Consider the following 72,089-nt stretch of genomic DNA (forward strand, 5'->3'; position numbering starts at 1 on the left):
AGGTTGTGGTGCCCCCCAAACATAAAATTATTTCATTCCTACTTCATCACTGCAATTTTGCTGCTGTCATGAATCATAAATATCTGTGGGTTTTGATGGTCTTAGGTGACCTCTATGAAAGGGTCATTCAGTCCCCAAAGGGGGTGCAACCTACAGGTTGAGAATTACTGCTATGGGAGGAGCTCAGATTTTATTGTCCTAAATCCTGTTTCAGTCACTTGGATAAAGCAGGAAATGATAAACACAACTGAAATGGTTTCCCCCTACACTTTAAGGATTAAGTTTCAACATGATTTTCAGAGAAGGTAAATGTGCTTTCCAGAACTGTTTTACATTTAAAAAAAATCACATAGAATATAGCAAAAGAAAATAAATTTTGAACTTACTGTTAGAATTCTGCCCTTACTCCAGCTACATGACTGCACAGGCACAGTTCAGGAGTTAAGCAAAAGGTCATGTGTCTTATGCCATCAGTGTGCGTTGGTGACTATGTGTGCATGGTGTGGTCACACAATCAGTGCATGCATGGTGTAGCTCTGTAATTCCGCTTCACCAGGAGCCCTTAAAAAGCTGGACGCAGATGCCAGACTCTCTCTCTTCTCTGCTCTCTCTCTCCCACCCCACTATCTTTCCTCTGCTCTCTGCATGTACTCCTGTACCCCTTTCCTCCTAATAAAACTCTGAAACTAATACTGGGTTCTGTTGTGATCATGAACTTTCCACAGGTAACCAGCTGCCACCAGCACCATTTATCATTCATTTCACTTACTACATGTTACATGTTAAAGAAACGTTAAAGTAATGTTTTCTCTGACCTCTATTGTTGAAAATCTGTTGACAGTCTGGAACAGTCCATCGGTGCAGGTAGAGGGACACATGGTGTTTCCTGTACTAGATTATTTTGGTTTTCATCAGTTGTGCAATAAAAATTCCTCCAATGCTTGGAAAATTTCTTTTCTCAGAAACAAAGAAGGTAATTTAGCCTATACTGTGGACCTACCAGTAAAAATGAAGCAAAATTACTTCTTTTGTGTGAGTGTGTATGTGAGAGCAAAGAACAAATGAAACCAAGATGCTTTGAACAGAGTTATTATCTCTTTTGTCTCAAGAATGCCCAATGTGTTTTCAAAAACATAGAACTTCTATTGTTTAAGTCAATAAATCATTGAGTATGAATGGCATGCTCTACTCTTCACATAACATAATTAGCAAACGAAACAGGGGATGCAGCAGACCCAGGTGTAGAGATGATGTTTAATTAAAAATAGGATTACTTCCAGTGATTTGATTTGTTTTGAATTATAATTTGGTGATGGTGAACACCAATGTAGATTTCCAAAGTGAGCTCCCTTTTGGAGGGGTTAATTTTGCTTGTCTGACAATGAATTGCTGTATTCCCTTTTCCAATGAATGGTCTGCATTTTCTACTTCATTTTCTTTCTTTCTCTCCTTCCCTTCCATACTCCCTTTATTCCCTTATCTCTTCCTTTCCTTTTTACTTTTTTCAACACTGTGATCTGCTCAAATGCACTAAAAATTTCATATTCTTTTGAAAATGTATTTGAGAATTATATTTATGCTAAATAATTCCTTATTGCTACATGATAAACACTTTTATTAGATATGAGAGGCACAAAGCAAAAAGCATATGTGCCATGATTTTCCTACTATAAACTTGACAGGGGAGTAAGAAAGACTTGATGACCCCTGACTTCAACCCTAAACTTGAGAGGCTGGGACAGAAAGGTCTCTGTAACTTTGATGAAATCCTAGCATACATAGAGAATATCAAGTCAATTGAGTATTCCTAACAATACTCTGTCTCAAACACACACACACACACACACACACACACACACACACACACACACACACACACCCCTCAATGAAAACAAGAAAGAGAAAAAGGCAAATATAATTAAATACAAAATATTTGTGTTAACTAAAAATTGGAGGCAGTCACTTCAAGTAGGGTGAAGAGTAAATCTTGTTGAAATTAACTGAGCGCATACTGGTTTATTAACTAAGAATGACTCACTCACTACTGTTTCCTCAGTACACAAAGTCTTCTTGGTAAAAAACATCAGCTGATTCCTTTATGTAAAGACAATAGTTCAGTCTTATTAACACCATGGCTTAAATGGAGAATACAGTTGTTAAAAGCCACCTCATGCCCTGCCTAGCCTCCTGTCTGCCTAGAGCTCTCCATGGTGATGAAATGGTTTTGTTGTTGTTATTAATGGTGGTGGGTTCCCCCCCCCCCTTCACTGGAGTGAAGTTTAACATTTATTTTTGTTCTCAGCTTATTGCTCTTCAATAAGGCATGTTTTAACATATCACATGGATGAGTCAGTTCCTAGCTGGGGGACATATTGCTTCCAAAATACATATTACTTGTAAATGTCTGGATTCATTTCTGTCAAATCAGGAGTGTGTGTGTGTGTGTGTGTGTGTGTACAGGACACTAGTATCTAATGCATGAAGGTCTATGCTAAAATGCACAGGACAGTTTTCCACACTGATTACTTTTTTTTTTTAATGAAATGTGATTAATATATTAAAAATGCATTGGAAGACAGTTGTTGGGATCCTGCTTCATGACTTTTCTATTTCATGTGTTATTATAATACATTTCTAGAAACTGTGGAACAAAGGATAACTCTTATTGTCTGCTTAAATGTGATAATATTTGGAAGAAAGCCGAGAGAGGCAGAGGAGGGAAAGGGAACAAGGGGAGGGGAGAGAGGAAGGGCAGGGAGATGAAAACACAAAGCCACTTCCAATAAGAATGCCATAGTGATCTCAAACGTAGATATTTTACTGTTCAGTATTTCCACTTTAGATGGTTTCTTTCCCTGTAAATTTGCAAATTTTTGTCAATGGTTCCCCAGCACAATCCAGGGGGATCACTTGAAGAGGGTGAGCAGAATGGCTCAGCAGGCAAAAGCACTTGCCCCTAGCCTGATGACCTGAGTTTGCTCCCTGGGACCCAGAAGGTAGAATGAAATAATACACTCCTCCTGCAAGTTATCCTGTTATCCTGTGACCTACACACACACACACACACACACACACACACACACACACACACACACACAAACACACACACACTCATAATAAAATGCTATAATTTTTTTTTAAAAGAAGCATCTGAATAGCTGACAAAGAAAGTGGAGTTTCAGGAATTTTAAATTTTATTTCTATTCTTTTACAGTTTCACACATGTATATAATGAACTTTGTCATTTCACCCTCACACATTACCCTCTCTCCTCCTCTTTCCTTCTTCCACTGAAAATGACTACAACCTGTCCCCCACCTACTTTCCTGTCTTTTGTGCCCACAGAGTTTACGAATAGGAGGACCTTTATGTAAGCCTAAGGCTTAGGTATTTAAAAGAACAGTACAGACCACTTTCACCAATTTCATCATTTTTCTCATAAAGTCTCACAGACCCCAAGCCCTGTGGTTTAACGACATCTGTTCTATGGGAGATTCACAGCACAAATTATTCATTTAACAATAATAATGGTAATTTTGAATAATATACAAAGCTACTAAAATATACTATTAGAGTATACGGACCTTTGCCAACAGTGCAGTATAATTGCAGAAATTCGCCAATTTCTACCAAAGGGACAGATATGAAATAGTATCTCTGAATCATTTTAAATCGCATTGAACCTATTATAAGGACATTTGAGAGACCATTCTGTTATATATATTCAAAGATCATGTTCACATCTTCATGAATTTTTATGTCTCCTTTTCCATTTTGTGTTTTTCAAGTTTTGTGTCTGGATGTTGGAACAAAAAAAAAAAATGAAAGAAAAGACTTTAAAGATAATTCCAGGTGTCAGAACGTGCACAGAAAGTGACAAGGCAGGACAGAGTAGTAAATACTCTGGTGCATTGGTCTAGACAAGTGCTTCCCAGTTATAGCATTTGCTTTGGAAGTACAAACAATGGCTTCAGGATGTGAGCCAACATAATGCTCAGTTACACCGACTGTAGATGATGAATCTTTCTAGTGATGTAAGAAGAGAAAATCTGGTGACTTTTGATCGTTTTGTGTGTTTTATAAGAGGGACAAAGCTTGAAGCTCTTTTTTTGTTTGTTTGTTTGTTTGTTTGTTTGTTTTTTGTTTTTTCGAGACAGGGTTTCTCTGTGTAGCTTTGCACCTTTCCTAGAACTTGCTTTGTAGACCAGGCTGGCCTCGAACTCACAAAGATCCGCCTGCTTCTGCCTCCCAAGTGCTGGGATGAAAGGCGTGTGCCACTGACATCTGGCAAGCTTGAAGTTCTTAACCTTGTACAGGGTGTAGCATCGCACTCTAACTAGATTACATTATTCTTTTTTATTGTTCCAGTTTTACTATTACCTCCTTCTTTGGTAAGACTTTGGAAGAGGCATATAACATCATGTAACATGATACAAGGATAAATGGTACTGTGTTAATACACAATAATAAATAGTGTTAATGATATTATTGCCTGTATATAGGCAAGTTAAGAAAGTGCTTAATAAATAAATTTTAACCATATATTTGCTTTTTATTTTTTAATGATTTATTTTTTTTATTGTTGCTTTATGTGTATGAGTGTTTTGCCTGTGTCTGTGTTTGTATACCACATGTCTTTCTGTGGCCTGTGGAGGCCAGAAGAGGCATTAAATCTACTGAAACTGGACTTACAAATAGTTGTGAGCTATCATGTGAGTGCTAGTAAACAAATCTGGGAGCTCTTCAAGAACAGCAAGTGATCTTAATCACGAAGCATTCTCTAAAGAGGCATATTTATTTTTTTATAAATATGTGAGGAATAGCTGCATTTTTCCCCTTTAGCAGTTTATCCAGGATGTAGTGAGTCTCATGAGATAATGACACATCCTGGGAGTGTGGTCTTTAGCCATATTTCAATTTCCCTAAAAAATATTTTCCATCTAACAAGGAAGAAGTGAAAATAAGAAGAGGAGGGAGAGAGAAGGAAAAGGATTGGGACAAAAAGGAAAATGGCAGGAAGAACAAAGAGTCTGTGTGTCTTATGTAAGTAGGATTAGTGTGGGGGGGGATGAATGCAAATGAGCATTTAAAGAGTAGGCAATAGCCAAGCCTCTAATTTCTAATAACTGGCTCTATTCAAATAACTAAAAAATTTATCACAGAATTTAATTCTGATAACTTTTGAATACAGCCAGTGTGAGAGTATTATAGTTTATTTTCATTGGTTTAATGTGTGCTATTGGACTGAGGATTGAACCTGGCACCTCATATTTGCTACGTAACTGCTCTGTCATTGGACTGCACTTGCAACTCTTACATGTTGTATATGTCAGTAGCTCTGGAGTTGGAAGCTGTGATGAATTCCATTGTGTCTGTGAAAAGATTGCAGTTTATAGATTTTGGAACCTACTCAAGGTAACTCAGCTCAGAGTGAGAAGCAGAATTTGGATCACACTGAGCCCGAGGCTGCCAGTGTCTGCTTTACCCGGGTGGTACACTGTGATTCATGGTTGCTCTACAAATGTTTGCTTACCTCACCTGTCTGAGAGCATGGCTTCTGAGAGAAACAGAACTGGAAACATTGCTCCAAGGAAGAGTGAGATTTATATGCACTCAGGACATGTTCTTGGCTACGGTTACTGCCACAGGCCTGGAAGTATGAGCTTGCTCTCAAATACTGGGGCTGGGGACTTAATGGTGTGTTTTCTATGTGTTCTTCTGACTCAGAAATTAGGAGATTTTTTAAAAATTGCTATCTGTAAAATTTCCCACTTTTAGTCTCTCCTGGCCCCAATTCTAGAACTATATTTTTTTGAAAAAAAATTAAATTATTATACAAACTAATGGGTTTTATTACAACAGTTTCTACATAAATTCAATATACTTTGTAATTATTCAACCTCCCTTCTCAATAATCTCTTATTTCCTCCTGTTTTCCTCTTCCTCCCTACATAGCTCTCCCTCCAGCTTTCCTGTCACATGTACTTCATCATCTTCTTTGTCCTCTTCTCCCCCTTTAAAACTATCGTCCTCTACTGTCATGGGCCCCTCTCATTTTCAGGAAACACACACACACACACACACACACACACACACACACACACACACACACACACATACACGCACACAATTTAAATTTAGCTTCTTGGCTTGGTATATGAGTATCTGGGGCTAGTTTGGGGAGTTTCTTGCCAGGTTGTGGTGTCTGAATCCAGAAACAACAGAACTTGGTCCTGCTTAGCCTGTGCCTCTGAGACTCCTTATGTCTTTTTTTCCCCGTGGTTTAATTTGTTTATTTATTGGTATTCTTTGTTTTCATTATATTTTTTTTGGGGGGGGGCGTTGAGACAGGGTTTCTTTGTGTAGCTTTGGAGCCTGTTCTGGAACTCACTTTGTAGACCAGGCTGGCCTCAAATTCACAGAGATCAGCCTACCTCTGCTGGCATTAAAGGCATGCACCACCACTGCTTGGCTTTTTTAAAATATATATTTTTATTTTATAATTAACTTAATTTCACATATCAGCCACAGATTCCCCCATCCTCCCTCCTCTCACCCCCCAGCCCTCCTCCCCAACCCACCCCCCATTCCTACCTCCTCCAATGCAAGGTCACCCCTGAGGAGTCAGCCCAACCTGGTAGACTCAGCCAAGGCAGTTCCAGTCCCCTCATCCCTACACCGAGGCTGAGCAAAGTGTCCCAACATAGGTCCCAGGCTCCAAAAAGCCAGCCCATGCACTAAGGACAGGTCCTGTCTACACTGCCTAGGAGCTTCCCAAATAGTTCAAGCTAATGAGCTGCCCCACTTCTCCAGAGGGCCCGGTCCAGTTCCATGGGGGTTCCTCAGCCAATCTCTTCATAATTGGGTTCCCGAAGCTCCACCTGGTCTTTGGCTGTGGATCTCGGCATCTGCTTCCATCAGACACTGGATGAGAGTTCTATCGTGATAGCCATGGTGTTCGGCCATCCAATCATCAGAGAAGGCACTCTCTCAACCATTGCCAGTAGTCTACAGTGGAGGTATCTTTGTAGATTTCTGGTGACTTCTCTAGCACTCTGCTTCTTCACTATTCCCCTGGGGTCTTCATTTATCATGGTATCTCCCTGCCTGTTCTCCCACTCTGCTCCTGATCCCGCTGGGATCTCCCTCTCCCCTAAGCTTTCTTTTCCCTGACCCTTGCCCTCCAATACCCTCCCCCACTTATGTCCAGTTTGCTCATGTAGATCTCATCCATTTCTCTGTTGTTGGGCGATCCCTGTGTCTTTCTCAGAGTCCTCTTTAATAGGTAGCTTCCCTGGAGTTGTGAGTTGCAGTCTGGTTATCCTTTGCTAGTATCCACTTAGTATCCTTATCTAGTATCCACTTATGAGTGAGTACATACCATGTTTGTCTTTCTGAGTCTGGGTTACCTCACTCAGGGTGTTTTTTTCTAGTTCCATCCATTTGCCTGCAAACCTCATGATGTCATTGTTTTTCTCTGCTGAGCAGTACTCCATTGTGTATATGTGCCACTTTTTATTTACCCATCCTTCAGTTAAAGGGCATCTAGGGTGTTTCCAGGTTCTGGCTATTACAAATAATGTTGCTATGAACATAGTTGAGCATGTGTTCTTGGGTATGATTGAACCTTGGGTATATGCCCGACTCAAGCTGAGTCTTGAGGGAGGTTGATTCCCAATTTTTTAAGAAAATGCCATATTGGTTTCTAAAGTAGCTGTACAAGTTTGCATTCTCACCAACAGTGGAGGAATGTTCTCCTTGCTCCACATCCTCTCCAGCAGAAGCTGTCTTCAGTGTTTTTGATCTTAGCCATTCTAACGGGTGTAAGATGGTATCTCAGAGTTGTTTTGATTTGCATTTCCCTGATGATTAAGGATATTGAACAATTCCTTAAATGTCTTTCAGCCATTTGAGCTTCTTCTGCTGAGAATTCTCTGTTTAACTCTGTAGCCCATTTTTTAATTGGACTGTTGGGTATTTTGATGTCTAGTTTCTTGAGTTATTTATATATTCTGGATATCAGCCCTCTGTCAGATGTGGTGTTGATGAAGATCTTTTCCCATGCTGTAGGCAGTTATTTTGTCTTATTGACCATGTCTTTTACCCTATAAAAGCTTCTCAGTTTCAAGAGGTCCCATTTATTAATTGTTGCTCTCAGTGTTTGTGCTACTAGTGTTATATTTAGGAAGTGATCTCCAGTGCTACCAATGTGTTCAAGACTACATCCTACTTTCTCTTCTATCAGGTTCAGTGTAACTGGATCTATGTTGAGGTCTTTGATGCACTTGGACTTAAGTTTTGTACATGGTGACAGATATGGATCTATTTGCAGTCTTCTACATGTTGACATCCAGATATGTCAACACCATTTGTTGAAGATGCTTTTTTTCCCCCACTGTACACTTTTGACTTCTTTGTTGAAAATCATATGTTCATAGGTGTGTGGATTAATGTCAGGGTCTTCAGTTTGGTTCCATTGGTCCACATGTTGGTTTTTTTGCCAGTATCAGGTAGGCTTCATCCCAGGAATGCAAGGATGGTTCAACATAGCAAAATCTGTCAATGCAATACACCATATAAAAAAAAATGAAAGAAAAAAAAAACCACATGATCATCTTACTAGATGCTGAAAATGCCTTTGACAAAAATCCAACACCCCTTCATGATAAAGGTCTTGGAGAGATCAGGAGTACAGGGAACATAATAAGTCAATTTACATAATAAGTCCATTTACAGCAAGCCAACAGCCAACATCAAAGTAAATGGAGAGAAACTCAGTGATTCCACTAAAATTAGGAACAAGACAAGGCTGTCTGCTCTCCCCATACTTATTCAATATAATACTTGAAGTTCTAACCAGAGCAATAAGACAACATTAAGGAGACCAAGGGGATACAAATTAGAAAGGGAGAAGTCAAGCTTTCACTATTTGTAGATGACATGATAGTATACATATGTGATCCCAAAAATTCAACAAAGGAACTCTTAAAGCTTATAAACACCTTCAGCAAGGTCCAGGATACAAGATGAACTCAAAAAAATCGGTAGCCCTCCTATATACAACTGACAAATGGGCTGAGATAGAAATCAGAGATACATCACCCTTTACAATAGCCACAAATGATATAAAATACCTTAGGGTGACTCTAACTAAACAAGCAAAGGAACTATATGACAAGAACTTTAAGTTCCTGATGAAAGAAATTGAAGAAGATGTCAGAAAATGGAAAGCTCTCCCATGCTCATGGATAAGTAGGATTAACATAGTAAAAATGGCAATCTTACCAAAAGCAACCTACAGATTCAATGCAATTCCCATCCAAATCCCAGCAAAATTTGTGGAGTTATTCTCTTCTTCTTCTGTTATGTGGGTCCTGGGGATTGATCTTGGCTGATGAGGCTTGTCAGCAGGAACCTTTATCTACTGAGCCGTCTTGCTAATCACATTTATAGCTCTAAAGATCTGCTATATAATGCTTGCAAAATATGTGATATATATATATATATATATATATATATATATATATATATATATATATATATATATTTGTGAAAAAAAATCTCTATCTTTTTCATGGGAAAGAATACTACAAAATAGTAGTAGTAATACTAATATTGAACTAACCTTAACAGAGAAAATGAGCCACTATGCTGTTCATACTTATTTCAGGTAAGAAACAGAAGCTACAGACAGACTGATATGCCCACAGAGTAACAGATAGCAGTGAGAAAGCTTGAGCTTTCCAGAATGAGAATAAGGGCCTGTACCAACTTCAATTGCTGTCTCCATACAGAGCTCTGAATCAAGGAGTTGGAATTTTAGCTGTTAATCAAACATCTGATATCCTTTTCTTATGCTTTCTTGCTAAATAATTGTCAGAGTTGTTGATAAATACAGGAATACCTTCTAGGATAATATTGAGAGTATTTTTTTTGTTCTTTTGCTGTTAAAAAATAAGGTTTTGCCGGGCGGTGGTGGTGCACGCCTTTAATCCCAGCACTTGGGAGGCAGAGGCAGGCGGATCTCTGTGAGTTCGAGGCCAGCCTGGGCTACCAAGTGAGTTCCAGGAAAGGCACAAAGCTACATAGAGAAACCCTGTCTCGAAAAACCAAAAAAAAAAAAAAAAATAAGGTTTTACTTTTAAAAAAAATCAAAAAATTGTTTACTATTCACTTCATAGCCTTGAAATTTACTTTCCAAGATGTTTTACTCTATAGCCCAGGCTGATCTAGAACTTTCTGTGTAGTTTGTGTTGGCCTCATGAGCATGACAGGCATCCTTTCTCACCCTTACAGGTTCTAGCATAATAGGTATTAGCCACTACATCTAGCCCTAAAATAGTATGAATTTGTCCATTGTGATGGTCCTAACTTCTTCACTTGCAAATCACAGTCCAAAATTCAAATATACTGAGTCTCAATTGTCAAAATGAGGCAAAAAGAGATATGTCCAAGCTCAAAGTAGCTATTTAATATATGCTTTGGGGACTGAATTTTCTGGAAGAAAGCTAAATCCTCGATAGTTATCACAATCTTATTTGTGTTGTAAAAAAATAGCACTATGTGGACACTTGAAGTATTTACATGATGCTTTTTCAAATTTCAAGGAATTATCCAACTGTTAAAAGACAGCCATCAGACCTAAGTAGGCTTCTGTCTAATCCTTCCCTTTACCTGTAACTTGAGAACATCTGTTTAGAAATGAGCAATGAACTTCTTTAGGGAAGGGGAATCTCTCTCAAATAACCTGGTAGTTCTCCTGGAGGCCATGTCTAATTGCCTGGAAAATTAAAAAGGAATGTATATAACTGGTGTTTTGTGGTTCAAAGACCTGCGGGCCTGTAAGCTCTCAAGAACCTGTTGAGAAGACCTGTACTGACCTAACAAGGTCATTCCCTAGACCTTCCAACAAGAACCAAAATTAAAAAATAAAAACTCAAAAAAGCCCCTCTGGCTTTCTTATTCTACAATATCACATTCAGTTTTAACTCTGAAACTTCAAAACAGAAACAAAATCTTAAAATAGAAGTGTTAGAGTGGGAGAATTCTGAGATTAGAACTTGTCATCAGAAAAATCTCTGTCTAGCAAGTCCCTCTGTTTTGTGAGTCACAGGATATCATTCACATTCTACGTACACAATTTAGTTTCTCCCTAACAGAAAAAATACACTTATCTTTTGAAAAAAGTGACTGTATATCTTCTTGTTATATTACACTATGAACTTGACTCTCATCTTCCAGGTGTGAAAGGTGGATGTTTGGAAATAGATACACACAGTTGCAGAGGAATCTAGCAATAGAGAGATCCTGACTGTAGATGTAACCAACCGTCTTATTAAATAAGAAACACAGAACCAATGCAAAGAAGAAAGCCAAGAGATCAGAGCTAAGAGCCTTACCTGCCTGTTGCAGCTAGCTAAGAGACCTCTCCGAAAAGGGCCTACTTCCTGTGTGTTTGTCTTTATATAGTCTTTCTGTTCTGCCTTCTCATTGGTTGTAAACCCAAACACATGACTGCCTCGTCGCTGCCTTTATGTACAGCCCTCCAGGTCTTCTATGGTATTGAGATTAAAGGTGTGTGTCTCCAATGCTGGCTGTATCCTTGACCACACAGAGATCTACCTAGCTCTTCTACCAAGTGCTGGAATTTAAGGCGTGTGCCATGAAAACCCAGCTCTGCTATGGCTTGCTATTAGCTCTGACCCCCAAGCAACTTTATTTATTAACATACAATAAAATCACATTTCAGTACAAATAAAATACCACCATACCTGACTGTGATGAATTCTTATTAGGAGACATCCACAGCTAGAGAGAAAGTGACCCAGCATTCTCCAGAAGAATAGACCCATTAGGAAGGAGACATGGGATTCTCTAGGAACCTGACCATATTGTTATGGTGGCAGAGAAATTTCACACCCTGCCATCTACAAGCAGAACTAGGAACAATAGTAGTACAATCCTCCTGGCTTTGAAAGCCTTAACCAAAGACACACAAGGGTTCTAATCCACAAACCCAGCTGAAGGCCTATAAACCAGGGACTCTGATATAAGTGGTCAAAAGAGGGAAGGTATGGATGTCCCATCTTTATTGTTTTTATGTTTGAATTCTCAACTGACTGAATTGTCCTAACAACATCGGAAAGGGTAGATCTTTATGTGCCCTGTTAATCTGGTCAGAACTTTCTCAGATATAGTAAAAAATGTTCTACCAGTTATCTGAGCATTCCCAACTCTATTGAGGTTTACATATAAAATCAAGCATTGAAGAATAAATGATAGAAATTAATGAATAGTTGTCATTACATCTTCAGAATACCTAGCCAATTCTGTACTCTAGTTAAAAAGATAATACTAATAAGATAGGAAGTCAAAAAGCCTAACTTCTAGATGTGTGCTACAGTGTAACTGCCATTATTTTGTAAGAGAACTGTCAGACTGTCTTGTGAAGGACCTGAATTGACATGAATGGCAATAAGTAGACAATATACCACAGTAAGGATAAACCCTGAATCTCACTTCCTGGATTACAAAGCAGTTAAAAAATCTTCCTGCTTAAAAATATCACGATTCTGCTACTACCACCTGAAGGCCATGAACAAATGATAAATAATCTATTACATCTGGAGATCCCAATGCTATGACCACATTTGTTTCCTTACTTCATATCAGAAGTATTTTGGGGATTGTGGTAACAATTCTATGGTTTTTCTTTCTTTTTCCAAGCCCGAGAAGATGCCTGCTTCAAGAACAATCTAGCTCTATTCTGTTTCAAAAGTTCAAGACTTAGTGTTTAACTTCAATACACCTTCATCAAACATTCTAAATCTGCTATGCTCTCGAACTTAGCCAATGTCCTTGAATGGAATAACGTATCCCTATGCACTAGTTACTGTTCTAAGAGCCTTCCACAAACTGTCTCATTAAATCATGGAAATAGCTCCATGGCCTATCTCTATTCTTACCACAGTCCTTACTTTCTTAACTCAGTGTTTTGGAGGCGAGCACAGTCAAGGACATCTTTAAGCAATATGTAATGCTGAGAAGTAGAAGAATCAGAATTCAGAATTCTCTTAAAGTCAGAATTCTAGGAGCTAAACCATAGAATCAGACTGCCTGCACTATTATACTGTCTTACACTTTTATTCTGCTTGTCTATCTAAAAAAGTGAAGTTTTTGATTAAGAGCCTATATTCTGTAGCAACCTTGTCCTCAGTCTACACAACTCACTGATAGCCTGCTTGATTTCTTCTGTCTACATCCCAGGCTTATTTTTGGATACCGCACTGTCTTATTACACAGTTAGGTTTATTGTTGTTTTTTTGCTTTTAATATATTTTTTCTGTTTTGGTCCTTATAATCTCTGCCACTTTGTACTTCATAAGGTACAGAAACAAATTCTTTCTCTACCTACAACATGGATAAAATGTAATTTTATGTAACAACATGCTATTTTAACTTGAATAATCATTCCACAGAAGTACCTATGTTATAGAGTTAACTGCCAGCCCAAGTTGCTGTTAAGTGGTGGAAAGGGGCTAAAATGAAGAAGTTTGCTTCAATACCATGACCTCAAGAGTTAGGATACTTGGTAGCCAAACTTTGTTCTTCTAAGTTTTGTTGTGGGAATGTTCTGTATGTTAAATGTGTTGCTTTGATTGGTTAATAAATAAACCCCTGATTGGCCAGTAGCCAGGCAGGAAGTATAGGCGGGACAAGCAGAGAGAAGAATTCTGGGAAGTGGAAGGCTGAGTCAGAGAGATGCTGCCAGCTGCCAGGATGAGAAGCAGATTTTAAGATACCAGTAAGCGACGAGCCACATGGCAACTTATAGATTAATAGAAATGGTTGATTTAAGTTATAAAAACAGTTAACAAGAAGCCTGTCATGGCCACACAGTTTATAAGAAATAAAAGGCTCTGTGTGTTTACTTGGTTGGGTCTCAGCGGCTACAGGACAGGTGGGTGAGAGAGATTTGTCCTGACCGTGGGCCAGGCAGGGCCAGGAAAACTATAGCTAAAAAGTTTCTGCAAGGAAAATATTCTATAGCATTTATTTAGACTTAATATGAAAAAGCAATAACCTTTGAAGATTGCAAGTTATAATTCAATAGCATTTTTCTTAAGAATTCAAACTGAAATAATTTTTCCCACTATAATGTTTTGTAATAGCACATTCAATATTAAAAACTGTATTATTCTTGATATTTTGTTATCAAGTATTTATATGCATGTTTATATCTGTTCATACACAGTAGGTTATCAGCTTTAAGAACATATAAATTCTCCCACCTGCCCCCAGCACATAAAGATATTGACATAACACAAAGTAAGCATACAATACACATGTGTTGGTTTTAAAATATTAAATTAGACACATAAAATTTCTTAAGACAGTATATCTCCTGTAGTGTTTTCAATGTGATCATGTAAAATAAGCTAAAAAGTTTTCAGTATATACATGGGATGCATTTTACTTGTTTTCATTGAGGTTTTCTCTTGCATTTAGTGTCCTCAGTAATAGTAGACATTGGGAATCTTTATCCTGACAACTGGAAAATATTTTTAATGTTACCTAAGAAAAAGTGAATGTTACCTAATACTTTCTTTCTTTTTGTTCCTTTACTTTTTTTTCAATTTAACACTTGCCACATTTTAAGGAAAATAAAAGTATGAGTATAAAGAACACATTAGAGCAATAGTTTACTATGCCTGTCTGTCGGAATTAGTAATATTTAATTCAAATCAACTGCCAGGAACAACTGAAAAAAAAGCAATTGACATGAAGAAATCCATGAGTGATGGTTGAAAGAAAACAGAAGGTGTAATCAAATCTTCATTTTTTTCCTAATCTACACCAAACTCTGTGTAGTGCTGTTTTTGGCTTTGTTACACAGTGCCTTAATTCATAACTTCTGATATAATTCACTATCTTCTTTCAAAGAATATTTCTTTTAATTCTGTGCTTTGCTGAGGTTTCATGTGGGAAGAGCTTAGATGGATGCAGCTGGAGAGCTTCAATGCCTGGGAAAATTGTGTTCTCACCCACACCTGTCTTCTATGCACGTACACAGCCTCAGCCCCTGTGCCCATGCACAACAAAGATGTCACTGTATGGGAGTCGTGAGTTAGCAGATTAGGACCCACGCCTTCTATCTCTTTGTGCTCACTGTACTCAATTCCTTTTGGATTCAGACTTTTAGAGGGCTGAAGAAAGAAAGACTCTAATCATCTATTACAGGATGGTGCTCATTTGGTCTGTGTTGCTTGCTTCTCCTGAATTCATGCTTTGTTAATAAACATCATTTCCTGCCACTCTTGTAGTTTAACAGTTTCAAAACTGTCTGCTGGTTATACAATTTTCAGCATGAAGACATGGAAAGGGGAGGGTAAAGTGGGATTTTACTGAGGGGTTATCCAAGACCTTCACCAGGCTGGCTTGCTCCATTTGTGCCTCTAAGTCTGGGACTAGGAAATTTACAGTGTGGAAGACAATTAGTAACACGTGTATGTCATCAAACACAAAGGGGCAGAAATATGGACTCAAAGGTTCAGAGGGACTTGGGTTCAAGTCTTAGACCCTTCATCAAATGGCATCTGCTTTGTCACAGTCTTCATCGGTAAAGCAGGGTCATGTCTGCCTCAGAGAGTTTACATACAACAAAACTATATTCCTCAGAAAAGAGTCAAATGTTGCCTTGTGTAGTAACTATATCCATTAGTGCATAGTTATTGCATACAGCTTTATGAATGGCAGACAAAATTTGTTCAGAAGGAGAGACAATGAGAAGGTACTTTGGTATTAATAAACACAGAATCCCTGCCTATCTTTGAATCCACCAACGCCTACACACTGTTTAATGTAGAAATTTCAGCAGCTTGTCTACACTGGAGAACAGAGCATGAGAAATGAATGTGCTTGCCATGCTAAGTAAGCTATATAATGTATTGAAACGTATGTTAGTGAAATTTAACTGTTTATTCCAAGTGACAATTGAGGCATAGAGTATTTTCTGGGTTGATACACACTTTGTTTTCACCTACAAAAAATAATGAGGGATGAGTTGCAACAATGATTTCCATATCTTACTATATCAGTTTTGCTTGTCAAATGCACTAAATCAGAGCTTTAAAGCTGCTAGGGTGTGATAGTGTAGTGCATTCAATACTGTGAGGAGATTTCTTTGTTTTTTCATTGATTCACCAAGTTTCTTCACTTATTAGGCCATTTACACAGTAATTTCTAAAATTCTCACTTATTTACAATACATATGACATTTTTTTCCCAGAAAAAGGAACAAACAGAATTAAATAGTAAGAATTAGTAACACTTTCCATTGTGCCAAAGATGTCTGCTCCTTGTCTGGGTGTGATTCCTTATAGAATTAAGAAGAGGATGTTTTGAATATCTGCAGATACGTCTGGAAAGAAAAGCTCTCTGCACCCTTGAGCTATGACAATTTTTCCTGTTTCTTAGTTTAATTATTATTGTTAGTGGGATTGGCATCTGAAAAAACAAAATTAAGGATTGAATAGAGTCAGGCTATCTGTATAGACAGACCACTAAGCCATAGTCAAATCACAATTAAGAGATCTAGAAATTTACTTTGGAATCCTAATAATAGAAGCCACTAATGAGTGGGTTTTCAACAGGGGACGATGAACCTCAGTTTTTCTTCAACCTGTTTAACTGACCTCACTTCTTTAGGTCACATGACTATGGAGAGCCTTTTACTGATTGATGAGGTACCAGATTCCTGTGGTTTATATGATGGGGTCATCTCAATCAATGTTTGTGAAGAACATATTCTACATAGTAGAGTATCACTTACTTAAATGTCACAAGTTCCAGATACTCTTAGAATTTATAATACCAATGTACCTATTATAATTATTGATGTGGCAAACCTCTTTCTGACAGCTGGAGTGGATTTTCTGTTGGCTTTACTGGGAGGGCTCATCTCCTTGCAGGCTGCTGGAATAGGTTGTTTCATCTGTCTATCTGTCCAAAGGGCTATGCACTACATGACAGCTCAGTTCAAAAACATAAGCAATGACACAACAAAAATGAGTCACTGGGTTGGAAGTCATAGCCTTTACAATCTGCGGTCTAATCATAAAGTGGCATCCAGCCATCATCACGAGTCACTGAATATACATCCAGAGAAGCATGAAGAACTGGAGTTGAGAATCACTATGAACTGTGCCAGGAAGTGACTTACCACAAAGAGCAGCTCCTGCATTGGCTGGTTGAGTTACTGGGTGAAAAGTGCAACTAGGCTCCAACTGGAGGCAACTTGGTCATCGTTACAATAATCTTAGCCTGGTAGAGCCATTACAGACTCAATGAAGGACCCATCCCTGACATAGCTTGATGTTTCAGGGCCTGTTCAGTTTGGTAGTATCACAGCCCATCGTCTTCTTAAGTGACTGAATCAGAATTGAAATGACTGCTCTTCAACCTTCATTCTGTGGACTCACAAGAAGAGAGGCATACTGGGTTATCATCAAGATTATTTTAAAAACTTTCAAAATTAAAAAATAAAATAATTCTTTTAAAATATTTGTACAATGAATGGATGAATTAGATGAAATACAGGGTCAAGAAGTCAACTTTCTCAAATTTCAGTGCCTTATTTATTTTCTTTTTTTATTAAGAAAAATTTTTATTCATTTTACATACCAATCAAAGATCCCCCTCTTTCTTCCTCCCATCCCTCCAGCCACCCCACCAACGTAACTCCTATTCCCTCCTACAAGAAGGCAAGGCCCCCCATGAGGAGGTACATTGAGTAGAAGTAGGTCCAAGGCGCTCCCCCTGATTCAAGTTTGTGTGAGGTGTCCCGTCATAGATAGACTTCAAAAAGCCTGCTCATGCACCAGGGATGAATTCTGAGCCTACTGAAAGGGGTCCCTTAAGCAGATCAAGCTACACAATTGTCCTACTATGCAGAGAGCCTAGTCCAGTGCCATGCAGGCTCCACAGTTATTGATCTAAATTTCATGAGTTCCCACTAATTTGTTTTGGTTGTCTCTGTAGGTTTCCCCATCATAATCTTGATGCCCTTGCTCATATAATCTCTCTTCTGTCTCTTTGATTGGACTCCTGGAGCTCAGCCTAGTGATTGGCTGTGGATCTCTGCATCTGCTTCCACCAGTTACTGGAGAAAGGCTCTATGATGACAGTTCAGGTATTCATTGTTCTGACTACTGGGGTATGCTAGTATAGGCACCCTCTCCACTATTGCTAGTAGTCTAAGCTGGGGTCATTCTTGGGGATTCCTGAGAACTTCTCTAGTCCCCAGTTTTTCCCTATCTCCTTGATGTCTCCCTCTATCATAGTATCTCTTTCATTGCTCTCTCATTCCTTCCCTATTCCAGCTTGAACATCCCATTCCCTTATGTTCTCATGCCCCACCCCTGCCCCCTATTGCCCACCCCTCATGCCCAGTTTACTCATTGAGATCTCCTTTATTTCCCCTTCCCAGGGCAATCCATGCACCTGTCTTTGGGTCTCCTTGTTAGCTAGCTCCCCTGGAGGTATGGGTTGTAGTCTGGTTATCCTTTGCTTTACATCTAGTATCCACTTATGAGTAATCATGTTTATCCTTCTGAGTCTGGGTTACCTCACTCAGGTTGATATTTTCCAGTTCCATCCATTTGCCTGCATATTTCAGTGCTGAGTAATACTCCATTGTGCATATATACCATATTTTCTTAATCCATTCTATGTTTGAGGGGCATCTAGGTTGTTTCCAGGTTCTGGCTATTACAAATAATGAACATAGTTGAGCATGTGTCCTTGTGTTATGATTGAACATTCCTTGGGTATATGCCCAAGAGAGGTATAGCTGGGTCTTCAGGGAGGTTGATTACCAATTTTCTAAGAAAACGCCATATTGGTTTCCAAAATGATTGTACAAGTTTGTACTCCCACCAACAGTGGAGGAGTTTTCCCCTTGCTCCAAATCCTATCCAACATAAGCTGTTTTCATTGTTTTTGATCTTAGCCATTCTGACAGGTTATCTCAGAGTCATTTTGATTTGCATTTCTCTGATGACTAAGGATGTTGAGCAATTCCTTAAATGTCTTTCAGCCACTTGAGATTTTTCTGTTGAGAATTCTCTGTTTATCTCTGTAGCCCATTTTTTTTTAAATTAGATTGTTCACTATTTTGATGTCAAGTTTTTAAATTCTTTATATATTTTGGAGATCAGCCCTGTGTCAGATGTAGGATTAGTGAAGATCTATTCCAATCCTGTAGGGTGTCATTTGTCTTATTTACTGTGTCCTCTGCCTTACAGAAGCTTCTCAGTTTCAGGAGGTCCCATTTGTTAATTGTAGATGTAGCCAACCATCTTATTAAATAAGCAACACAGAACCAATGTAAAAGAAAAAGCCAAGAGGTCAGAGCTCAGAGCTAAAACCTTACCCTTCCTCCTGCGGTAGTCCTACCTCTCCAAAAGAGACCTACTTCCTGTGTTTTGTCTTGATATATTCTTTCTGTTCTGCCTTCTCATTGGTTGTAAACCCAAATACGTGAATGCTTCGTCACTGCCTGTAAGTACAGCCCTCCAGGTCTTAAAGGCATGTGTCTCCAATGCTGGCTGTATCCCTGAACACACAGAGACTTACCTAGCTCTGTCTAAAAGTGCTGGGATTAAAGGCGTGCACCACCACCGCCACGCTCTTGCTATGGCTCTAATAGCTATGACCCCCAGGCAACTTTATTTATTAACATACAATTAAAATAACATTTCAGTACAAAAAAATACCACCATAATTAATGGTTTCTCTCAGTGTCTGTGGTACTGGTGTTATATGTAGGAAGTAGTCTCCTGTGCCAAAATGTTCAAGACTACTTCCTATTATCTTTTCTATCATGTTCAGTGTAATCAGTTTTATATTTAGGTCTTTGATCCACTTGGACTTGAGTTTTGTGCATGTTGATACATGTGGATCTATTTACAATCTTCTACATGTTGACATCCAGTTATGCCAGCACCATTTGTTGAAGATGCTTTCTTTTTTCCATGGTACATTTTTTTTTTTTTTTTTTTTTTTTTTGTAAAAAATCAGGTGTTCGTAGGTGTGTAGGTTAATGCCAAAGTCTTCAATTTGGTTCTATTGGTCCACATGTTGGTTTTTATGCCAGTACCAAGTTCTTTTTGTTACTGTAGCTCTATAGTAGAGCTTGAGATCAGGGATGGTTATGCTTCCAGAGTTGGCTTTATCATACAGAATTGTTTTAGCTTTCCTGGGTTTTTTGTTTTTTCATGTGAAGTTGAGTATTGCTCTTCCCAGATCTGTGAATAACTGTGCTGGGATTTTGGTGGGAATTACATTGAATCTGTAGAATGCTTTTGGTAAGATTGCCATTTTTACTAAGTTAATCCTTCCTATCCATGAACATGGGAGATTTTTCCATTTTCTGTTATCTTCTTCAATGTTTTTCTTCAGAGACTTAAACTTCTTTGCCATACAGGTCTGCTGTGGGTGATTGATTGATAAATAAAACGCTGATTGGCCAGTGGCCAGGCAGGAAGTATAGGCGGAACAAAGAGAGGAGTTTGGGAAGTAGAAGGTGGAAAAGAGGAAACACCAGCCTGCCATCCAGGCAGCAGCATGTAAAGGCAGCAGATAAAGCTACAGAACATGTGGTGAAATATAGATGAACAAAAATGGACTGAGTTTAAGTATAAGAGCTAGACAGTGGTAGGCCTGAGCTAATGGCCAAGAGTTTAATTAATATGAGCTTTATAAGCAGTTGTAGGGTCCGTAGTGCTGGGCAGGACTGCAGAAAACTCCAGCTACACAGGTTTTTCACTTGCTTAGTTAGAGTTACCCCAAGGTATTTTATATTATTTGTGGCTATTGTAAAGGATAATGTTTTTCTGTTTTCTTTCTCAGCTCATTTATCATTTGTATATAGGAGGGCTATTGATTTTTTTGAGTTAATCTTGTATCCTACCACATTACTGAAGGTGTTTATCAGCTGTAGGAGTTCCCTGGTAGAATTTTGGGGGTCACTTATAATCTCATTAAATGCTGAAAAAAATCTTTGACAAAATCCAACACCCCTTCATGATAAAGGTCTTGGAGAGATTGGAAATATAAGGAACATGCCTCAACACTATTTGCTGATGATAAGTGACCCCCAAAATTCTACTAGGGAACTCCCACAGCAAATAGTGAAAATTTGACTTCTTCCTTTCCAATTTATATCCCTTTGATCTCCTTTTGTTGTCTTATTGCTCTAGCTAGAATCAATACTATATTGAATAAATATGGGAAAGTGGACAGCCTTGTCTTGTTCCTGATTTTAGTGGAATCCCTTTGAGTTTCTCTCCATTTAATTTGATGTTGGCTCTTGGCTTGCTGTAAATTATTACCTTAATTATGTTGAGGCATATTCCTTATATTTCCAATCTCTCCAAGACCTTTATCATGAAGGGGTGTTGTCAAAGATTTTTTTCAGCATTTAATGAGATGACTATGTGTTTTTTTTTCTTTTCTCATATTTATATGGTATATTACATTGACAGATTTTTCATATGTTGAACCATCCTTACATCTCTGGCATGAAGCCTACTTGGTCATGGTGGATAATTTTTTGATGTGTTCTTGGATTAACATGCAATTGTTGGTGTTCTGTAATTTTTATTGTTGTTGAAATCTAACTTTAAGCCATGTGGTCCTATAAAATACAGGAGGTTATTCCAATTTTTTTTTGTATCTGTTGAGAGTTGCTTTGTGACCAAGTATGCTGATTTTATAGAAAGTTCCATAGGGTGCTGAGAAGAAGGTTATTCTTTTGTGTTAGGATGGAATGTTCTGCAGATATCTATTAAGTCCATTTGAGTTATAACATTTGTTAGGTCTCTTATTTCTCTGTTAAGTTTCAGTCTGCCTCTCCATTGGTGAGAGTGGGGTTTGATGTGTGGTTTAAGCTTTTTAATATTACTTTTACATATGTGGATTCCCTTGTATTTGGGACAAAATGTTCAGAATTGAGAATTCATCTTAGTGGATATTTCCTGTGATGAATATGTAATGTCTTTCCAACTCTCTTTTGATTGATTTTAATTTGAAGTTTATTTTGTTACATATTATGATAGCTACACCAGCTTGCTTAAGTCAATTTGATTGAAAAGTCTTTTCCTAGCCTTTTACTCTGAGGTAGTGTCTATCTTTGAAGTTGAGGTGTGTTTCTTGTATGCAGCAGAAGCATGGATCCTGATTTTGTATTCATTCTGTTAGCTTGTGTCTCTTTATAGGTAAGTTTAGTCCATTGAAATCAAGGGATATCAATGACCAGTGATTGTTAATTCCTGTTATGTTTCAGTGGTAGTGGTAGAGTATTTCTCTTCTTTGGGATTTATTGTTGTGGGGTTATCTATTACTTATGTTTTCATGGGTTCATCTGACTTCCTCAGGTTGGAGTTTTACTTCTAGTGCTTTCTATAGGGATGGGTTTGTAAATAATTACTGTTTAAATCTGGATTTGTCTTGTTCACTACATCTATGGTGATTGAAAGTATTGCTGGGTATATTAGTCTAGGCTGGTATCCATGGTCTTTTAATGTCTGCATTATACTTGTCCAGGCCCTTCTGGCTTTCAGAGTCTCCATTGAGAATTCGGATGTTATTCTGATGGGTCTGCCTTTATAAGTGACTTGGCCTTTTTCCTTTGCTGCTCTTAATATTTTCTCTTTACTCTGTATGTTTAGTGTTTTAAATATTATGTGGTGAGGGGACTTCTTATGGGGATCTAGTCTATTTGGTGTTCTATAAGCTTCTTGTATCTTCACAGGCATTCCCTGCTTTAAATTGGGCAAGTTTTCTTCCATGATTTTGTTGAATATATTTTCTGTGCCTTTGAGTTGGTATTATTCTATCCTTATTATACTTAGGTTTGGCCTTTTCATGATGTCCCAGATTTCCTGAACATTTTGAGTTATGATTTTTTTGGCTTTGATGTTTTCTTTGACTGATGAATCTATTTCCTCTATTGTATCCTCTACACCAGAGATTATTTCTTCCATCTCTTGTGTTCTCTTGGTTATGCTTGCATCTGTAATTCCTGTTCATTTACTCAGATTTTCTATTGTCAACATTCCCTTGGTTTGTTTCTTCTTTATTTTTGCTATTTCAATTGTGAGGTCTTGAACTGTTTACTTCACATATTTAGTTGCTTTTTCCTGGTTTTCTTGGCTTCCTTTAGGAGATTTATTGATTTCTTCCATTTTTTTTTTGATTTTTCGAGACAGGGTTTCTCTGTGTAGCTTTGCGCCTTTCCTGGAACTCACTTGGCAGCCCAGGATGGCCTCGAACTCACAGAGATCTGCCTGGCTCTGTCTCCTGAGTGCTGGGATTAAAGGCGTGTGCCACCACCGCCCGGCTCTTCCAATTTTTATTTGTCTTTTTTCTCAATTTCTTTAAGGGAATTTTTCATTACCTCTTTAAGGCCTCTATTATCTTCAGAAAGTTATTTTTAAGATCACTTTCTTCTGCTTCTTCTACATTGTAATATTCAGGTCTTGCTTTTGTGGTACTGCTAGGTTCTAGTGATGCCATATTGCTCTTTATGTTGTTGTATTTATTTTTGCAATGATATCCTCCCATCTGTGCCTCCAAAAAGTGAAACAGGAACCTGTGTCTGAGTGAGCTGCTCTTGGTCCAATCTGTGCTTGCTCTGCCTGTGTCTCAGGGAAGCCACTCTGGGTCCGATCTTAGCTCTTGGTCTAATTTGAGCTGGTGGATTCTGTGCCTCATGAAGCTGTTCTTTGTCCAATCCCAGCTGGCTGATTCTGTGTTTCAGGAAGTTGTTCTTGGTCTTCTCAGGGCTCTTTGTCCAATCAGAGCTGGTGGATTCTGTGTCTCAGGAAGTCTCTCTTCGTCCAATAAGAGTTTTTGGTCCAATGAGGAGAACTGGTGGATTCTGTGTCTTAGGAAGCCACTCTTGGTCCAATGAGCACTGGCAGATTCCATGTCTCAGGAAGCCACTCTTGGTCCAATGAGAGCTGGCGGATTCTGTGTCTCAAGAAGCCATTGGGATAGCAGGGGGCTGGGTAGATTTGGAGTATGTTGAGGGTCTTATAGATTGGAGGTTCAAATGGGGGATTTTGGTAAGGGAGCCTGCTTGCAGGAATCTTCCCCATTGGCCTTCAACTGGGGCAGAGATTGGTGAGCATTTTCAGGTACTGGTTATATCCCAGGGCCTAGGTCCTAGTGTTAGGACTTTCTGGGTGAAAGAAGAGTCACTCACCTCTTGTTCCAATGACAGCTGGTGGATTCCCTGTCTCTGGAAACCACTGGGGTCGCAGGGGGATAGGTATGTTTGCAGTAGGGTGTGGGTCTTGTAGATTGGAGGGTCCGATGGTGTGTTTTGGTGGAGAAGCCTGCCCACAGGAGTCTTCTCTGCTGGCCAGCAACTGGGGAAGCGATGGGAGAATTTAAGCATCTTATAAAGTGGAATGTCAATGTAAATTTGTTGAAGGACAGCTGAGAAATAGATATATTCACATAGTCGTATAATGTTCTGTATTTCTATAGTGATGACTGAACTAGAATTGAGTTATAGGATGGAAACTTTGGGAGGTGTAATAAAGAACTACAAAATACTGGGAGTGACACATTGAGATCAGAAAGTTCTCTCCCGGGGTAAGATGCAGTGAAGAAGTGTACTGATACATGTAGGCTAAGAGGGACAAAGGTATAATTCTTGGGGAAAAAATTGAAAAACTTTAAGATAATCTCCTAATAGAAACTGCTTAGAGCAGTGGTAAGATTTGAGTGATTTGTCTGAAGGTTATGTGATTGAAGTCTGGTCCTTGGTATAGTGGTACTGATGCAATGGGAGCTGTAAGAGGGAGGCAGATTAGTGGGAAGAAATTAAGTCTTTGTAGGCAGCATCTTTTAAATGGATTAAAGTTGTACTTCGAATGTCAGTTCTCACTAGAGCAAGGTTTCATAAAAGAGGGAGCCAGTTCTCTAGTCTCTGACTTTCTGTCTCATGGTGAGATCCTCCTTTCTTGCTGTGTTCCTCTCATGATGTCTTCAAGAATGTTGAAAAGAAGACAAGAGGTCCCTCTTCAAAGGCTAAACAGAGAAACTACCCAATCTTGGAGTTTCATCCTCTAGAATAGTGAGATAATAAACCTCCTTTATTGGTAAAACCACAGCTATATGTATCTAGTTAGCAGCAGGAAATGGAATTGTACAGGCTATTATAATGGATTTGTTGTAAACTTACTTAGCTGAATGTCTACCATGTATCTATCTGTGTGGATATCCATAGTCTATCATCTACCATCTCTCTTCATGATAGAGGAAAGTTTGAAATGTAAAAGATATAGGACAAAGAACTACAGTGAAGATGTACTTCCCATTCTGCTTTCTTCTGCTTTTCTTTGTCTGTCCTCATTTCTTTTGCTATGTTTCCCATTCTCATAGACATGTGACTGCATTGGGTTTTCAGCTCAGAAGCTCTCCTTCATATACCTCTTAAGAGAGAGGTTGTTTCCCCTTTGGAAGCTGAGAAAAGAGCACACCTTGTGAGACTGTTTAGGAACAGAGAGCTGAACAGATAGTCTCATACTGTAGTTGACACATATCTGTTAATTGGCATCTTGACACAAACAATGCATTGCTTTTATTCTTGTTTTTTAAATGATTGTTTGTATAAATATAACAACTTTTACACAAACCATAATCATTTCTCAAGCAGTTCTGTCCATTTATAGCTAATACCAAGTTGCCCATACAACAATGGCACTAAATAGATGTAATGGATTTAGAAACTTGATTTACAGTTATGGAACTAGAGTGCTCAATAATATTCATGGATTCTTTGTTTTTATACACACAAAAATTTCATCTCATTTCTCCCAAGGGACAGCATATCTAGACATCCATTAAAATTCACAAAATATTCTCTCTCCCATGCTGATTTTAGTGCTAGTCTCTGTCTTTTTTACTAAGGGAACAGTGACATATTTGATGTTTTTTTCCACATTTGCACCAGGAAGAGAAACAAACAGTAAAATTCAGGGGAGCTTCATAGCTTATATTACTGCTAAGCTACAACTTCACAATCATATAAAAGGCAGATGGTTAACTATGTTATAGGCAAGAGGATTCATTTGTTTGAAAATACACAAAGAAACAATTACTTGTAACGTGGTACCTGAAACAAGATTTAACACCTCAGGAGATTATATATTTGCAATTTCCTAAGGATATTCTGCAGAACATATCTATAAGATGTTCAATATACTTTATTTAGAATCCATTTTAAAGGCTTAAGAAAAATATATTCTTTCATATAAAGAAAGATGCTTTTAGGCTTGATAATGATATCAATTTGATACTGCATTGTTGTTTTTAAGTCTGCCATTTTTTGTGTGTCATGTAAGTAGCTGTTATAGTTGTTCAGTTGGTTATATCTTTGGCTGGTTGATTGGTATTTGAGACAGGCACTTGTGCTTAGCCCAGATTGACTTCAGTCTCACTATGGAGCCCAGATAGGTTTCTAATTGGCCATCTTCCTGATACAGTCTCCTCAATACTGGGATTAACGGTTGTACTTTTCTGCTGGCTCCTCCCTGGCTTTTATATAGCTTTTAACTGAAGACTGGAATCTCTTGTGGCTACAACAGTGAAAGACAGCATATCTAGTCATGACAGCCTACAGAAATGCAGCTTATACCTTACATATTATCTGAAAGATACAATGAAATATTTCTGACCACTCCCTTCATGTAAATTTTCATCAATATTCATTGATTGAAAATTTGCCACCTGCTCAAGTAAAATCAATCACCAATGAAGGACTACTGTGATGAACTTCATGATTCCTCCCAAAGACCTATGTCCACATTGGGGGATGAAGTTAGCTTTACCTGAACATGGTCATGAGGAACATCTTAGACCCTTGGGGAGAAAAATGGTGGAAGTACAAATAGGTGTTGGATGTACACCAAACTGTATATAAAATAAGATCCTTAACAAAAATTGCAAATTCTTACAAAGTTCAGGACATTTTGTCTTCTGTCCTAACCTCTTGCCTGGCAATTTTCTGAGAAACTATGACCTGATGTATAAACCTTGGTAGTTTTTCTCACTTCTGAGCCCTATGCATAGTTTCCTTTCTCTTCTAAAATACCCACGAGAGGGGTAATGTCTTTTAAAGAAATTCTTCAGTTTCTTTCATGAAGAAATAACCTCTAATGATTCTAAGTGAATAATAAAATGAAACAAAGAATGCGAGTGGTAAATAGCAAAATCGATATTCAATTGAAAATTGAAGATATTACTAAATGTGGCCACATAAAGGTGAACTTCTACAAAAGTCCAAGCAAATAGGGCAGTGGGGAAAGGAGGACTCCAAATGGTGAAGAAATACTCATATATCAGAAAGTCAGGGCTCCAGCTGAATTCATGATTCTAATCAATCTACATTTCTCACATGATACCTTAGGATTCAGGCATCGTCAACAAATAGCTAAATGGCAAGGGGTGAAATAATTTCAACAAAGTGATGAGAGCTACAGTTAATGATAGGTCATTTTAAATGAAACCAAAATAACTCTAATATAACTATATGGGCCATTTATAGGACAAGATTTTATTTATAGAACCACATTTATGAATCTATACATTTGTTGTGTGACAAAACTCTTCCTGGGGAGGTGCAACAAAGATATCTACTCTCCCCAGATAGGGATCTATGCTTGACAGTTTTATGTCAACTTGACATATGCTAAAGTCATTTGAGAGGAGGGAACCTCAAGTAAGAAAATGTTTCTGAAGCCTGTAGGATATTTTCTTAATTAGGGTTTGATGTGGGAGGTTCCAGATCATTGTGGATAGTGCCAACCCTGGGCTAGTGGTGTTGGGTTTTATAAGAAAGCAGTTAGGCAAGCTAAAAAGAACAAGCCAGTAAGCAGCAGCACTCCCCTATGGCTTCTGCATCAGCACCTGCCTCCAGGTTCCAGTCCTGCATGAGGCTTGACTTCCTTCAGTGATGGACTACAATGGGGAAGTCTAAACTAAATAAGGCTTTTCCTCCCCAGCTTGCTTTTGGTAATGAGGTTTTAACATAGCAATAGTAACCCTAACTAGGACTTTATCCCACAACAAACCCAAGTATGGCTACTACCAAAGTTTAACTTGGTGAACCAATGAGTTTTATTGAGCTTACTTATAGGAGGAGAATTGACTCAAAATCTGCTGCATCACCAAAACACATGGGTGAAAACTGTCCAAGTGACTCAATTGGTCTATACCTCTTACAGACTGCTCTGCTGGTTTCTGCTTCTTTCAGGTGGCTGGTCTGACCTCAAATTCTTCTTATGTGCAACTTGGCTTCTCTGAGACATAATCTCAGCTTTTATTGATTGCCCTTTCAAGAAGGGCCTAGTGAATCTGGTCAGTTTCAGGGACTTCCTAAAGCTATTTTGTGTTGTTTACTTCCCTAATTTTTCAGCTTCCAGGAAGGGTGGAATGTTTCAATGTTAGAGGAAACAGATAAAGAACAACACTGTACATGTGAAAGAAACTGAAGTATTTACATCTGAGTAACATACTCAGGAGGAAACGAATTTTAGCTAGAGCTAGCCTTTGTAAAGCATGCTGTATCTCAGCACTTGACTCTACTAAGAGGCTGGTGAGTTCAAAGCCATCCTGATCTATCTACTGATACCCTGCTTCCACCTCTACCCAAAACAATACTACAGGGACCAGTGGTATGGCTGAGCTGGTAAATAGACTTGATACCAAGGCTGACAACTTGAGTTTAGTCTCTGAGAGAGACCTGCACAGTAGAAGAAGAGAACCCTTCTGCACAGCATGTTATACATGCAGATAAAAAAATATATAAATAAGTAAATAAATGTAAAACTAGAGTACACATTCAGTCCAACTATTTCAGTCTGTTTGTCTAAGAATTCTTTGTAATCATAACATGCTGTTATTTTGGGAAATTTTTTTTTTTTTTTTCGAGACAGGGTTTCTCTGTGTAGCTTTGCGCCTTTCTTGGAACTCACTTGGTAGCCCAGGCTGGCCTCGAACTCACAAAGATCCGCCTGCCTCTGCCTCCCGAGTGCTGGGATTAAAGGCGTGCGCCACCACCGCCCGGCTATTTTGGGAAATTTAAGGTATTGTTCTTACTATGATATTGACTTAAAATTTGAAAAGTATATTCACTATGTAAGTAAAGAAAATGTAAAAACCAAACCAACCAAACAAACAAAAAACAAAAAGAAAGAAAGGTACTCTGAGCTTGTGTATAAACTACCTGGCTAAAATTTCACCTGTGTGTGTCTGTACATCAGAACAAGAGAAAGTGGGCAGATCTGTAGGAACTGCTGATAATCTCCCCATGGAATAAATATAATCAGTTATGGTTTGGCTAATTTCTCACAGTGAGAGAACATTAAATCAAGGACGCAATTTTCTGTCTGTTTCACTAAGATTGACTCCATGAACTCAAAGTTATGTTTTTCTAAGTGTTTTCAATGGAAAAAAGAATTATTTCCTTCCCATTTCCCCATTGATGAAATGAAAAATATTCATAAAAAATACCAGCTTGTGTGTGATAATCCAAGCAAATAAAATTATTACTGGCTGGCAAGAAATAATCACTTGCAGATAATAGTTGCACTGATGTAGATGACTTATGCAAATCTTTTATCTTTGCAGTCAAGGCCCATTCCTAATCTTTCGACTACCTAAGGTTACTTTCAGGGGAGCTTATTTCTCAGAGGCCAGATTTCCTTTATACTCACTAAGCCTGAAGTCCTCAACTCTGCAACTACTTAGAACTATAGCAAATTTTTTTTTCTCTGATCCAATTTTGCCACCAAATTAAATTAATTTCAGTCAGAGCCTTCCTTGTCTTTTATTGGTTTTCTATGAAATCCATAGATTTAAAAAATGATTTTTCAATGTGTGCATTCATCTTCTCAGTGACACCTTCCCATGCTATTTTTTATTATCTACTTTGGGTTATTCTTACCTGTGCATAACTTGAGAAAAAGTATACATTTTTATTTTATATGTATAAGTATTTTGCCTTCATATATATGTTCACATGTGAATAAAGTACCTGCAGAGGCTAGAAGAGGCATCAAATACTCTGGAACTGAAGTCACAGAAATTTATGATCTGCCTTGTGGATGCTAGGTACCAGACCAAGTGGAACCAATATGCCCACGAAAGCATGTGGCCCTGGCAGGCCTTGCCCTCCTTTCAGATACCCTCTGCCTTGCTAAAAACCATTAGATTACATTCCTAAAGCTACTTCCCAAGGTCTTTTCCCTTATTTGGTCACTTCCTCCTCCCAGGGTTAACTACCAAGATCTAGCTGTCAAAGTATTGATATCCAGGAATCAAAAGACCCCTTTGGATCACCTAATTAACATGCCCAATTAAAATTAAACACTTTATCCTAACACAAGGTTTTCCATTTTACCTCTATAAACTATCATTTGCCTATGGGCCAAGTACGTCTTTTCTATCCAGAGACAGTCCTTTGTCTACGAGGACAAACACTCCTTCCCCTTATCCCTTTTATCCTTCCTCTTCTCCCTCATCCTCTATCTCCTGTCTTTGTCTCTTATTCTCTGTCTTCTGTCTCCCTGGCACAAATCTCCTTTGGGCTGAAAACTTAGTTCTTGGGAATCCTGAGCTGATTCTCCTTTCACCAGGATCTCTGCAAAAACAGCTTCTGCCTGTGCTCTTAACTGATGATCCATCTCTCTGAACCCATTTGTGCCTGTCTTTATTCCGCATTTTTGTGTAAGCTCTGTTTTTATTAATAATTTCAACCTCGGCTGGCATATAATTTAATTTTTAATATGGCCTCCTCGATGTACATCAAATAATAATACTAATAATGTGACCCAGGAGTTAAGAATGCCAGCTGCTCTGACAGAGGACCCAATTTTAATTCCCAACACTACTTGGTGGCTCACAGCTTTTTGCAACTCCATTTTCAGGTTGATATAACCCCCTCTTCTGGCCTCTGTGGACACTAAGTATGTATGTGGTGTACAGCTATCCATGTAGTCAAAAACCCATACACATATAATGTATATTTTAAGCATTTAAAATAGTAACATGAGCTTGGTGTGGTCATAATAGCCTATAATTGTAGAACTTAGAAGGCAGAGGTAAAAGGACTTAAATTTAAGGCCAATTATGGATACATATCAAGATCCAGTCAAAAAGAAAGAAAAAAAAATAATGGCTTATTGTAGGGAGCTTAGGAAGCCCTTAGTGAATGTATAAGGGGGTGGATAAGGTCCTAAGTGAATGTATATGACTGACCAAGTCCAATGCCTCAGCTCTATAGGACTTGGGAAAGACTTACTCTGGGTGAGGCTCAATGTTTGGCAAAGCCTCTGTTCCTGCATAAGTATTTAGTATCAATTGACCAGTGTGTGCAAAAACTAGCAACTGGAACTTCTTCCAGGATGGAGGCCTCCTATTGAGAGACCAGCTACTGCCTCTTCCTGTGCTGCAAATGATAAATGTTCTGAGGTTTCATGTTGTTGCATAATTGGTGTGCATGACCCAACTTTCCTTGGGTTGTCTGTCCTTTCTTTATTGTTTCATTGGCCCAGCCAGGTTTCCGGGAGAATGCTGTGGCAGACATGGCTGTTACAGTTTCTTCTGAATCCTAGCGAACTCATTCTACACTAGAAAGATTCCGGTAGGTTATCCTTGTTACATTAAAATCTACCTTTTACATCTTCAAATGTTTAAGCATTATGATTCAGAATGTTAATATTACTGTTCATTTAGTTTTTGCATCAAGTACCAGATATTCGTCTTGCTTCTCAAGTGTATATATAAAGGAGAAGGGATTGTAGGCAACCATCGAATGGTCAGTGATTAGTCCATAACTTCTTTCCCTACCTACTCTGTATGTACTTGTAAATTCTCAGACACTCACACAAATATCGGAGCTTACTTCTTTGTATTTTGCTTGATCTTATGGATTGGTGGGATCTTGGTGGTTGTCTTGAAAATTATGTATGAAAGATTCTTGGGTGCAATTTCTTTTCTTCCCTAGGTTGCCAACAAAGTACATGTTTGTTCTTTCATGGGCTAGGAGGAAGTAAAGAGACTTTTAGATGATAGCAATTGTGGTCGAGTGACTTGTAAACCACAGCCACACCTGACCAAATCGAGTACGTGGAAATGCCTTGTGTAAATAGCCTCCTCAAGAATAAGAAAAAAATGAAGATGATGGCATGCCAAAGAGTTTAATTACTTATTAAGCAGTCATAATGACTAAGAGAGACATGATTGATGAGTGTTGCCTCACAACATTACCACCCAATCTGTACTTGAGAAAATTAATAATATAGGCAATAATGATAAGAATTTCTACTTCTCAGTGTCAGTGAGATGCCAACAGTGAATAGATGCGCTGTACAATTTAATTCCATTTCATGCTATGATAACAACAAATTTATGAATTGGGTAGTGTTATCCCTACTTTATTGTGAGGGAAATTAGGAGACAGCATTGATCTGTTATTTGCCAGAGTTCACAGAGTTAAAAGATTTAGTTACTAAACTACAAACCAATGGTAGTGATTAAAAGATGATGAACCTGTCGGTAGTCTTCACAGCTGTCTCATTTCAACATTCCTTCCTCATCTTCCCACACCAATGCAGTACTTATTGTGATCAGTACCATATTGCTTATTCCTATTATTAAGAACCTAGAAGTGAGGTTTCTTTCCATGGCCTCCTAACATTGGTCTGGGATTATTTAAAAAGGAAAATCAGTTAAAGTAACTTCTAATTTATTAGGTAAAGTAGTGGTAAAAGAATAAAAATAGGTGCAGCGAAAAAAATTTGTCATATATTAGTGAAGTCTTTATAGCCCCAAAACATCAGGTTAACAGATGGTGTGTTAGCTAGAATCACCTCACGTTGTTACACTTGATTGTGTGTTAAATAACTAAAAAAGAACCCTGGGGTACCATGATAGAAAGAAAACAGCTTTCAGAATCATTTTGATTCCCATTTCTAGTAATTAGCACTAAATAATTCTAACATTCTATGAGTATTGAACACAGCAAGAAGAACCTGTGCAGCAGTGGGGAGATAGCTGTTAGTCCAGTGCCTGCAGTCACATCATGAGGGCCTGAGTTCCCCAGTACCCAGGCAAAAGCCAGGTGTTCTGGCACTTGTCTGTGATCCTAATGCTGCCTAAAAGGTGAGAGGAACAGACATGGACGGATTCCTATTGTTCATTTGCAAGTCAGCCTAGACAATTTGTGAGCTACAGGTTTAGTAAGTGACCCTGTCTCAAAAAGTAAGGTAGAGGCTGAGAAGAGAAAATGTTTAATGTCAGGCTGTGGCTTCAACAGATATACATACCCACCTAAACATGTATATATGTCAAACACACACACACACACACACACACACACAAACACAGTGATAAATGAAGTGCTAGAGAGATGGGCCAGTGGTTAAGAGGACTGACTGCTCCTGAAGAGGACCCTGATTTAATTCTCAGCACCTACATTGGTGCTACAAAACACCCATACACATACAATATAATAAAATATAATTTAAAAATACATGAATAAGTAAAATAGATAAAATTAAAAATGAGTGAATAAACAGGAGTATCTGAGGCAATATCTTAAAATGCTAATCCATTGATGTAACTCGCATTTTACTCAGTACAGCCTGTTAGTTCTGACATGATCTTAATATATATATGTATACCCCCAGAATTTACAGATAAAAAGCTAATCACAAATTTATTAAGTATGCTTGCGATAACTTCACTGGCCCCTTATGCTGAATTGAGAAGACAGCATCTATGCACCAGAACATAAGTCAGTATGAGACTTGGAATTTGCAGATGCCCTGAACTTTGATTTCTCTGGCTGTCTGGTGTTTTGATGTTGCTGCTCAAACAGACAAAGCTAATAAAAATACACAGGGACAGGGAAGAAAACAATTCATATTTGACTGAAAACATTATCCCTTTCTAAAACAAAACTGCAGGCATGAAGGACAGTGAGTGTGATGGTATGCACTCATGGGTATGTAAAGAGGGTTTGTCTGGAAAGAATGAGTTGGAAGGTGATAATAGGAAATGACATGAGAACAGTATAAGAGAATCAGATTGCTCAAGACTGTTTAGGTTACAAGGAGAATTCTGACATTATTCTATATGAAATATAAAAGTAGAGTTTTAAATGAGAGTGAACTGGGGAAGGATATAAGAGAAGAGTAGGGCCACAAGTTCAAAGCTATTCTAAGTTAAGTATCTAAACTGGTTAATAACGGATCATGCCAGGGATTTAGCAAAGCAATGAAAAAAAGTAGACAGAGTTTTAAAATGTTTGGAAGATATCTTGCATATGATATGTAAATAACAAACAGACGTAAGGATGATGGTAGAAGTGCCAGTCTGAACAGGTAGAATAACGGAGTTATCTTGAGCTGAGATGGGACAGGTGGAAGATGATTTTGAGGGAGAATATTAGACATTTAGTTTTTAGATAGGTTTATTTAAAATTGCAAGTTGAGATCCAAGGAAGAAAAAAATTAATGACCTATAGTTGAAGAGAGATAGCATGAAGACTAAAGATTAAGGAGCCATTTGTATAATGGTGGATACTAAGCCATGAGTTGCCTAAAGGAATGAGTTCAGAGAGAAAGATAGATGGGCAAGCTATAAACTTCACATCCTGTAATTTAAAATATATGAACGATGAAGATGAATATCCAGTTATACTGGGCATGAATGTCCCATGAGGTGAGATGAAACTACCCTTCAGTATCCTTAAGGCAAATGAAAAATAATATGAAGGAGAAATTAATATTCTCTGTCTTAGCAAGTTTAGTAAGAAGACTGAACACTGAGCCTTGGTGTTACGAGAATGTAGATTGTCAGTCATATTGGGGAAATGCTTTGGTGAAGCAAAGGCATAATCAATGTGAAAAAGAAAAAACAACTGGCATTTGATGGTTTAGAGAAAGTTCAGAGTTCTGCTGAGCCAGTTAGTAAAGGGTTTAAGCTGTGTCTGCTGGGAACTAAGAGTAAGGAAACAAAAAAGCGTTGATGAAAGGTGAACTGTTCTTTGTAAGCTGAAAAGGATGATTCTCTAAGGAGGAAACCAAATGACACAAGAAAGGAACACAGGAGTTGATGCTGGAGGTTTCTCAAGTAGAGCTGTCAGGGTGAGGACCTCGAATGGGAGCAAAGTGATTCTTCACAGAAACACTAATTGGCTTACTGGTTGGTGTCCAACACCTGCTTCACACCAAACATGATTAGGTGTTCTGTCTTTAATATTTTCAATCAAATGAGTTTTTTGAGAATGTATTTGACTATTATATTTATATCGTTTGCACACATTACACATGACACACAAATCCTATTGAGTTCCTGTAGTGTTTCTCCTATTTCTATGTGTTCAGTGCTGATTATTTGACTGGATAATCTGTCAGAGGGTTCATATCTGGAGAAAATGATTCCCCCTTTCTCAGCAGCCACTGATTGCCTGTAGCTCTTAATTTATGGGTGGGACCTTGTGATAAAGTGTTCTTGGTGAAAGGGACCATATTTGTCCATCAACACACGCATGCTCCCAGCCTGTAAATTATCTAGCACAGAGTAAGAGCTCACGGTATTGGTACAGAGCAATATAGAAAAAATTTGATCCAGGTCAATGTTTATTAGGAACTATTTGGGGCACTTTTATAAATATGGCTGAAACTACAGTGAGTGAATACATATTCCAAACAGATATAAATCTATTTAATTTTATCTCTTGTATCTGGGCTTAGACAAATCTCTGTGAGCAAGGTTCAAGAGAATCAGGGCAAAATGTAAGTGGAGTAAAAATTAGAATATTAAATTAGACATCATGGTCAACCTTGGCCTTATGAACATTTTATTAAGAGAAATACTGAGGTTCTCCTTAGTAAGAGGATTTGCTGGTTAACTGATGACCCAAGACTATACTGTAATTAGATTTGTTGGTGTGTGTGTGTGTGTGTGTGTGTGTGTGTGTGTGTGTGTGTGTGTGTCCATCAGGGCATGTTAGTACATTTCCTGATACTCAAATTCTTGAGAATCTAAAGATGATTTACAACTTGTACGACAGTCTGAACTTTATGAACTTTCTGTCAAAAAAATAAAAGTATAATAAAGTAAATAAACGCATAAAAGCTTGCAAGTACATTCTTCCCCTGTTAAATATTTCATGATTTCACACAGGAGTTTCTGAAAATTTTATAATATTCTTAATATATGTGTTTAGAAATTGGTTCATAGTGATTCAAATTACAAAATATAGATAGGATTTATTAAATCATATTAAACAAAACCAGTGTGATTGTTCTGTAAAATTCACATCACCCCATATTTAGTTAAACACTGTTAAAAAAAATCTTACTCAATTTGGCATTATATAAACTGATCAGCACCTTTCTTTGATTTGGGTAGACTGGAAATTGAAACTATTATAAAATATTTTTCAGCTGTATTTTATTTTTTTAACTATATTTTCTTAAATAAAAGTACTACTATTAGATTGTTTTCAAGTCCCTATTTATATATGCTCATATATCATATATATGATATATATTTAGCCTTAAAATACTATGTCTAAAAGGATCTTATCAAGTGTCTGCCTAAAAATGCTCTCATTAAATTGCTTAGATAGTGAATTAGTCATATTCTCCACACTCCATATAACCTTGCATAATTTATACTTGACTTAATATTTTCTAACAGATTGTTTTCCAAGTGGTTTCACTTTAATCTGCTCAAACCTATATTCAGCACTGACATTTTTACTACCAACAGGCCCAGGTACATATTTAGGCCTCTTCCAGAAGGAGATACAGAAATCATTTGGTTAATGAGTATGTTGACTGAATATTTGGTTACATTTATTTATTTTATATAATAAAAATTATATTGAGTTAATTATTACACATACTGGAATGCTCTCTGGGTTCTTCTTAATCCCTGATTTTGTATTTAAAATAATTTAAAAATTGAAATGGTAAATAATAATATGGAATTATTTATTATGTGGTGATGGGGATGTGAGGCAGGTCCTACATAAGAACAAATGGTTTGGCATTTTCTGCCAGATAAGAGGTTTATATTTACATTGATTTTCAAGTACGATTTTTAGTCAAGTGTAGAATCTGCAACTAAATCTAAAAAGGAAGATGTCTGGGAAGATAGCACAATTATGCACAATCTAAATCAAAAGTTTTAAGAGTGATTCAAATTAAAGGAGTTATTGTTATTGCTCCTTAGGTTTGAGGAAGGGAAAACACAACTCAGATACCAATGCTGCATTGATTCATATACTAAATGTAACTATATGTGGCATTCAGGACTCAGTTGCAACTCATGTTACAAACTGCACATTTGAAACAGAAAATATGAAGGAACTCCCAGCAGCTTCTCCTAATTGGTTTTCTTTTATTATCTAATATCAGAAAATAACCAGATATTTGGGGTTGGAGGCTTTTGGACCTTGGAAGGATATTAAGCTAAGTACACACTGATTGGATTTTGCTCAAACTGCATGACTGTCTAAGTTGCATTCCTACATAGAATAATTTACTTTGTCCAATGTTCTGTGTGACCCAGATGCCATCTATCTATGGATAATGCTCATTTCCTTAGCTTTATGGTCACTGCTGCATTGGCTCTGTATGGAACATCCAGTTTAGACAGAAGGGTTTGCAATAAGGCTGAGGAAGCTGCCCCTCCCAAGTGACACATCACGTAAATCATTGAGTTTTGTGTGCCTTTGGCAAATTGTGATTGCTGTTCTACTAAAAAAAATGTTCAGGTCACTGGCCTTTTGGCAAACTCTCTTTATCAGCAGTCCAAGTACTTGCTTTAAAACAAAAAGAAAGTCAAGAGAAGAAAGTGTAGGCGTGACTCAAAACTGGCAGGTTGTTTTTTACAGAGAATAAGAAAAGAGAGACGTAAATAAAATAATTTGGAGGAAAGTGAACCAACTGCAAATAAAATCTTTGCATTAATGGATAATGACAGGGTCAGAAACTGGGTGATGAAAGGGCAGAGACTCTGGATGATTGGTACTCATCATTACAATGGAGGCTTGAGACAGGTTGTATGATTGCTGGCATAATGACTGAGCAGGTAAAGGTTCTTGCTGCAAAGCCTAACAACCTGGATTAATTCCCCATAACCCAAAAGGTGGAAGGAGAGAACTGACTCCTGCAAGTTCTCCCATAACTTTTACATTTGTGTGATAGATGAATATCTATACACACACACACAGACACACACTACATAATGGTCCTTCAGCATAGTCCCTTAAATAAAAGGCAGGAGGCTAAACTGGCCCTAGAAATCCGATGATTCAAATCTAGCAATATATATATATCTTCAATGACCATACACCTGTTGTTATAAAATTTTTTTTTCCTGTTTAAACAGTGATTAAATTTGCCACTTCATAGCTAGAAGGTAGACCACTTCCTACATAGGTTGCTATTGCCTTTCTCGTGATACAAAGTGTCTGCAGGAGGAAAGAAAAATTAGAAGTTCAAGTATGGAAAGCTCACTCATGGAGAGAAAGTACAATCATGAACTTGAGTTGACAGTCTCAATATCCCCACATAAGGTGTATGCTCAGTTTCCGGAGCCACCATCTGTGGGTTCAGTCCCAGAATCTAATGCACTCTTCTGGCCTCCATAAGGCACTACACACAAGTGATGTGTGGGCATGCAGTTACACACACACACACACACACACACACACACACACACACACACACACAATTTAAATCTTAAAATTACTGAAAATGAAAATATCTAAATTATTAAGTAAATAATTTAAGAACAACTTAAAGGAGTACCAACAACAACAACAGGAAAATAAACAAAAACACCACAACCTATTGATGCACTCTAATTTAGTTATATTTATATTGCATAAACTGCACAATCTCTCATATGTCATAGACTTTTATTTAGTCATTGAACTTTGGAGAATAATGTTTAGAAACTTGTCTCTGTTCATGGGACACATATTTTCTAAGATAATGAATGCTCACTCTCTAATGAATGTAAATGTGATCTACTGGCCATAATTTCAATACTAACACAGCTTTCATTTTTTCCCCTTGAAAACATTCTGGAAAATAAAATGGTTTGGTGAAGGTGAAGAGTTTTTTTTCTGTGTAATCAATAATGTTTCTGAAAGGCAAAATAGAACATTTGTTAGCATGATCAGTGCTAAGAGATCTTAGGCTTCTAAACCAAAGGACCCCAAGCTAGAATTTAAATTAAAATTGTCCAAATTAAAGTGGGACTAGAGTTAGGAAAGGAGGTAAACTGTGGTGTTATTTAAGGAAGTCAGGTTCTCTTTCTCAAATTTGGGAGTTAAGTCTTTGGAGCTTGACACTTTCTATTATGTTCCTTTAAGTTTTGTGATAAGGAACTTTTTGTTTTCCTTGCCCTGTCCAGCTCTCGTCAGGAATGCAAAATATGAATGTTAGTATTCTTGAAGTAGAATGAGACTTCCAAGCACTAGGGAGGTGTTAGCTGTCATCAGCATAGGACTAATTTTCTAGGTATATTTAAGGTCAAACATTTTAAAAGTAAGCCTTATTAGTCCTTTCTCGTGTTGTTGCATTTACAGAGACAAGTAAGGCTTCTGAAAAATAGAGACTTTCTTTTTTTTTTTTTTTTTTTTTTGCAAAGCAAAAATCTTATAGGTACCAAGGAAGAAAGTCTGATTAGTTTTGTAGTAATAACAAACTTCTTGTTTCTACAAGTTGGTAGAAATACTTATGCATTAGTTCTAGGCTCTGTGAACTCACATAGGATGTTCAGCATCCTGTGTGCCAAATGAGGATGATCTGTGCTTTATGAACACATGAGAGAATCCTGTTTTATGTAATAATGCATATAAATGTTTAGTTTAGCTTTTGATTCATAAAAAGAACTAACAGGTGATAGACACCATCACTAAGATTATTTTGTTGTAGTTAATTCTGGAGGAAAATTTTGCCCAATGAATTTATTCACAGGACTCAAAAGGGTATATCCTAAAACATATCTGAAATTGTCTTTATTTTCTTATACCTCTTGTAATAATCTTTATGAGATATAAAATTGAAATTCTGGAGAATAGAAAATACAGGAGTCATAAGAGTCATGAGATCCAATAGTAAATTTAATACAATTTTAGTTGTATTATTTCTTGGAGAGAATAGTATTAGTGCTCATTTCTGACACAGAGTTTGACAGGCTGTTTTCTACCTCTAAAACCCTTACACACTGAAGACTCATGGATAGACAGAAGTCCTAGCTCACAATAGGGGATCTTTCCTCTGAATTTTGAATAGTGTTTTAAAATGTGTTTTTCACAATTTTCTTAAAATTTCACTCTACAGATTCTTTTCCACTAGTTATATATCAATTGATTTTTCCTGTGTCTCAGTTGGGGTTTCTATTGCTGTGAAGAGACAACATGACCACAACAATTCTTATAAAGGAAAACATTTAATTGAGATGGCAGCTTATAGTTCAGAGGTTCAGTCCATTATCATGGAGGGTAATATGGCTGCATGCAAGCAGACATGGTGCTGGCTACATCTTGATTAGAAGACAACAGGAAATGGGCTGGGACACAGAACAGCTTAAGTAAAAGAGACCTACCTCAATCCCACCCCCACAGTGTCACTTCTTTCAACAAGGCCACAACTACTTCAACCTCCGAATAGTGTCACTCCCTATCAGCTTATAGGGGCCAATTACATTCAAACTACCACATTCTACTCTCTGGCCACCATAAGCTTATAAACTATATCATAATGCAAAATGCATTTAGTCCAACTTTGGAAGTCCCCACTGTCTATCACAGTCTCAACAATGTTTCAACATCTGAAGTTCAAAGTCTCTTCTGAAATTCATGCAATCTCTTAAATGAAATTGCCTATGAAATAAAATAAAAATCAGATCATATACTTTCAACATATAATGACACAGGATATACATTACTATTCCCAACATAGGGAAAGGAGCATAGCAAGAAAATACTGGGCCAAAGCAAGACCAAAAACCAGCTGGGCCAACTCTAAATTCTGCTTCTCCATGCCTGATATTGAAACACTCTTCAGATCTCCAACTCCATTCAGCTCTGTTGACTGCAACATACTTTTTTCTCTTGGAATGGTTCCACTCCCTGTTAGTAGCTTTCCTTGGCAAGTATCCTACAGCTCTAGCATCTCCAACATCTTGGAGTCTCCAAAGTAATCCAGACTTCAAATTCACAGCTTCACAAAAAGGCCTCCATTCAGGGACACCCCTGACACATGCCTGGTCTCAGCACCTTTCCTTAGTCTTGGGGACGAATTCTATAGCCCCTTTCTTCTATCCATAATTCAAGAACCACATGGCCAAAGCTGTCAAGTTCTTCTGCTTACTGTGGCTGGAATATGGCCCCTTGTACAATTACATCTTCATTGGCCTTTTGTCCTTCACTGCCTAAACTTGGTTGTCCTGAAACTGCATCTCTAGACAAGCTGGCCTTAAACTCAGAGACAGGTTAGGCTTTGCCTTCCCAGTGCTGGAATTAAAGGTGTGTTCCACCACACTTGGCTATAAGCTTTTCTTAAATTCCCTTCACAAGTTGGAAACTTAACTGCCTGGGATCTTGCCTTGTGGTCGCCAACCTCTTTATTCCATTTCTTAATCACTCTATCTCCTTTAACATTGGTTTTAGCTCTATTCTACTTCCAGGTGCATTTTATTTTTATATTTTCTCACCTTGCTCCTTTTCATTATAAATCTTCATTGGAGTTATGACTAATAACCAAACAACAGTCTATCCTAGGCTGTTTTGAGATTTCTTCTGCCAATGGAATTAATACAAAACTCTTCACTTTAATCTCAGGCAGACTATTCCAACAGGACAAAAGAAACAACAACCTAGCCACATTCTTTACCAAGATATCACAAGAACAATCTTCAGGCAACATACTAAAATTCTCCTCTGAAAAGTCTTGAGGAAATTCCCCACAGTTCATCAAATCACACTCTGCACCATTGTCTTTCATGTTCCTATTATTATGGCCCATTAAGCAGTTCTTAAAGGATTCCACTACTTTCTTAACTCAAAGTACCAAAATCCATATTACTCCAAACAAAAACATGGTTTGGCTTATCACAGCAATACCAGACTCCTGGTACTTAGTTCTGTCTTTTTTAGATTTTCTATTGCTGTGAAGAAACACCATGATCATGGCAAATCTTATAAAGGAAATCTTGTAATTGAAGTGGCAGCTTACAGTTCAGAGATTCAGTTCATCACGCAAGGGAAAATGACAGCTCACCGGCAAATGTGGTGCTGTCTGTATCTTGATCAGAAGGCAACAGGAAGTGGATTGGGAAACTGAGGGAAGGTTAAGCAAAAGAGACCACAAAGCCTGCATCCATGGTGACATACTTCCTTCATAAAGGCCACACTTACTTCAACAAAGCCACACCTCTCAATAGTGCCACTCCCTGTGAGCTTATGGGGATCAATTACATCCAATCTACCACACCCTCTAACTTATAGATGGAAAATTAAATAGACTTAGATTTATAGACTAGATCTGATCTCTAAGCCTCATCTTAGTATTGTGAAATGCAAAGTAGTTGTAAGATTTAACAATTAATATAAAATTTACCAATCAAATTGGTAATATTTATGTATTCCATTACTTACATATAGCATATTTTTGACAACTGTCAGCTCAAAACTTTTGTCTTTAGTCCTTAACACAAGAAGTGTAAAAATAATTTTTAAAAAGTATGCTCCTCAATTTAGTATCATGAAGCTAAAACATTTCAATATTTAAAATCCTAAAATTGCTAATTGAAGAAAATGTATATTGTTGAAACACTGCTAAGAAAAAAAAAGATGAGAATGTAAAAGCATATAGTATTTCTTCTGGGTTATCTTCAATGCTTTCTACAGTCAATGTACATATTTAAGGTGGCAGTTGGCATATTTCATGGAGTCTTCAAGCTTGCCTGGAGTTCAGTCAAACTAGTATAACTCAAAGATTTATATAGTTGTGTGAAAAAAAAAAGATATAATATAGTCTACAAGAATAGAATTCTGTATCTAAGAGACATGGGTTAGGCCTTCAAGTCAGCATTAGTTATTTGATGCTGACAAATGATTTAATTCTCTGTGCCCATGTTTTTTCTTATATAAACATAAGTGATAATATCTATTTCATAAAGATACTTTGAAAAATAAATATTAACAGATACACAAAATATTTGTTATCTTTGGTTCTGATATAAAGTGAGTACCCAATTTATATAGCTGCTTATGTTTTTTTCTATTTTTATTTAAACAATAATATGAAACTTGTCATTTGTTAGGACTTCAGCTAAATCCTGTCACTGCAAATATCCAACCCCTGGGTGCTTTTGGTGACATTGTTACCATTCCAAAGTAAAAGATAATTAGGAGTTGATGCATGCCATGAGAGCACAGAGAAGGAACACCACGGTGATCAATGAGTGCTCATGAAGTTCTCCATCCAATCTGAAGTCCAGTGAATGGACAAGGCATTCCCCCATGAAAGAGCCTGGGAATCCTGTGGAATCTGGCATTAAAAACAAGTGGGTAGAGACTACTTGGATGCAGAGCAGGTTAGCCGGAACAGAAAGTGAGAAAGGAGGGAGAAATAAATGAGCAAGCTGGAGAAATAAATGAGAATCAGATCTCATGAAAGGCTTTTTAAAGTTTGGTCCAAGAATGTTAATTATTTGTAAACATCAATTGGACTGACAGATGAGGAAATGACAATCAGGTTTCACTTTAGACAGGTCATTGGAAATTAGAACAAGAGAGCAGAGAAGCAGTCATGGTATTTGTCACAAGTACAGCATCACAGTGACCTGTGGTGAAGGACAAAGAGTGAGACCTTACAAGGATTCAAGCATAGCTGTTATCTCAGTACAGGCAGACCAGGTGTGAGAATCACAGGATCGAGGACAGCTTGGATCTTATATTGAGATCATATCTCAAGAACAAACAAACAAACAAAAGAATTGCTGACAAAACAGAAACTAGACCCCTGACAAAACTTAGTGAGCAGAAAAGGATTTCTCCAAGATTACAAACAGGACATTCAGATAAAACTAACTGACCAACTGGCTGGCTGACATTAATAATTTGTCCTTTGACCGTGAATATTGCTTTTGTACACCAGGATTTAAAGGGGAAAGAAATTAAAACTTTCAGTTTTCCCCTTCACCTTTGAGTAAGTTTACACATGAAATGAGTTTTGAATTATCCCTCTATATAATTTCATCACTTTCTTCTAGTTAATTTCCATAGATAAGCAAATTAATTTTCACTCATTCCTTAATTGTCATTCCTATTGGCATGGTTCATGGATAATTGTGGGGTTACACCTCTGATTACAATATCACTGGGAATGGAGGGTCTATAAATGGTCACATCCTGACTGTTTCACACAATAATAGACTTTTATTTATTATTTTTATTAATAATTATCATTGACCTTTTTTGCTTCCCATTTTCATTTGTAATTGTATTGTGCATACCACACAATTTACTGCAATACCCTTAAGAGTATATTATGGATGAGTTGGGACCAATTAAACTCAATTTTGTCATAACTTCATTCCCATTCAATTCTGATTCTCACCCTCTCTTCTAACATGTTCCATAATACATCTGGTTCTGTCTAGAGAGACCAATTGATGTTTTCCAGTCTTCCAGCATTAAGCCACATTCAGCCTTCATGCTTTTGTTTTCTGTTTATACCTTATTTACTCCATTTTATTATCATTTGGTTAATATCCTTCTGTTAAGGCATCTATTCAAAAGGCTTCATGATCACATGAGCTAACATTTAGGAAAGGATGAATTTATACAAAAAATAAACATTTGAGCAAAGCAAACTTATTCCCAAACATAGGATTTCAGTTGTAGGTAGAAAGAAAACACATTTGCAGGAATATAGAGTGTCTCAGGAAGGGTATAAAGGGGAGAGGATGAAAAAAGATGTTTCTGAATGGAAAACTTGGCAGTAAGACACAGAGTAAGGGAGAAGACTTCAGAAGATATGTTCTTTAGAATTATTTAAACATATAACAGACATCTGTGGATCTAAAATAAATAAAAAATGTGAAAATATTCCCTTTTCCATGTTAGCATGTCTGTTGGTATATCCTTGACCTGATTTTGTTTAGGTAGCCACATTATTGAGAATTCATGGGTATAGTTCCTTCAACATTTCTAGGAGATGCAGTCTCACAAAAAACTCCTTCCCTTCCTTAACTGATTATATAAGAGCATATTGTCAGCTGAGAGAAATCATATATATACAAGTAACATTATATAGACTGAACAAATGTTTTGGGAGTGTGTGTGTGTGTGTGTGTGTGTGTGCGCGCGCGCGTGCGTGCATGTTAACAATGATGAAAGAAAAAGACACTATAAATTTGAGAGAGAACAAGGGGTTGTGTTTACAAAGGAAGAGCTGAATGAAGGAAAGTGAAATGCCAGTATCAGGGGTTGGGAGATCTTGAAAGAAATAAGGAGGAACAGTGAGGTTGGAGTGCTTACAAAAGGTGAGAGGTAAGATTTGAAAGATAGCCTTATGAGTATATTATGGATGAGTTGGGACTAATTAAACTCAATTTTGTCATAACTTCATTCCCATTCAATTCTGATAGGTGATATCTAACACTCAGAAAGCTGTAGATTTCACATCTTTAATGCAAGGCCAGTGTAGAACTAATTCGAGCAGAACAAGATGAGAGCTATTTTTCATTTTAGAAAAACTAAACTTCTATGTTTGGTGACAAGTGCATTGGAGAGTCATGGATATATTAGAGAGATCTTTTCTTTCTTCATGTGTATATGTGTGGTGCACACTCCTGTGTGTACATATTTTTCACATACATAGATGCATATGTGTATGTACCATTGGGGCATTGATGTGAAAAGTTGACATAATTTGTCTTCCTTAATTGCTTTCCACTTTATTTCCTAAGACTGACATTTTCACTGGAGCTGGACTTGGAGCTAGCCAATCTCAGCTAGTCTAGCTAGGCAGTTTGCAAGACGGATCCCCTTTGCACATCGTGAGAGTTGAGATTGTGCATAACTTCCAAACCTGCCCAGCTTTTATGTATTTTGGGGGATTCGGGACACTTATCTTCATGCTGGTGGGGTAAGCACTTTTTCCACTAGACTAACTGGGGAGATCACTATGAAAAACAGAATGGTGTAGTATAAAAGAGATTCTCCCAGCAGTTTGGACCATGGTATAGATAGTATATTTAAAGAAATTCAATTGCATTTGGGAGATAACCTCCTAGGATTAAACTGGATTTTATGTATTGTGAGAGGGAATAGGTCAGAATGACTGCTGTGCTTCTCTTCCTTGTCACAGCTGCTGGCCACTCTCCTTTCCAGCTGCAAATGTCTTCACATGGGAAGCATACTATAAACAAAAACATTCTTGTTCCTCTAAACTCTGCAAGTGTCTAGACCTTTATCAATTAAAATAATAAAATAAAGTTTTTGTCTGCAAATTAGGAATGTATAATTTTAAAAAAGCCAAATATGTTTTTACCAAGTTTTGAAAATTTCATATTTTAAAATAATTTTCAGGGTGTGTGTGTGTGTGTGTGTGTGTGTGTGTGTGTGTGTGACAGAGAGAGAGAGAGAGAGAGAGAGAGAGAGAGAGAGAGAGAGAGAGAGAACACACAGAGAGAGTACACTACAGGTCCTGTGAATTAGATGTGAATTAAGTAATTAATATAAATTAAAGTACAGTTAGAAATCTGTAGCTAGGAAACAAACTCTATTTCAATGGTCACTAATAAGGAAACTACAAAAACCGAAACTATGTTTTAGGTACTTTGTTAGTGGTTAGACTTTATTGCAGCCAAGTTTATTTGATTAATTGACTCAGATACTGAACAAAGAAAGCAGGACAGTTATCATGGCTGGGCATATATGACATGAGTGCATATAAGTCACATAGAGCAGATCAACTATCAAAAGGTGTGGTGGTCGGCAAATAAGATAAAATGGTCCTTGACTGCCGATGGCTAGAGAGGCCCTGCTGTAGCTGAGGAAGCTCATCTTATGGGAAACTGGGGGAAGCACAATGGCAAAGCTGTGCAGCTATCTCCATGGAAACTGAAGCTCACGTACAAAGAGTGATCTACGTGGCTGCCAGGCAGAAATAGTGGCATCATGTTCACATGTGACAAGCAGAAGCAACCAGCCAGTGCTCTTAACCAAAGGAGCACAAATTATAAAAATAAAATAATTACAGGGACACCCTTGAATTTCAGGTGATGATACATTGGTCAGCTATTTCACACAAAGCTGGGTGGCTGTAGACAAAGGATTCTAGGGTGAAAGGGATGTAAGACACTGTGAAGGTTGCCAATATCTTATAATTGTGGATGAGTTTCTTTTCTTTATTGCCTTTAATATTCATTCATGACTGTTTTCCTTAGACTCTTCAGAAGAATCACTGCTTTGTTGTTTGGTGGCTGGCAATGATGTGTGAGACTGTCTCCAAAGTTGCTCTGAAGAACTATGTTATAAATGTCATCATTTCATACTTTTACTCTTTTGTGTAATGAAACAAATGATGTCAGAAGATGAAGAGGGGAGAGAGAGAGAGAGAGAGAGAGAGAGAGAGAGAGAGAGAGAGAGAGAGAGAGAGAGAGAGAAGGGGCAGTGGCAGTGGCAGTGGGGTGAATAAAGAAGAGGAAAGAAGAGCAGAACAGAATTTCATATGCTGATTTCAATGTGCTTGTGGTGGTTAATTATTTTGTTAACTTGACATAAGCTAGAGTCGTCTGGGAAGAGAGAATTTCAATTGAGAAACTGTCTTTAAACAAGTCTGTTGGGTCATTTTCTTAAATACTATTAACATGGGAAAGCCCTGCCCTCTCTGGGTGGTGCCAACCCTAGGCATTTGGTCCTGGACTATATAAGAAAGCAGGCTGACTAAGCTATGGGTTGCAAGCCAGCAAGCAACAAGCATTTCTCCACAGTTTTTGCTTCAGTTGCTGTCTCCAGGTTCTTTCCCTGAATTCCTGCCCTGACTCCCCTTTAGAAGGAATGGTAAATTATAAGCTGAAATAAACCTTACATCCCTAAGTGGCTTTCAGTCATGGTGTTTATCATATCCAGGCCTAAGTAGGGCAATGGTGATGTTGAACTTCACTAGGCAGAGTGACTTTGACCTGCTGCTATCTGCCTGACTTCTCATTCTCTTCCTCAGTTCCTCATCTGTTCACTGTAGAAGAAAAGGAACACTTCTTGGAGACTTCCACTTCCACTATCACAGTACTCGCTGTTCTTGTTCTCTTTTAGTTACAGCAGGGCTACTAGATGATGCAGCGGATGATGAGGAGCACAGCAACAATATCAAGAATTCTGAGTTACTCTTTCTCAAACAGTAAAGGACATTTATTTTTTTCAGTTGTTAATAGATAACATTTTATTATTTTCTTTCCCTTAAATCAGTTAAATGCAAGTGAACTGCGGATTTCACGTTTCCTGAGGGACCATCTCCATCCAGCAGTAATTGCTTCACAATTTAGGGAATGATTACAGACCAGCATTTATAATTCTATTCATGAACTTATTTTTTTTAATCAATGCAAAAGACTTAAGAGCTTCCTAATTAAAAGTAGCACTTTCTTTATTTCTTTTTTTGTCTTATATTGGATTGTGAAACTAGGTGAACCTTCCTGGCCATGATGGACTGCATCTTTGAACTGTGAGCTAAAGTAAGCCTTTTCTCTCTGAGGTTGGTCTGTCTGAGTATTTAACAACACCACAAGAAAGTAATGGAGATACTGCCTTCCTCTCCAAATGTGGTAGAAGTCTCACTTCCCTTGTGAGCCTGTCCTGGCATCATTCTACTTGGAACTTGAGTTAACCTAGACTTATGTGCTCCAGAAATGTACAAATACTTGGCTATTTACATTTGTTCTTGATGTTTCTTGAGATAGTTGTTGTTTACTTCATGCAGGCATTATGAATACTATAAGGTGTGTCTAACATAAATTATTAGAAGCAGGTAAATGTATTTGAGAGTAAGAGAATGAAGTTTCACTTGTAGTTATGACTTACATTGCAACAAAAATTTAAAAACTGTAAGATTTCAATAGACTCAAACATCTAAGATTGACTTCCTACACATATGAAATATAACTGACATGGTAATCATGACATGGTAGTGGGAGGAATTCAGATTTTCCCCTTTATAGGATATTCAAAAAGACTCAGAGGTCTTGGTATCTTTAACACACGGCTTTCAATTCTCAGCAGTATACCTGAAAGAACCTCACTATTCCACTTGAGCGTGAGTTGTGCTTTATCTTTCAGTTTATAAAGAGTTGAAGAGGTTACTTGCAGTATACAAGCTGTTTAACATGCCTCTAGATATGTGGCCAGAGCACATTATATATTGAGACTTCTGCACTATGAAGACATATCTGGCCACAATGATTTTTAACAATCTGCCTATAAAGCAACTGTAGTTGGAAGTTTTCCTGTATCCCTGCTGGCCATCAGTCAGGACAAATCTCTCCTACCAAGTAAACACACAAAGGCTTATATTATTTATGAACTGTATGGCCATTAGCTCAGGCTTATTACTGACTAGCTCTTATATCTTAAATTAACCCATTTCTATAAATCCATACTTTGCCACATGGCTTGTGGCTTACTGATACCTTTACATTTTGCTTCTCTTAGCAGTGGCTATCAGCTTCTCCTCTGTTTTCTTTCTTTCCTCTTCATATCCCTCTGCCTTGCCATAGGCCAAACAACTTTATTTATCAACTAATCAGAGCAACACATATTCACAACATACAGAAAAACATCCATAGCAAGCAACCAGCTTTTTCATATTTTGTTTCATTTTGTATAGGTTTATATTTATTTTTTTATTTTTAAATGTTTATTCATATTTATTTCTTATTTTCCCCACCAAAAATAATCCCAAAGATTCTAAGTATTTCTAATCACTGTTTAATAGGCTTTAATGATCCAAACTATGTCTGAACAAAGAGGCCGGTCTTTCTGCCAGAGCTGAACCTTTTGAAAGGAATGAAGGCTGGCTTTCTAGTGGTCTAGGATAGGAGAGATTAAACAGAATGGGTTATTTCTGTTTGACTTTCTATCTGTGGATAAAGATTTTTTTTTAATAAAGGACATCTTATCACTGTAAATTATTTGCTTATTAGGTGGTAAAAATGGTTGTTTCTCACTGTGCTGTGTAAAGGGATGTTAAATATATGTTAAGTGTAAACATTAATTATTCATCAGACATGTAGTAAAGCAATGCATTTAAAAGATAGGGAAGAGAAAAATATGCTAAAAAGAAATGGAGAATTTCTAGACTTGTCAGTGCTAGGTAGGGTCATGGTAATAATTTGCCTTAGTTTACTCCTCTAGCCATCAGGAGTGTATTTGATATTTCACAGATGGGATCATGGCCAATATATTTCCTTAAGTACCCAGTCCCATTACTTGAAAGGATGGGATAATAAATTAAAGGTGTAGGTTACCAAATAAAACCCCATTTCATTCATTTCTTTGTTTTGGTGTCAGTGGTAGGGATCAAGCCCAGGGCCTACCAAATGCTAGGGGCTTGCTCTACCATTGACCTGTACTCCAGACCACCAATCTTGCTTCTTACACAAACATTCCATAGACAGGTGGTTTTATTTGATAGGATGTCTTGAAGGATGATAATGGCAAGTATTAAGGAATCACTTCTAAGATTGAACTCTATGGTTGAGTTCATATTTGAGACTATGAGTAGTTGAAATTTCCATTGTGGTTTTAAGTTTAGATGTTTGAAGGTTAATGTTTAAACCATTGATTTCATATTTTCACTGTGGTGCTGTGAGTGACACAGGACAGCTGAGTTCTACATAAACGGGTTGAATATGATTTTACAGATATAAAAATGTACCAGCTAACAGCAGTGCCATGAGGAATCGTTTACATTCATAGCTGCAACAGAATTAGGATATCAGAAGTGTCACCGCTTGGCCACTGGGCTTGTTATGTATGTATTGTCCACTGAGAAGCCAAACTGCATCTGAAGAGGAGTGTGCCAGTGGCAGAGTGTGGACGAGCAGGCCCACTGTCTGCTGAGGCTCAGTGGCATGTGCAGGCATGGCATCTCCAGTCTGAGCAGGAATGGCTTTCTACAGTACACAATCAAAGAAAGGAGCCGAGTGCTGGGGCACTGCAGGAATCAGGCTTCGGATGCTCAGGCACGAAAGCCTGCCCAGCTATGCTGAAGCAATCACTTTCTTTCAGTAGCTGTTCCCGCTGCTTCAGCACAGACACTGGGAGGAAGGCCGGGGAGCTCAGCCCTCAGCCCACCAGCAGTGCCAGGCCCTCATGCTGCCCAGCACAGGAGTGTCTCTACCTGGCCTCTTGTCATACTCAGGAGGACAGCTTGGAGTAGCTGGGAGGGGACAGCTTTCGCTTCAAGTACTTGAGCACGTAGAGTGGAAGGCAGCTGACCACAGTGATGGCTGACACTTTCCACAAGAAGGTCATGGTTGTGATGAAGGCAATATCTAAGAAAGCGCCAAAAGATACTCTGCCTATACCAAACTACTCATTTAGGAAAGCAAGTGAGGCAACATAGCAGCCCAGACTGAGGAACTCTGCCACAACCATCAGCCAGTGCCATGTCCTGATAGTCAGAGCTACCATGAGCAGCTCAGTCAGGATGAGTGCTGTGAAGGAGATGGCCACGACATGGACGAACTCCGCCTCGAAGAGTACCAGAGCCCCGTACATGAGGATGCCACCTTGGTAAATACTGATCAAAACCCAAATGAGGAAGGTCTTGAAGGAAAGGGATCTCCCCTTGGTGAGGTCCTTGTACAACTCTGGGTAGAGAATTGCCATTTCCGGCTTCACATCTTGGTCCAACACTAAGGAGAAGACTGGGAACATGGTGTAGATAGTGGCATACCCAACCATAAGGAATCCCTGGTACAGCGGGACAGATATAAAGTAGAAGACTGAAGAAAACCTTTTCAAATAACTTGCTTAAAATTAGAAAGTCATTGGTCTCGTTATTTTTAGTAGAAACTTTTGTAAATCTTAAAAAAATTTAGTCTTAGCTGTAGAGTGCTTAACACTAAACAACATACAGTTATCACATCCTCCCCACCCCCAAAGTTTAGGGATGTTCATAGAAAAGGTGACAGATAACCTCAAGTACACAGTATTTTTCTGGACACAACAGTCCAGTTACATATATGAATTTTCAGTAATTGTGGCAGCATAAACAAAATCTGAGCCAGCTGAAAAACTAAGTCCCAGCACAAGCTGGGCAGGGGAGCACAGATTCCTTACCACTGAGAATTTCTTGGTATTTGATAGTTTATATGTGTGTATGTGCATGTGTTTTAAGTGCATATATGTGTATATGATCATGCATACGTACACAGCTGTGTGTGTGTGCATGCCCATACATGTGTTTTTACATAAGTGTGGAGATCAGGTATCTTTCTATTTCATTTGCCATCTATTATTTAAATTTGTCTGCATTTTACTTTTAAGGATTTTTATTTTATTGAAAATAGATGTTTTTCATACAGTATGTTCTGATTATGGTTTCCCCTGCCCCAACTCCCCCTCCTTCCTTTTCTCTTCCCCTGCCATCTGAATCTACATCCTAATTTTATGACAGAGGGTTTTCCACCAAACCTGGAGCTTGCTGATTCTGGAAAACTATCTAGCTGTCAAGTGTTAGGGATCCTTTTGTCTCTGCCTGCCCAGAAATGGAATTCAGACACACTGGCTTTTTATAGGAGTACTGGGATCTGAACTTAGCTCTTTGTGCTTGAGTGGCAACTGACCTAACCATCTTGTCATCCCCTAATTCATGAATTTAATCTTGATGCGGGTGATACCATTCATTGAATTATTTTAATAATAATCTTGCTTCTAAAATTTTGTCAGAGCACAGAGGCCCAGAAATCATTTTTCTTCTGATCCAAGTACAAACTATTATTTTTATTTTTCAAGTAATTTCTTGTTCCATTCTATTTTTCATGAGTATTATAAATCATAGCATTTATAAGACATCTGCATCTCTTCTGCTATGACAAATGCAAAGCACAATTATAATCAGAATATAATAGCATCAATATGTCTATACAGATGTTAAAGTGAGTTCATCAATGTTCCTTCCATATGTCTGCAATCCAATTTTCTGTTTTCCAGCTAACAAATTTGAAATCAGAGTAATTTTTTACCAGTATCTTTTTTCAGCACTCCTTTTTAATAAAATGACCTGTGGTATCATGAAACCTGATAGTTATTATGTTAAAATTGTATTTTCTGTGAGTTGATAAGGATATCAAAAGTTTAGAATACAATGTAAGCAAACTTGCTTCATTATTTGTTATATAAAATAATGATGATATCCAATAGTGTAACATTTCCTTGACTATTATTGGTAGTTTATTAAGTGTAGCTTAAAAATTACCTGCAAATATATTAAGGAATAGGTAATAAAGTAACTTTGACACACATGATTATGGGGGTCGTGAAGAGAGAAGTGAGTAACTATTGAAGAAGTATGTTCTTTGTGGCATATAGTGTAAAGTCAGCCAAGCTTTTGATGATGTATGAATTGTCACATTCACTTGAACATGAAAGGGCTTCCAGTACAAAGATAATCCTTGCTGTTTGATAACTACCATCTGGTATTATAATTTTGTTGAGTTAGCACAGACTGGCCATTTGCTCACATATTTCAATCATAGGACCTCCACCAATTCTGGTAGTCCTGGATGTCCCTGTATGTCAGTATATTCTAATGAGAACTTGGGCTGCACTCTAGTTATGGTATCCATTCCCACCTATACTTAGGCAACTGAATATCACACCTTAGATTGCATAATCCTGGGATTTATGTGTTCCTCAGAATCAGAGCTTCCACGTAGAATGGAAAAGAGCTGGTTCTCCTCTCACCATTAGACTTTGTGTACCTAGACAATGGAACAACTCCAGATTCCCCCATGGGTAACACGCAGAGCAAGTCTAACTTAGTGACAGTGTCTGGGGCCACAGTGTAGATAGATTCACAGATATTCAAGAGAAAACACAATTCTATGCTAGTATATTGATGTTAATAAATGCATCCTGTTGAATATATTCCTTTCTCCCTTATCCAGTATTCTTAGATATCATTCTCATACATGTTGCCCAGGTTTCTGCTGCTGTACATAGTCAGAAACTTTCCTTTAGAATGTTTTTTTCTTAGAGCTTACACCTGTTGATGCTCTTAGAAAATCTGAGAAGTTGCTTAAGGTTACAGACAGTGAGGTGATGAAAGGGAGACACACACATGGAAAGATTCCTCTATCTCTGTAATTCCATCTGAACCTTCCTTTTCATAGTAAAAACAACAAAAAGGATGATTGATAAAATGCCCTCTTTGGGTAGAGAGATGGCTCAGCAATTAAGGGCTCATGTGGCTTTTACAGAGGATCTGTGTTTGATTCCCAGCATTTATATTGGGGAGCTCACAATCTCCTCTTACTCCATTTGCAGGCGTATCTGACAGCTACAGCTCCTTGAGCACCTGTACTCACTTGCACAAACACATACACAGAGCATACACATACACATGATTAAAAATAATAAAAAGACCTTAAAATGACAGAAACAGCCTCATTTTTTTAAATTATATTTTATTTTATTTTACAATACAATTCAGTTCTACATATCAGCCATGAATTCCCTTATTCTCCCCACTCCCGGCCCCTTCCCTTACCCCCAGCCCCGCCCCATTCCCACCTCCTCCAGGGCAAAGCCTCCCCCAAGGACTGAGATCAACCTGGTAGACTCAGTCCAGGCAGGTCCAGTCCCCTCCTCCCAGGCTGAGCCAAGTGACATTGCATAAGCCCCAGGTTTCAAACAGCTAACTCATGCAATGAGCACAGGACCCAGTCCCACTGCCTGGATGCCTCCCAAAAGATCAAGCCAATGGACTGTCTCACCCATTCAGAGGGCCTGATCTAGTGTGGGGCCCCTCAGCCTTTGATTCATAGTTCATGTGTTTCCATTCGTTTGGCTATTTGTCCCTGTGCTTTATCCAACCTTGGTCTCAACAATTCTTGCTCATATAAACCCTCCTCTTTCTCGCTAACTGGACTCCCAGAGCTCCACCCGGGGCCTAGCCGTGGATATCTGCATCCAGTTCCTCAGTTATTGAACGGGGTTTCTAGCATGACAGTTAGGGTGTTTGGCCATCCCATAACCAGAGTAGGTCAGTTCTGGCTGTCTCTCGACCATTGCCAGCAGTCTATTGTGGGGGCATCTTTGTGGATTTCTGTGGGCCTCTCTAGCACTTTGCTTCTTCCTATTCTCATGTGGTCTTCATTTATCATGGTCTCCTACATTGTTCTCCCTCTCTGTTCTTGATCCAGCTGGGATCTCCTGTTCCCCCAAGCTCTCTTTCCCTCGACCCTCGCCCTTCATTACCCCCACTCATGTCCAGGCTGTTCATGTAGATCTCATTCATTTCTCTGTCATTGGGTGATCCACATGTCTTTCTTGGGGTCATGTTTTCCAGGTAGCCTCCCTGGTGATGTGAGTAGCAATCCAGTCATCCTTGTTCCACATCTAGTATCCTCCTATGAGTGAGTACATATCATGTTTGTCTTTCTGAGTCTGGGTTACCTCACTCAGGATGATTTTTTTCTAGATCCATCTATTTGCCTGCAAACCTCATGATGTCATTGTTTTTCTCTGCTGAATAGTATATCAATCTCCCCCAAGATCCAGCTATGCCACTCTTGGGCATATTTCCAAGGAATGCTCAATCATACCACAAGAGAACTTGCTTATCTATGTTCATATCAGCATTGTTTGTAATAGCCAGAACCTGGAAACAACCTAGATGCCCTTCAACTGAAGAATGAATAAATAAAATGTGGTACATATACACAATGGAACTGCCTCATTTTTAAGATTACACAGAGTTCATTGTCTATCTTGCACCTTGTAAGCAAGGAACCTTGAAAATTTAGAAACCTACATGTCTCAGCTGTAGTATATGAAATACAAGTAGGATCTACCAAGACTTGAATTTTTCAGCTTTATCTTTCCAAAAGCTAACCACCATCCCTCCCTCTTCCAGTTTTTAAGCTGAACACAATGAAAATTGATGACTTTTCTTATATCTATCAAGAATTGAGGTTGAAGCACAAACTACCATCACAACGAACATCTAAACATGGCAAGTCACAACCACAATAAACTCGATAACCTAATGGGATAGAGAATTAGTAGCCACCCTAAAATGATCACTGATAATTGATAGGGCAGGAATGGCTACTAGCTTGAAAGGCAAAATTTTCCAGACTTTAGTCCTAGGTTATTGTTTTGCTTTCATGGTTTTATCTCCAGCATTTACATGTGCTTCTGAAATACTTTGGAGAAGCCCCCAAGGCAAGGGGCCACCTTCCAAAGAAACCTAGTTTACTGGGGCCTTAACAGTGGTGGGGCATGGCAGTTGTTTGATTCCAGCTCCCATTGTCACTCCTGTCTCAAATGGGGGAAATACATAGTCATGTTTCTGAAACTCATATACTAGAGACCACATGAACTAAAATCATGAGATTTACCCATAGGATTAAATTATAATTCTGATTCCATCAACTACACATTTGTTATTATTCATGAAAAATGATTACTTATAACAAAATAGCTTTGTCATGCAGTAATAGATGCCATTAGCAATTATTGCTAGCATAATGGCAGTAGGTTATGATTGAGAGAATATCTAGCAGTATTTGGGTCACTCGAAAACAAGATGAGGAAAAGAAAATCAAAGATTTTCACACTAAAAATATTACAAATATTATCTAATACTTAATGGTAACATAAAATAAAAACCACAAACAAACAAACGAACTCAAACAAAACTACCCAATCAGTTCTTTTCTTTTATCTATTCTGTTATATCCAGTTTTCAAAAAAAAAACTAAAAGTCACAACAAAAGACAAGAAAACCACACTATGAATAGGCAAAGTATATACAAAAATGATATTAAAACACATTGGAATTGCCAGATAGGGATTTTGAAATAACTAAGAATAAGTTATTGCAAGTTTTATTAGAAAAATATAAACACTCAGGGACCATTGCAGAAGAGATTGAGGGAAGATGGTAAGAGTCAGAGGTCATAAGGACCAGAACAAAATCTTTGGGTCATCACAGGACTGCTGCACTGATGTCTGCATAATAGTTGTATATATCACCTGTACAAGATGAAGTCAGTCACATTCCATCATGGGTAGCATGGCTAACAATCCTTCATTAATTGAGGAACTATTGAGAGTTGATGGCTTTTGGGAGAGAGACAGTAAGTTTTCTTTAAGCGTGTGGCTCCTGGTATATTGACCATACTCCAGTGATTGCTCCCAAAGTTATGCTTACATGGATAGCGCAAATTAGAATCAGTAGGCTATGAACAAACAAACAAAATGGACAAAATTTGGGAGAGATGGAAGTGATGATTAATTTGGGAGAATTAAGAGGAGGAAATGGGGTTGAATATGATCAAAATGCATTGTGTGCATGTACATAACTCTCAAAGAATTAATAAAATATTACATTAAAAATGAAAAGTAGACACCATGCTAGAATAGATGCATAAGATAATCAGGGTGATAAAATCTTAAACTAAGTATAAAGCAGAAATGTTAAACTTAACATGTTCACTCATTCCTGTATCTCTGGCACTTAAGAAGCTGAAGCCAGAGGATGGCTGAGAGTTCAAAGTCAACCTAAGCTAATAAGACCTTATTTTCAAAAAAGTCCATCAAAGAGAGAAGGAGGAGTAGTGGAAAAGGAGGAGGAAAAAGGAAGAAAAACTAGAACAAATGAAGATAAAGAGATGCCTGGAAAGCAACTCACTCATAACAGAAATGAAGAATGCCTTCAACAGCCTCACTATATACTGTCCATGACCAATGAAAGAAGCTCTGACCTTGAGAACATAACAATACAAACTACTGGAATACAATTTAGAGAAATAGAAAAAAAATGCAAGTATCCAACAACTATGGGAAGTCTTTCTGGAAAATTATAAAATACATATATTAGGAATTTCATCATACAGAAACATGATAAGAAACAGACATCAATAAAAAGACACAGAATAAAGGGGAAGCTCTAGACTGTGATAAATAATAACAGCATCACTGACCCATTAATTCTAACTTCACACTTCACAAATGCAAGATGGTAATAATTGAGAAAGTATGGCAAGTGCTATATGGAAATGCCTCTAGTATTTTCTCAAATTTTGTGTAAGTATAAAAATGTTCTGAAATCTCTAAGGGTTTTAAGAATCATATATTATCATCATGGTCAGGAACCTGTAGCTAAACAGATCATAGGTCCTAAGAGACAACCTACTACTATTGTTCTGTTGAATGGACATATTAAACTGACTTCTCATGAGTTATCATTATCCTCTTATATTAATGCATCTCTCAATCCATATAAGAGAAGCTTTGATTTGCAGTAGATGGTGATTAACACAGAGACCCCTGGTCAAGGTACAGCCCTAAATGGAACATCTTTATCACAATTCCTCTTACAAATGCTCAGAAATGGTTGCAGAAAGGGGGATAGTATGGGTGTTAGATCCAGATAGTGGATAATGACAAGAAAATTGCATCTTATGGACATAACAGTACAGATGCACATAGGAATTCATAGCAGTTTTGATAGCATACCCAAGACCTATGCAAGCTCAAATCACATCAAATCCCAACTTGGAGAGGGTAGGTAGGTATGAAGTCCCACCCCTAGTTGGTGAAATATTGGCAATTGAAAGCTGCAGGAGAAGGAGAGTCAGTCTTCTTTTAAAAAGATAGCCCTTGGTAAGTCAACCACATTCCACTGGATAGTCACAAACCAAGAACACAAAAGGCAGCACAAATTGTACTTAATGAGTTAGAAAAAAAAGTAGAAAAAATGGGTGGATGCTGAAGAGGAGTAGATCATGGAGGAGTTGGGGAAGGGGATGAATATGATCCAAACACATTGTATAAAGTTCTCAAAGAACTAATAAAAATTTTCAAAAAAGAGGAAAAAGAATCAAATTAAGTCCCATTAATTGCAAAAAAAAATTTTTCAAAGAGCTTTTATGAATATTACCACATATGTAACTTTTAAAGCATGCTCCAGGCTTGGCATTTAAGCTTGCTTCATCATCATTCTTCTCCATGATTCCTCTCCTTCTCACCCTCCTCTCCCTCCTCTTCTCACCAAGGAAACCACTGCCCATTATCTGTCTATCTTCTTGATATTATTACAATTAGTAGTTCCAGGATATTAACAGAGCCAGAAGCATTGACAGAACCAAGAAAAAAATCTTTTTTTCTTTTGTCTAATTCATTTGTAAGTTTAGAACATGAAAAATAGAGAAAATGTCATTGTCTGGCCTAAGGAAAAAATGTTTCCCTGTATAATTAAATAAATGGGAAAATACCTTTCATGTTCTGATGTGTAAACTGACAATTTCTCTGAAGTTTTATTGTACCAATTACTTTGTAGTACAACTACAGAGAAATATTTATTTAAAATTACATTGTTTTATGTGTTACATTCTTACATTGGCTCATGTACTGTGGGAAAAAAAGCCATCAGCAAAACCAAAGCATATTGCTAAGAAGAGTCTTTGTAAAATATTTTATTGAAATATTTTTGTCATATACTGGCTTTTTTAAAAAAAACATTGAAGATGAAGAATACGTATTTTCTTTCACTGCTTCTAAAAACCCTAAGGAGATTATTATCTGCCTTTCATAGACCACCTCCTACTGTATATTTTTTGAATATAAAAACATATGTAGATTATATTAGTACTCAATAGTGGTTTGGAGTTAGCAAAGCTGTGTCATTTCTTAAGTAGTTATCGAACTTTCAAATAATCAGATATTATTCTAAGCATTTAAGCTTTTCAGTTCTTTTGTTTGTTTCTTTTAAGACATTACATTTGAGAATATTAACTCTAAAGGGAAGAATCTGTAATTTGTGCCATCCTCGCCTCGATACTGGAAAAGATAGTTTGTAGCATGGATACAAGACTCAGTCATTTGAGCAATTTATTACTAATTATTTAGCAGAATTCATCAAACTGATTAAGTCCTTTATGGTAGAAAGATCAGATTCTTCACTGGGTCACTGAGTCTCATATTACAGTTTATACCATATGTGCAGTTATTTGACAAAGATAATTATTAATATCTTAAGGTTATAGCAATGGTAAAGAATATCTACTTTATAATGAAAAGATCAAGTACATCATTTGTGAATATGCCCAAGAAGTTCCCCTTAGGTAATACCTATAGCCTTTGTTTTATCAACTGAAAACATTTAATTATGTCCATGGAGAGAAAGAGACAGACAGATAGAGGTAGAGAGAGAGAGATTAAGAAATTGGCTTGTGTAAGTGCAGGACCTGGCAAGTGCAGGGTGGTGAGCCCTGAAGAGTTGATATTGATTGCAGTTCTTGCCCCTAGGCATCCTGGAGACAGAACTCTCTTTTTTTCTCAGAGGATCTCATTGTTTCATTCATTAAGACTTTTAACTGATTGTATGTGGCCCATTCACACAGCAGATTGCAATCTGCTTATATCAAGTCTACTGATTTAAATGCTAATCACACTTAAAATCAAATTTTATAGCAATGTCTAGATTGACGTTTTGCCCAAGATGTAGTCAGTGTAGTTTAGACAAATGTCATATAAAATTAACTATCATGAAAGGAACAATAGTGATATTAACCTCTCTGGACCCATTAGAATTACCTAATGTAATGATGGTTATATAATTAGCATAATGTTTGAAATGTGGTCATCTCATATTGAACAGTAGTTAATCTTTGATGTCATTATTATTTGGCATTTTCTTTAAAATATGTGGATTTATAGATATCCACCTTTATGTTTCAATATTCACATTTGTGTTTCATGTTTAGGGAGGTATTTTAGTGAATATATTAACTTTTGCCTTCACAAAATATTATATTATCTGTTATACAGCTTTTTGAAATCTTTGATAAACATGTCAAGAAATCATTGTTTTATGTGTGCTCAGAGCCTGATAAATTTTGGGAATCTGGAAAACATTACCGGCAATACTGTGAAACAATGAATGTACAATGAAAGTTTAAGGGAGAAATACGTATGTCTATTCTTTAACTAATGCAGCATCCCATGAGCATTGTCAAGAATTGATTATTGAAGCCTATAAATGAAAAGTGCTTATGGAGAAGAGAGCTGGATATTGCAAAATTTCATCATTCCTGAAGCCACATCATTAAAATTTTAAGGAGTAATTCAAATACTGTGGTAAGCAGCAGGATCCTACTTCACCATTACTGGGGTGGGTAACAAATCTTTGTTGAAACAGTCACTGAAAATATATGACAGAAGGAAACTGCCATTGGACTGAGAAACAAAATATACATCATTTAGCAAGTCATAGTGATTACTCTAACCCTGTGCTCCATAGATTAGAAATAGAATGGTAAGGCAAAGGGCCTGGGAAAAATTTTCATCAACACCTTGGGCCTGTCCCATTCACATACAACATTTTTCTCCTTTTTTAATTAGCATCGTGAGAATTTTATACACCATGTTTTGTTCATATTTATCTCCATGAATCCTAGGAGATCCTCCTTCCCTACCTACCAAACTTTGTGTCTTCCTGTTTTTCCTCCACAGTGATCAAGTCCACTTTTTGCTTCCAATACATTCTTGCATGTATGGTCTTTCATTGGTGCATGGCATGCTTACCAGGAGTGACAATCATATAGAAAACTGTCTCTTCCTCTCCCAGAAGTTATTTATTGTCAATAACTCCTTGTCTATGTGAATCACTTCAAACCCATTTCTCCTCTCCAAGATGGAAATTGAGTTTGCACAGGTCCTGTGCATGTTGTAATAACCAGTGTAAATTCATATAGCCAACTGCCCTTTTGAATTTGGAGACACTGTTTCCTTGTAAACAACTCCCTTGGGCTCTTAAACTGCTTCTAACACATTTTTTTCTTTATTAAGAAATTTTCTAGTCACTCCACATACCACCCACAGATACCCCTCCTCCCTTCTCCCACCCCCAGCCCTCTTTCCCAAGTCACCCCTCATCCCCACATCCCCAAAATCAAGATCTCCCATGGGGAGTCAGCAGAGTCCAGCACACTGAGCTTAGGCAGGTCCAAGTTCCTCCCCACTGCACCAAGGCTGTGCAAGGTGTCACACCACAGAAACCAGATTCCCAGAAGCCTGCCCATGCACCAGGGACAGATCTCAATCCCCCTGCCTGGGTGCCTCCCAAATACTTCAAGCCAAACAACCATCTTCTGTATCCAGAAAACCTAGTCCATTCCCATGGGGGCTCCACAGCCACCAGTCCACAGTTCGTGGGCTTCCACTAGTGTGGCCAGTTATCTCTGCACGTCCTCATCTTCCCATCATGATCTCGACTTCCCTCACCTGCAGAATCCCTCCTCTCTCATCAATTGTATTTCTGGATCTCAGCCTGGTGCCTGGTCATGGATCTCTGCATCTGCCTCCATCAGTCACTGGACAAAGGCTCTATGATGACAGCTTGATTATTTGCTAGACTGGTCACCAGAGTAGATCACCAACCCCACATCTGACAGAGAGCTGATCTCCAAAATATATAAAGAACTCAAAAAGCTAGACTTCAAAATACTGAGCAATCCAATTATAAAATGGGCTACAAAGCTTAACAGAGAATTCTCAACAGAAGATGCTTAGATGGCTGAAAGGCATTTAAGGAATGGCTCAACATCCTTAGTCATCAGGGAAATGTAAATCAAAACAACTCTGAGATACCATCTTACACCTGTCAGAATGGCTAAGAACAAAACACTGAAGACAGCTTATGTTGAAGAGGATGTGGAGCAAGGGGAACACACCTCCACTGTTGGTTCGAGTGTAAACTTGTACAGCCATTCTAGAAATCACTATGGTGGTTTCTCAGAAAATTGGGAAAATAAGTCTACCTTATGACCCAGCTATACCATTCTTGGGCATATACCCAAGGAATGCTCAATCTTACCACAAGGACACATGCTCAACTATGTTCATAGAAGCAATATTCATAATAGCAAGAACCTGAAAACAACCTAGATGCCTGTCAACTGAAGAATGGATAAAGAAAATGTGGCACATATAATTTGCAGGCAAATGGATGGAACTAGAAAATATCATCTTGAGTGAGGTAGCCCAGACTCAGAAGGATAAACCTAGTATGTTTCTATCACATCTTTTCACAATCATCCCTGAGACTGAAGAGGAGGGACTTTGAAAGCTGTCCCACTTTGGGCTGAGCATTTACAGTCTCTTTTTCTTTGCATATTGACCAGTTGTTGATCTTTATGGTAATAACCACCTACTTCAACAAGAAGCTTCTCTGATGAGAGCTAAAAGGTCAGGGTAGAAGGGGGAAGATAAGATGGATACTTAACATTAAAAACATTTTCTAAAATTTCACATGGAAACACATTACTATAGAAGCTTCCTGAAATATATACATGTGCACATAAAAAGATTTTATATCAAATAATCCTATATTGGAGCAATAAAGTCCCTACTGTATACCACAGGTTAGCAAATAAAAAGCCCAGTGGCAGGGATGGGTTACCTCTTTTAGAACTCTTGGCGAGTGAGGTCCCACAGACCCGTAAATATCACAGGTTATTGCCATTGCCTTAGACCAACCCCCTCCCCCAATTTTGACAGTCAGACACTATTGCTATAATTGACATAACTGAGAACACAGAGAACATGACAGCACTCACCTGGAAGCTTTATCCAGTAGGGCTAGATTTTATAGTGCTGGAAGATGCTAAGATCACTACTAGTGGAGAAAATTAAACATCAGTCCTACCTATCAGTGAGTCTTGTGACCTACAATAACCCACCTGACAAGACATAGTCCAATAATATCAAGAGATATCATGGAAAAATCAAACCTTTCTGAATGTATTTAAAGATCCCCTACAAGTCAAAGTACATGCATGTCAACACTATTGTGGTCAAGAATCTATGGCAAGACTGGTCATAGCCCCTGGGAGAGCATCTAGTACTATTATTCTGGTAATTGAACATGATATTAATCTGATTTCTGATGACTTATCTTTATATCCATAGATTATTGTGTATCTTGACTCTCATTATAAAAGCTTCTTTTTGCAGCAGATGGCAATTTACACAGAGATGGAGAACTGGTCAACATCCAAACAAATGTTAACATCAAATAATTAAATAATTATGTTTCAAACATATATTTAAAAGGAAAATGTATCATTAAATTTTAATTAGGTATTTATACACAGATATTCTTATAAGCAGAAACCTTAGCAGAAACCTTAGCTTAGGCTTGTTCTTAACTAGGTTTTTTTTTTGTGTTTTTTTTTTTTTTTTTTTTTTTGTCAAGACAAGGTTTCTCTATGTAATTTTAGTGCCTGTTCTGGATCTCTCTCTGTAGACCAGGCTGGCCTTAAACTTGCAGAGACCCACCTGGCTCTGCCTCCAGAGTTCTGGGATTAAAGGTCTGCACCACCACCACCCAGCTTTAACTAGTTCTTATAACTTCAATTAACCCATATTTTAAAATCTATATTCTTTTACATGGGTCAGTTACTTTTACTCTGTACTACCCAGCCTGCTTTCTTGTCTGGATGACGAACTGCCTTCTTCCCAGTGCTCTCTCTTTTTTAGAAGTTCCTGCTATACTTCCTGCCTAGCTATTGGCCATTTAGCTTATTATCAAACCAATCACAAAGATATGTATTTACACAGTGTAATCAAATAATTTGCAACCACCAAGGTCTGTATTTATTTATCTAAAGGAGGTACTGTGTCTTGCTGGAAGAAAACTGAAGGATTTTGACCTAGGTCCATCTAACAATTGTAGAGCAGAAAACCTAAAATCACTAAGGAAAGTTTCATGTTTATCATGGATATGCTCACTAATTTTCTTGGGTGGTCTTCTTTTGAAATATAGTAAAATCTTGAACAAAGCAAACAGAGCATTGCTGTATTTTAAAAGTGACATAATCTGGATGTGGTATTATTATATTAATTAGATGGTTTGATATATGACCTCCCTCCCATTCTTTCTGTGATCCTGAGATCAAAAGAATGGTTTTTTTCATCCTTTCAGAGCTTGTGTATAAGGAGTAAACTAACTTTCTCCTTTTGACACTGATCCAACTGGACAAGCTACTAATTATAAAAGATGCGTCTATGTGGAATATCTTCCCTACTTTATCATTAAGTCTTAGGATGACTTTTGGTGATTCTGAACTTCATCCTTCTTTAGATTTCAACAACACCCCCAAAATATAGATAAAAATTATAGACACAGCATCTCTTTTACATGAGAGTTGATCGCAAAGGAGGAGAAAGTCAAGAGGCTACATGAGTGCTTAGCTGCAATGAACACATCTTTGAAGACCCCCATGGTGAGGCTTTGGGGAAATGTTTACAAGTTAGATACCTGTAAATCAAGAGATGGTGCAAGAAACTGCCAGGGATGACTAAAAATCAAATGTTAATATTTCAAATTTGGATTTAAAAATGCTCCTTTCTCTATCTCCATTCTAAATTACAATATCTGGGGCTAGTTATCATGTTGCATACCTCTAATCTCAGCATCCAAAAGGCAGAGTGTGAGTTTGAGGCCAGACTCAGCTGCGCAGTGACAACATATCTCAAAACAACAACAGTAGGTAAAAAAAAAAAAAAAAGAAAGAAAGAAAAAATACATATAAATCTTGCTTCTCTATTCCAAACTCAGTGACTTCTAGGGCATTGAGAAATATCAGCATTGCTTTGTCCTTGACAATGATTCATATACATTATGTAATTCCGCTTCTAGTAGAAAAAAAGAAAATGAAATAAAACTTGAGACTGTTACTTTCCCCATTTACTTTATTAGCATATTACACATATAAAATTAGTATCAAGGAAACTAATATCAAGCTAGAGCCCATTGTACTATTTGGTGTTGGCTGTTGGACATTTCCTTTTGCCTATGTGTTGACTTTACCTCAAATTTTTCTGCCCAACATATGTGAGGCATGTGGGCTAGGGAGATGGCTCATGGATGAAGTGTTTTCAGGGTAAGAATAAAGACAATACATTCAGACTATGATCACCCATGTAAAGATGTGTATGGCAGCAAATACCAATAATTTCTGTGCCGGTCAGGTAGAGATAGGAGGATCCCTGGGCCTGCTAGCTAGCCAGTCAAGCCAAATAGGTAAGCTCTAGGTTTGGTGAAAGCCCAGCTTGTCTCAAAAAGGAAAGAGGTGATTATAGATAAAAGACATCTAATGTCAGTCTCTGACCTCCATAAGCATGCACATATAGATGCATACACATACCTGCAAGTCTGCTGATGTACATATACACACAAATTCACATGTACATGCACAAGGGAAAATGTACATACATGCACATACACAAAAAAATTTAGGAATTTCTTTGATACAGTATAACTGGTTAATAGAAATGAATGAGGTTTATAGTCTCTATATTATGTTATCTCATCTAAGTCTTAAAGGCTGTAGGTTTCTGCTTTCTTACCTATATACTTTATCCTTGCTTATATGCAGATAGACAGGTCATCCAGAATCATCTAAAAACATAAGCTGTCCTCGGTATTCCAACAATAGCAAAATGTGTATGTGATATTGTAGGCAAAAATCCACAAAGCAGAGTCCTTTCACAGAAGAAGTTGTAGAGAAACAAGTGAGAGACATAAATAAGCTGGGCAGCAAGCTGTAGCAGGTGCAAGACAGTTGAGATGCTATAAGGGTGATGAGCTGCAAAAGAGTAAGACCAAATTACTGGACAATTACTGCATTTTTTATGAAAGGTGATGATGTGACATGAGAAAGAGCAACACACAAATATATACACACAAACAAACACACAGATGCACTCATACACTTATAGACACAGAGAAACACACACATATGCAAATACACTCAAGCATACACACACACACACACACACACACACGCGCGCGCAGATGCACAAACACAGAGATATAAATGTTGGTAAAAAGAAATCATTGCATATTACCTCCCAGAGAAAGTACACTGATAAAAATATTTCAGTGTTCATATCTTCTATGAATCAAGCCATTGCTTTAAAAGTCCAAGCTATTTACTTTTAATACTTACTGCCTCCACATGGTAGAGACCTTTATTAGTTACATTTCAAATGTGGGAACAATGTGTTAAGAAAGGGCCACTTTCTTTAAACGATATAACTAATGGTGGTTAAAGGCTGGATTTAAGGGATGAACAGATGGTTTGCTTGTTAAGAACACTTATTCTTGCAGAACACTCAGGTTCATCACCCATGATGTGGCTTACAACTGTTTATAACTTCAATTCCAGGTGATCCAATGTCCTCATGTGACTTTCTTGCACACCAGACCTGCATGCAGTGCACAGATATACATACAGTCAAAACACACACAGAGAAAATAAAGTAAATTAATTAAAAATAAAAACTGGATTCAAACCAAAAGGACAGATATCAAAGCTGACCTACATCTCTATAATTACAGATCCTACAGAACACAGATGGATGCAAGCAAAGAGGTATATTGCAAGGAGAGAAGACAGAGGGAGCAAAACACCATGGCTATTGTGGGGTAGTCTCTCCATCCACTCAATGGAAACTGAGTTTATAGGCTGGAAGGAACCCAGATTCAGCACCTGTCCCAGTGACTTCTGGAAAAATCATACCAGCTGTTAGATTTAATAGCCATTTCATTTTTGTTCACTACATCTGTGTGTTTTAATTCAAATATTAGGGGCTGGTGGGATAGTTCCTCAGTTAAGAGCTGCACACTCTTGCAGAGTACCTGAACTCACAATTATTTGTAACTGCAGCTCCAGGGGATCCAAAGTCATTTTCTGGACATGTGGGCACCTGTGCACACGTGACATTCATTCAGGAAGACAAAGACACATACAGAAATAAAAATAAAATAAACCTTTACTTCAAATAATTGAATCTGAGGCTTCTTCCAAAAGTTTCTCCAGTGGCTGAAAGCAATAGAGCTTGAAGTGACAGCTTTGTCATGGTGACACTTGTCCCTTGAAGTGTTTATACCATTCTGCATATGGTTTGCTTTATAATCTGTTTACCTTGACTGAATGCTTCTTTGTAACAGCCCTATAGTGAAGGACTACTCTTTCATAAACAAGAAAAGACAAGTTTTGAGAATTCACTGCTTTTGGATAATGATCATTTGCAAAATAGGAGATTAAGTCACTAACACTCACAACTGTCTGTCATGGCTATGTGCTGCCTCTCTTTCCTGTGCTGGATACTTCAATTTTATGCTTTTGTACAAAGAAGAACTATTCCTCTCAGTCAAAAGAGAAGCCTTTTGCTTTTTAAACTAGATAATGACTATGGACATCTCAATGTGCAATAGCTTTATATAATTCTTTCCCTGGAATCATGGGTGTAATCATATGCTTGCATATTAAAAACAAGCAAAAGACAAAAGTTGTCTTCTGCAAAAGTGCCAGAGGTAGAACAGACAGCTCTCTCTGCTCAGATCTGCCTTTAACAGTTACCTCTCCTCTAATCATTTGGGCAACTGGTTTTCTGAGCCCAAATCAGACTTGTATACAAGCATAGCATGGGTACATTGTTCTTAGAAATTATATGAACATTTCTAACTTTGTCATATTTCCCTCATCAAAGTACACAGGTAGTTAGATAAAATCAGTTATTATGATTATCCAAGAATTCCTCATCTGAGAGCATCACAATTGCATCTTTTAATACAGTTTATCTGCTCATGACTTCTCAGAAATAGGCTATCTGCAATATACAATAATACGTATACTCTCAGTTGCTATGAAATAGCTTCTCTGGAGTAGACAAGTTTCTATTCTCCGTAAAATATATATATATATATATATATATATATATATATATATATATATATATATATATATATATAAACTCATGGCCAGATGAGATGTAGGAGTTAGTCATAAAACAGGCAAATAACAAGCAGTATATTAATTGAATAATTATAACAATTGACCCATGATCTTAGGATACCAGGACCTTGCAACTCAAAAAGTGATCACAAAATTTTAAGTTTGAGCATTGTGGGAAATGGTTACTCAGAATGTACAGGTGCTTGACTAGCTTCCCAGGTGTTTTGGGTGTGTGCTCAGTGTAAAGGGCTCCTTAGAGTTCTTCATTGACTTTGCATATTTTGGAATCACCTAGAAGATTTTTAGAAAACCTGACATTTGGGTTACCTCCAGCTCATTACATCAGCATCCCTGAGAGTGAGTGCCACATCTCAGTATTTTCAACCCTTTTCTTCACCAGGAAGATCTGATATTCATGCTAAATACTCAGGACTCATTTCCTTTAAAAAACTATGAAGGTGGTATCTCACATTTTCTAGCATATATTTGAAAATAATGTTGTTTGTTATCTTAGTTAGAGTTCTATTGCTGTGAAGAGACACCATGGCTATAGCAACACTTATGAAGAAAACATTTAACCGATGGGTCTCATTTATGGTTTCAGAAGTTGAGTACACAATCATTATGGTGGGTAGCATGAGGCACTCAGGTAGACATGCTGCTGGCTACATTTTTATCAGAAGGCAACATGAAATGGACTGTGACACTGAACAAAGGTTAAGCAAAAGAGATCTCAAAGCCTGTCCCAATACTGACACACTTTCTTCAACAAGACCTTAAATCCCAATAGTACCACTTCCTATGATCTTATGGGGCCAATTACATTCAAACTATCACATCTCACTCCCTGGTCCCCATAAGCATGTAAACTATAATGATGCAAGATGCATTTAGTCCAACTTTAGAAGTCCCCATAGTCTATCACAGTCTCAACAATGTTTTAAAGTCCAAAGTTAAAAGTCTCTTCTGAGATTCAAGCAATCTCTTCTTTGTAATCCCCTATAAAATAAAAAAAAAATCAGACCACATACTTCCAACATATAATGGTGGGATATACATTACCATTCCCAACATAGGTAAGGGAGCATAGTGAGGAAATACTGGACCAAAGCAAGATGAAAACCAACTGGACAAACTCCAAACTCTGCATCTCCATGTCTGATGTCAAAACATTCTTCAGATCTTCAACTCTGTTCGGCTCTGTTGACTACAATATACTTCTTTCTCTTGGGCTGGTACCACTCCTTGTTAGCAGCTCCTTTAACCAGGTATCCTATGGCTCTGACATCTCTAGCATCTTGGAGTCTCCAAGACAATCAGGCTTCACCTTCACAGCTTCACAAAATGGTCTCTCAAGGCCTCCATTCAGAGACACCCCTGAAACATGCCTGGCTCTGAGGCTTTCTTTAGGTGCAGAAGCAAATTCCATAAACCTTATCTTAACTTTAAAACTAGGGCCACAGCCACATACCTCAAACTAACAAGCTCTGCTGCTTTCTGAGGTTGGAATATTGCCCCCTCATTCAGTTACACCTTCACAAGCTTTATAGTGACACCACTGTGTAGGCTTGGTTGTCCTGAAACTTTCTCTATAGACTAACTGGCCTAAAACTCAGAGATTTGAATTACCACTAATAAAGAAAAAACAGGGTCTATACTAGATTGTTTTGAGATTTTTCTGTGCCAACAGATTTAATCCAAAACTCTTCACTTTAGCCTCAGGTAGACTCTTTGGACAAGGCAAAAACAAGCCACATTCTTCACCAAAATATCACAAGAATGATTTCTAGGCAACATACTAAAATTTTTTTCCTCTAAAACCTCTTGAGTGAGTTCAAATAACTCTTAATACCAATTCTATGCTCCTACTACTACGGCCCATTAAGCAGTGATTAAAGCATTCAATTGCTTTTCTAATCCACCATGTTGCTGTGGAATGTTGTTCTCTATGCTGTGAATGTGTGTTGCTCTGATTGGTTGATAAATAAAATGCTGATTGGCAAGTAATCAGGCAGAAAGTATAAGTGGGATAAGCTGACAAGGAGAATTCTAGGAAGAGGAAGGCTGAGTCAGGAGTCACCAGCCAGATACAGAAGGAAGCAAGATGACAAAACAGAACTGAGAAAAGGTACTAAGCCATGTAGCTAAACATAAATAAGAATAATGGGTTAATTTAAGTGTAACAGCTAGCCAGTGATAAGCCTGAGCTAATGGCCAAGCAGTTATAAATAATATAAGCCTCTGTGTGTTTAATTGAGTCCCAGCAACTGCCAACTGTACAGGACACAGGAAAACTTCCAATTACACCACTGCAATGTCTATATTCCTTCAAACAAAAACATGGGCAAGCCTATCACAGCTATACCCCTGTCCCTGGTACCAATTTCTTTCTTTCACTGCCTATGAGTCAATTGGGGGAAATTAGATTCAAACTACCACACTTATGTATCAACAGATCTCTGGCATGTCCATCCTTTGCTAAGATCAACTTCCTAAGAGTTAGAGGTTCAACGGGGATTTTTACTTATCCTCTGAACCAATTAAATATTTCTTCATTGTGCCTTTATGGCCAACATGTGAAATGAGGTATAGTTTTGGAACATCTAGCAAAGAGTATTTCATGCCTAATAGGTTTGTGCTGGATAGTTTTATGTCAACTTGACAGAAGCTAAAGTTATCTGAGAGGAGGTAAGCTCAATTAAGGAAATGCTTCCATTAGATCAAGCTCTATGAAACCTGTAGGTCATTTTCTTAATTAATTATTAATGGAAAGGGCCAAGCCCATTGTGGGTATTGCCATCCCTGGTTTAATGGTCCTGGGTTCTATAAGAAAGCAGACTGAGCTTGCTATTTGGAAGAAGCCTGTATGTAATCAGCACTCCTCCATGGCTGCTGTGTCAGTTCCCCTCCAAGTTTCTTCCCTGCTTGAG

At 37.7% G+C, this 72,089-nt stretch overlaps 1 long non-coding RNA gene and 1 pseudogene across 1 annotated transcript; both read right to left on the reverse strand.

Annotated features, from left to right (window-relative positions):
* Positions 1 to 6,479: 6,479 nt before the first annotated feature.
* LOC121828078 (uncharacterized) lies at positions 6,480 to 42,425 on the reverse strand. The gene is made up of 5 exons (XR_006070522.2): positions 42,345 to 42,425; positions 31,979 to 32,115; positions 24,269 to 25,536; positions 17,222 to 17,468; positions 6,480 to 8,556 (listed from the first exon to the last, which is right to left on the reverse strand). It is a non-coding gene; the product is annotated as an uncharacterized LOC121828078 (long non-coding RNA).
* An 8,964-nt stretch (positions 42,426 to 51,389) lies between these two features.
* LOC143272241 (putative phospholipid-transporting ATPase IIB pseudogene) lies at positions 51,390 to 61,898 on the reverse strand (annotated as a pseudogene).
* Positions 61,899 to 72,089: the final 10,191 nt, after the last annotated feature.

Source organism: Peromyscus maniculatus, chromosome 3, assembly GCF_049852395.1.
Source record: "Peromyscus maniculatus bairdii isolate BWxNUB_F1_BW_parent chromosome 3, HU_Pman_BW_mat_3.1, whole genome shotgun sequence".
NCBI classification, from domain to species: domain Eukaryota; kingdom Metazoa; phylum Chordata; class Mammalia; order Rodentia; family Cricetidae; genus Peromyscus; species Peromyscus maniculatus.